Below are 72,089 nucleotides of genomic sequence, written 5' to 3' on the forward strand. Positions count from 1 at the left end.
AACATGTGTAATATGAATTAGATTTAGCATCCCCTTACGTCAGATGCCTATTTATGGATTAGTGAGAATCTAGGCTGGATATTTGGTGAAAAGGAGTTTAGGATGCTTAGTGAGTTTTTATTGCAGTGCATTGGATTTATTTGGCACTTTTACCGTACTGGGAACCCATGGGCCCGGGGTTCTCATTCCGTATATATCTCTTGTTTTTCAGATACAGGTTCAGGTGCTCAGAAGTGAGCTGCGGTTCGTCTGAGAGACGGCGAAGATATTTATTTCCTCTACTTTGTGCTTTGATTAGGATCTCTCCATCTTTGTTCTGAAAAGATTATATTATGTATTGAACTCTTTTGGAACTTGCCTATAGAGGCTCTCATGTTTCCTTTGGGAGAGATTACGATATATTGTTGTCAACTACTTTCATACTGTACCCTGGCCGGCCTAAACTTCGCGGGTCGCGACTAGTGGCTATTACTTACGTTATATATATCTATCTGTTATCTGTCTCTTAATCTCCTTTATGTCTTGTCCGTTTATCGCTTTCGGCTTCACGTTTTATCTTTTCATTGTCGGAACGTGAGTGATACGTCTTTGCGATTTTATTTCTACTCTTTTCAGGCTTCTCGATTAATATTCTTTTCGAAATTACCTATATTTATATATTAAAAATCCACCTGAGAGTCGTACCACCGTAATATCATTGACTTATGACTCGAGCATAAGGATTTGAATATTAGGGTGTTACATTATGGTATCAGAGCAGTTCGTCCTCGTGAGCCTGAGGGATGGAACTGCTTATGCTTCAATGCATACTCTGAGTCTGTGCCTGTGCTAGTTAGGGTATCTAACTGATACATCTAGCATGAAGTCCATGAGTGTACCTTTGGTACTTTGAAGCACTATACTTCCGATATTGAGACTGATCAACTTGATATCGATTGTTTGGTGTGTATAGGAACTAGATGGCGCCTCGTGGACCCAGTCAGGGACGTGAGAGAGATCGTACTAGTACGCAGGAACCGGAAGTCAACCCGAATAATCCGGTAAACATTATGGCGGCGTTGGAGAATATGGCTGCTGCTATGCAAGCCACTGCGGAGACTCTTGGGCAACAGATAAACAATAATGGCAATGGCGGAAGGGAAGCTCAGGGCCCGATGACACTAGCAACTTTCTTAAAGGTTAATCCACCTAAATTCAAGGGAACCACCAATCCGACTGAAGCCGATACTTGGTTTCAGGCCATGGAGCGAGCACTACGAGTGCAGTTGGTGCCTGAAGAGTAGTGTGTTGAATTTGCTACCTATCTGCTCACGGAGGAAGCATCGCACTGGTGGCAAGGGGCTCGACGTCTCCTGCAGCAGGGGAATGATCCTATCACCTGGGGTGCCTTCCAAGTGGAATTTTATAAGAAGTACTTCCCGAATTCTGCTAGAACGGTCAAGGAACTTGAATTACTGCAACTGAAGCAGGGTACAATGTCCGTATCTGAGTATACGGATAAATTTGAGGAGTTATTCAGATTTTCTCGTATGTGTCAAGGAACTCCGGGAGACTCTGAGGAATGGAAGTGTATTAAGTATGAAGGAGGACTTCGAAGTGAAATCCTGAGCTCCGTTGGACCGATGGAGATTAGGGTCTTCTCCGAACTTGTGAACAAGAGCCGTATTGCTGAAGAATGTGTGAGGAAGGCTGTTGAGGCGAAGAATGACCATCGGGAGTTCCACCGCAGGGAGCACAATCAAGATTACCCAACGAGGGGTCAAGAGTTTAAGAGAAGAGGATACCCACAACGTTTTCCCCAAAGGCGAAATGACCTTGCGACGAATAAGAATTCCCAAGGAAAGGGTAGGGAAAAACAAACAGTGGCTGCTTCGGATGTTTTGAGCTGTCAGAGATGTGGAGGTCATCACCCAAATAGACCGTGTCGTTATGGTTCGGGTTTGTGTTACAATTGCGGAAAGCTAGGACATTTGGTCAGAGATTGCCCACACCGGAAGGATCGGGAGACTGCCAGGTCCGATTTTCGTACCTAAGGTAATAAGAAAACTGATAACTTAATTCTTTACCACTTTACATAATGCTGAAGGCTGGTATTCACTCGTAATACATGGTCGAATGAAAAATTATGATCTGTTCTAGATAACCCTAAGTTATCTTAATAGAAGGTTTGGTAAGCATAAGTGATCAGGTAGGCCTTTAACGGAAAGCAACCTCAGAATGGAATGACTGGTGGGTGATGTCAAAGCCATCATTCGGGAACTCCGTGTCGAGGTAGATTGGGACTTTGCCATGGTTGTAGAGGAGTTGGACATGTGTCCTAGAAATGTCCTAAGAAGGTCAACCGGAATACTACCAAGAGCCAACAACAAGGTCGTGTGTTCACAACAACAACGGGGGATACCGTTAGATCCGACAGTTTGGGAATTGGTAACAACGTACTAAAGGTACGATTAAGTTGGTATGTGGTTTTGGCTATCATAGATAGAAATCTAGTGAATGCCAGTCATGCTAAGTTGTGGTGAGTACTTGAGGAAGTAAGTGATAAAGCTCGTACTAGACGAGAAGTCAGAATAAAGCAACTGAAACTTGTGGAAGCAGTAACACAGGATAGCTACGAATAAGAGTTGTAAAAGTTTAATATAGTATCTTATGTTTGAATACTAGAAGGGTTAAGAGGGTTACTGCAAGTAATGATCCCCAAATAGTTGGAAATGATTGTGGCTGCGAGCTTTGATGGTTCTAAAGCGGATGAGGAAATTTTCATTAATGCACAATTAGATTTAGATGATGATTGAGTGCAAGTTGTTGTGTTCGAGAGATGAGTGCTATGATGTTTGGTCATGGTGACCTTGGATTTAGATTGAGGTTTATAACGATCGGTTTTGAAAGAAGAATGTAAAAACCATTAAATTGAAATGTTGATGCGGTACTGAGATTGGTTTGAGGGAACCCGTGACGGGTGGTAAACTCCAATTTTTAGGGAGGTGCTGTTGAAAATTCTCCCAGAAATTTGAAGGGGGTGTTGGTTATATTTTTGAAAATGATTTTTGATCTGAGTAACTTCAACAAAAGAGATGTGTCTCAAAATCTTTTATAGATTATTAAAGGAAAGTGGATTCTTAAGAGTTTGTCAGCTTGTTAGTCCAAACTCATTGAATTCTAAAAACGAAGAAAGCTTTGATTGATTATAGTGATGTGGGATGATGGCTATGATTAACGATGATGACAATATTATTGATGACATGAGTCGAGATTTAATAAGGTCTGAGTCGATGAGACGATAAAGGTAAGGAACGAATGACCGAGATCCTCAGATATAGAGAAATCAGAGCGCGGCAACGGAAGCGCGCAGAGTAAAAGGACCTTGGAACTGTTATGCTTTAGATATAACGGTAGACTACGCTCGCGTACTCGTAATGATGGATGGAATTTTCGAGGGCGAAAATTTCTGTTAGGGGGGTAGAATGTAATACCCGGTCTAACCAAAATTAATTAAATAATGATTTAAGTAGGAGCGAATATGGTTGGAAGATTTGGCGATTGGAATTTGATGATTTCAATGTGATATTTGGATTCAGTGAATTTTTCCGAGTCGGAAGACATAGTTTTCTGCGTAAAAGCGCGCAGTGGGATTTTGACCGGCAGTACCGGCTGAGACCTGTCTGGTACTGCAGCTGAGAAAATTGATTATGAGTAAATAATATTAAGAAATGAGGAATTATGATTAGGGGAGGTAGAAATATTTAAAGTGCGATTTGGAGCGCTAATCTTAAAGGTTTTGGTCCAAAATTGGGCCAACGGACAACAATAAGTGAACTGGGCCTAAGTGGGCCCAAGACCCAACATATATAAACATTAGTTATGAGCATTTCAGCTCATTTTTACCCTAAAAGAGGAGTGTGGGGCGCTGAATTAAGAAGAGAGGAGAGAAGAGAGAAAACCTAACTCTCTTTGATCTTCAAATCACCATAACTTGAGCTACGGAGCTCCGATCGACGAGCCGTTTGCGGCCACGCGTCGCTCTTCTCATCCTCTACAATTCTATCTAAGTTTTGTGGTGAGTATTCCATTCATCTCTGCCCAGTTTTCGAATTTCCCCACTGTTACACGTTTTTGGGAAGTTAGTGTTGAAATCTTGTGATTTTGGGTGTTTAGGGATACTCCAACATGGATTCTAAGTGGGTTCTATCCCTACTTCATATGGGCTGAGGTAAGAAGTACTCAAACCCTTGTGATTTATCATTTTTATGAGCCCTAGGTTGATGTATGTATGTGATATTGGTTATGTTAGTGCATTTGATGGTTTTGGTGCACAATTGGGAGATTGGTGTTGTTTGAGGAGCTTTGGTGAGGCTTAGGGCTAAGGTTGGTGGAGACTTCCAAAGAAGAGGCTCAATTGATTTTGCTACAAGAGGTACGGTTTAAGTTTCATTTAAGTACCGTGTGATGTGATGAGAATTCCTAGGCTAAATGCCCCTAGGATTAAGTTTGGATTGTGTAAATGGTTGATGCTAATATGCATAGTTGGTATGTAATGTGAATTGATGATTGGGTTGAGAATTGTGTGGCCTTGTATGCTTGGTGTATTGAAAATTTGATGATTTGGGTAATGAGTATTGAATTGTGATTTATGCATTTAAATTGTGAAATTGGGCCGGAGGCCGTATATTTTGGGCCGGAGGCCGGAAAGAGATAAGAAAGGTAAGTTGATGTGTGCATTGTATGATGACACAAGTAATTGGATGAATTTCATATAATGAATATATGAATGATTGGGTTGGTTATTGAATAATGAGGTTTGAGGAGTTGAAGTGTGGAAATTGGTAAATTTCGGGTGAAATAGTATAGATGAGGTATGTTTGATTTTGGTTGAGATATATTATGTGGTCATATATGTGAGTATGATTTTTGATGCCTTGATGGGATGATAATGCATGAGAGATATGTATGTTGTTATATATGCTTGAGAAATGATTAAGGTTGATTTGGGGGTGAAACCACGTGATAGTGAGTATGTTACAGGTTATGTATAATGATGGTTGATTGGGAATAGTATTGTTGAGAATTGGCATGAGGAAGAGTATATGATATGTCAATATGTTTGAGTTTGAGCCACTTGGGTGAAGTGGGTTAAAATGATGGGATAGTGATTTTGTATATTGTGGTAAAGTGTCAATGTGTGAGTTGAGGAGGCTTGATGTTGAAATTGATGTATTTTGATTGATTTCAAAGAAAAGGGATGAAAATGGCATGTTTTGACTGATTTTGAAAAGAGTTGAAAATGGCTTATTTTGAAAATGGCACTTTGTGGTTTCATATGAAAATATGTTTTTTTGGGCATACTTTGACGGGACATAACTTGGACTACGGATCTTTGTTTTGTGCCAAATCTGTTTAGAAATGAAATTGGATCCGGGATGTCCATGCCGTTCGAAGAACGGGTGAAAAACGACTTAAAATGAGGAAGTTATGTCCGTTGGAAGATTGGGGTTTTAATCTGTGAATTCTGCAGCTTTTAACTTAGAAAATTTTTAGCAGAATAACCCCTTGCGCGTGGGCGCCCCAGGCGCGTACGCGCCGATCTTCCAAGAAGTGCCATCCACGCGTGTGCGTGATGTGCGCGGGCGCGCCGATAGTGCTGCACCCAAAGCCCAGCCATTTTCCAGAGAGTTATGCCAGAACTGTGCCGGTGTTGTGCCTGGGGCACGAGAACACCCGCGCGTACGCGTGGTTGACGCGTGCGCGTCGATTTGGCAAATTTTTAATCCACGCGTTAGCGTGCATGACGCTTGCGCGTCGATGAGTTTTTAAGGACATCCACGCGTGTGCGTGGAGTACGCGTACGCGTGGCATTGTTTTCATGCCAAAGTTGATATTTGAGTTTTAAAAGCCAAATCTCATACTTCTAAGCCTCCGATCTCACCACTTATATCTTAAATCATTATGATATGCCTAGCTATTAGAAAAGGGCTAGTGAATGAGATAACTTGCGAGTGAAGCAAGGGGAAAATGAATAATCAATGAGGATCATTGAGGATTATGTGAGATGTGGAGGATGGTAGTGGAAGTGCTTGTTATGCCATTGGCCGAAGGGCCGTAATTGTTTATGAATTGGCTGGTTCTGGATTGAACCGTGAGCCGGAATAGCTGTGTATGCTATGAATATTGGCTGGTTATGGATTTAATCGTGAGCCGGATGGCTGAAATGGATGTTGATCCATGGATGAGGATTCATGCATGTTTATGCTGAATTATTGATAATTGTGAATTGCACTTCCACTATCTGAGATACGAGTTTTACCTGGGTAGTAGCAAGGGTTGTGGTACGTCCCGCTTGCTCCGGGTCAATGCTTGTGTTTTCTCTCTGGTTGCAAGGGTGACAGGGCACCGATACCCTCTAATGGCGACAGGGCGCAGATACCCTCTAATGGCGACAGGGCGCATATACCCTCTAATGGCGACAGGGCGCATATACCCTCTAATGGCGACAGGGCGCATATACCCTCTAATGGTGACAGGGCACATATTCCCTCTAATGATATTAATACGCAACAGAGAGACTGTGCCCGGGTTAGCTACCGGACACGTCGGGTTGGCTTGATAACCGACAGATGATATCATCAGCCATAGGGCAGGCATACATCATTTGCATATGTTTGAATTGTTTGGGTTTGCCTATTTGTTTTGGATTTCTATATCATATATGCTATGTTACCTGATTACATGCTACTTGTTCTACTTGTACCTTATTTGTGTATTACTTGACTGTATTGCTTGTGTTTGTACAACTGAGAGATCCCTCATGATGGTGTTGGTGGATGTTGGGGGCTGTTCTTGATGAGATGAATTGATAATGCGATTGCATAATGATGATGATTTTTTGAATGAGATCATTTGAGCCCCCTTGGTGGACGTAGTGATGTGATTTCACTGGCTCCAGGCAAGGGTATGATGTATTGATATAGAGTTGCTGAGGCAGAACAACTGGTAATGGTTTTGCTTATGATTCTGAGTCTGATTCGTGAAAGAATCAGCGGATTGGGAAAACATGTGTAATATGAATTAGATTTAGCATCCCCTTACGTCAGATGCCTATTTATGGATTAGTGAGAATCTAGGCTGGATATTTGGTGAAAAGGAGTTTAGGATGCTTAGTGAGTTTTTATTGCAGTGCATTGGATTTATTTGGCACTTTTACCGTACTGGGAACCCATGGGCCCGGGGTTCTCATTCCGTATATATCTCTTGTTTTTCAGATACAGGTTCAGGTGCTCAGAAGTGAGCTGCGGTTCGTCTGAGAGACGGCGAAGATATTTATTTCCTCTACTTTGTGCTTTGATTAGGATCTCTCCATCTTTGTTCTGAAAAGATTATATTATGTATTGAACTCTTTTGGAACTTGCCTATAGAGGCTCTCATGTTTCCTTTGGGAGAGATTACGATATATTGTTGTCAACTACTTTCATACTGTACCCTGGCCGGCCTAAACTTCGCGGGTCGCGACTAGTGGCTATTACTTACGTTATATATATCTATCTGTTATCTGTCTCTTAATCTCCTTTATGTCTTGTCCGTTTATCGCTTTCGGCTTCACGTTTTATCTTTTCATTGTCGGAACGTGAGTGATACGTCTTTGCGATTTTATTTCTACTCTTTTCAGGCTTCTCGATTAATATTCTTTTCGAAATTACCTATATTTATATATTAAAAATCCACCTGAGAGTCGTACCACCGTAATATCATTGACTTATGACTCGAGCATAAGGATTTGAATATTAGGGTGTTACATTATGGTATCAGAGCAGTTCGTCCTCGTGAGCCTGAGGGATGGAACTGCTTATGCTTCAATGCATACTCTGAGTCTGTGCCTGTGCTAGTTAGGGTATCTAACTGATACATCTAGCATGAAGTCCATGAGTGTACCTTTGGTACTTTGAAGCACTATACTTCCGATATTGAGACTGATCAACTTGATATCGATTGTTTGGTGTGTATAGGAACTAGATGGCGCCTCGTGGACCCAGTCAGGGACGTGAGAGAGATCGTACTAGTACGCAGGAACCGGAAGTCAACCCGAATAATCCGGTAAACATTATGGCGGCGTTGGAGAATATGGCTGCTGCTATGCAAGCCACTGCGGAGACTCTTGGGCAACAGATAAACAATAATGGCAATGGCGGAAGGGAAGCTCAGGGCCCGATGACACTAGCAACTTTCTTAAAGGTTAATCCACCTAAATTCAAGGGAACCACCAATCCGACTGAAGCCGATACTTGGTTTCAGGCCATGGAGCGAGCACTACGAGTGCAGTTGGTGCCTGAAGAGTAGTGTGTTGAATTTGCTACCTATCTGCTCACGGAGGAAGCATCGCACTGGTGGCAAGGGGCTCGACGTCTCCTGCAGCAGGGGAATGATCCTATCACCTGGGGTGCCTTCCAAGTGGAATTTTATAAGAAGTACTTCCCGAATTCTGCTAGAACGGTCAAGGAACTTGAATTACTGCAACTGAAGCAGGGTACAATGTCCGTATCTGAGTATACGGATAAATTTGAGGAGTTATTCAGATTTTCTCGTATGTGTCAAGGAACTCCGGGAGACTCTGAGGAATGGAAGTGTATTAAGTATGAAGGAGGACTTCGAAGTGAAATCCTGAGCTCCGTTGGACCGATGGAGATTAGGGTCTTCTCCGAACTTGTGAACAAGAGCCGTATTGCTGAAGAATGTGTGAGGAAGGCTGTTGAGGCGAAGAATGACCATCGGGAGTTCCACCGCAGGGAGCACAATCAAGATTACCCAACGAGGGGTCAAGAGTTTAAGAGAAGAGGATACCCACAACGTTTTCCCCAAAGGCGAAATGACCTTGCGACGAATAAGAATTCCCAAGGAAAGGGTAGGGAAAAACAAACAGTGGCTGCTTCGGATGTTTTGAGCTGTCAGAGATGTGGAGGTCATCACCCAAATAGACCGTGTCGTTATGGTTCGGGTTTGTGTTACAATTGCGGAAAGCTAGGACATTTGGTCAGAGATTGCCCACACCGGAAGGATCGGGAGACTGCCAGGTCCGATTTTCGTACCTAAGGTAATAAGAAAACTGATAACTTAATTCTTTACCACTTTACATAATGCTGAAGGCTGGTATTCACTCGTAATACATGGTCGAATGAAAAATTATGATCTGTTCTAGATAACCCTAAGTTATCTTAATAGAAGGTTTGGTAAGCATAAGTGATCAGGTAGGCCTTTAACGGAAAGCAACCTCAGAATGGAATGACTGGTGGGTGATGTCAAAGCCATCATTCGGGAACTCCGTGTCGAGGTAGATTGGGACTTTGCCATGGTTGTAGAGGAGTTGGACATGTGTCCTAGAAATGTCCTAAGAAGGTCAACCGGAATACTACCAAGAGCCAACAACAAGGTCGTGTGTTCACAACAACAACGGGGGATACCGTTAGATCCGACAGTTTGGGAATTGGTAACAACGTACTAAAGGTACGATTAAGTTGGTATGTGGTTTTGGCTATCATAGATAGAAATCTAGTGAATGCCAGTCATGCTAAGTTGTGGTGAGTACTTGAGGAAGTAAGTGATAAAGCTCGTACTAGACGAGAAGTCAGAATAAAGCAACTGAAACTTGTGGAAGCAGTAACACAGGATAGCTACGAATAAGAGTTGTAAAAGTTTAATATAGTATCTTATGTTTGAATACTAGAAGGGTTAAGAGGGTTACTGCAAGTAATGATCCCCAAATAGTTGGAAATGATTGTGGCTGCGAGCTTTGATGGTTCTAAAGCGGATGAGGAAATTTTCATTAATGCACAATTAGATTTAGATGATGATTGAGTGCAAGTTGTTGTGTTCGAGAGATGAGTGCTATGATGTTTGGTCATGGTGACCTTGGATTTAGATTGAGGTTTATAACGATCGGTTTTGAAAGAAGAATGTAAAAACCATTAAATTGAAATGTTGATGCGGTACTGAGATTGGTTTGAGGGAACCCGTGACGGGTGGTAAACTCCAATTTTTAGGGAGGTGCTGTTGAAAATTCTCCCAGAAATTTGAAGGGGGTGTTGGTTATATTTTTGAAAATGATTTTTGATCTGAGTAACTTCAACAAAAGAGATGTGTCTCAAAATCTTTTATAGATTATTAAAGGAAAGTGGATTCTTAAGAGTTTGTCAGCTTGTTAGTCCAAACTCATTGAATTCTAAAAACGAAGAAAGCTTTGATTGATTATAGTGATGTGGGATGATGGCTATGATTAACGATGATGACAATATTATTGATGACATGAGTCGAGATTTAATAAGGTCTGAGTCGATGAGACGATAAAGGTAAGGAACGAATGACCGAGATCCTCAGATATAGAGAAATCAGAGCGCGGCAACGGAAGCGCGCAGAGTAAAAGGACCTTGGAACTGTTATGCTTTAGATATAACGGTAGACTACGCTCGCGTACTCGTAATGATGGATGGAATTTTCGAGGGCGAAAATTTCTGTTAGGGGGGTAGAATGTAATACCCGGTCTAACCAAAATTAATTAAATAATGATTTAAGTAGGAGCGAATATGGTTGGAAGATTTGGCGATTGGAATTTGATGATTTCAATGTGATATTTGGATTCAGTGAATTTTTCCGAGTCGGAAGACATAGTTTTCTGCGTAAAAGCGCGCAGTGGGATTTTGACCGGCAGTACCGGCTGAGACCTGTCTGGTACTGCAGCTGAGAAAATTGATTATGAGTAAATAATATTAAGAAATGAGGAATTATGATTAGGGGAGGTAGAAATATTTAAAGTGCGATTTGGAGCGCTAATCTTAAAGGTTTTGGTCCAAAATTGGGCCAACGGACAACAATAAGTGAACTGGGCCTAAGTGGGCCCAAGACCCAACATATATAAACATTAGTTATGAGCATTTCAGCTCATTTTTACCCTAAAAGAGGAGTGTGGGGCGCTGAATTAAGAAGAGAGGAGAGAAGAGAGAAAACCTAACTCTCTTTGATCTTCAAATCACCATAACTTGAGCTACGGAGCTCCGATCGACGAGCCGTTTGCGGCCACGCGTCGCTCTTCTCATCCTCTACAATTCTATCTAAGTTTTGTGGTGAGTATTCCATTCATCTCTGCCCAGTTTTCGAATTTCCCCACTGTTACACGTTTTTGGGAAGTTAGTGTTGAAATCTTGTGATTTTGGGTGTTTAGGGATACTCCAACATGGATTCTAAGTGGGTTCTATCCCTACTTCATATGGGCTGAGGTAAGAAGTACTCAAACCCTTGTGATTTATCATTTTTATGAGCCCTAGGTTGATGTATGTATGTGATATTGGTTATGTTAGTGCATTTGATGGTTTTGGTGCACAATTGGGAGATTGGTGTTGTTTGAGGAGCTTTGGTGAGGCTTAGGGCTAAGGTTGGTGGAGACTTCCAAAGAAGAGGCTCAATTGATTTTGCTACAAGAGGTACGGTTTAAGTTTCATTTAAGTACCGTGTGATGTGATGAGAATTCCTAGGCTAAATGCCCCTAGGATTAAGTTTGGATTGTGTAAATGGTTGATGCTAATATGCATAGTTGGTATGTAATGTGAATTGATGATTGGGTTGAGAATTGTGTGGCCTTGTATGCTTGGTGTATTGAAAATTTGATGATTTGGGTAATGAGTATTGAATTGTGATTTATGCATTTAAATTGTGAAATTGGGCCGGAGGCCGTATATTTTGGGCCGGAGGCCGGAAAGAGATAAGAAAGGTAAGTTGATGTGTGCATTGTATGATGACACAAGTAATTGGATGAATTTCATATAATGAATATATGAATGATTGGGTTGGTTATTGAATAATGAGGTTTGAGGAGTTGAAGTGTGGAAATTGGTAAATTTCGGGTGAAATAGTATAGATGAGGTATGTTTGATTTTGGTTGAGATATATTATGTGGTCATATATGTGAGTATGATTTTTGATGCCTTGATGGGATGATAATGCATGAGAGATATGTATGTTGTTATATATGCTTGAGAAATGATTAAGGTTGATTTGGGGGTGAAACCACGTGATAGTGAGTATGTTACAGGTTATGTATAATGATGGTTGATTGGGAATAGTATTGTTGAGAATTGGCATGAGGAAGAGTATATGATATGTCAATATGTTTGAGTTTGAGCCACTTGGGTGAAGTGGGTTAAAATGATGGGATAGTGATTTTGTATATTGTGGTAAAGTGTCAATGTGTGAGTTGAGGAGGCTTGATGTTGAAATTGATGTATTTTGATTGATTTCAAAGAAAAGGGATGAAAATGGCATGTTTTGACTGATTTTGAAAAGAGTTGAAAATGGCTTATTTTGAAAATGGCACTTTGTGGTTTCATATGAAAATATGTTTTTTTGGGCATACTTTGACGGGACATAACTTGGACTACGGATCTTTGTTTTGTGCCAAATCTGTTTAGAAATGAAATTGGATCCGGGATGTCCATGCCGTTCGAAGAACGGGTGAAAAACGACTTAAAATGAGGAAGTTATGTCCGTTGGAAGATTGGGGTTTTAATCTGTGAATTCTGCAGCTTTTAACTTAGAAAATTTTTAGCAGAATAACCCCTTGCGCGTGGGCGCCCCAGGCGCGTACGCGCCGATCTTCCAAGAAGTGCCATCCACGCGTGTGCGTGATGTGCGCGGGCGCGCCGATAGTGCTGCACCCAAAGCCCAGCCATTTTCCAGAGAGTTATGCCAGAACTGTGCCGGTGTTGTGCCTGGGGCACGAGAACACCCGCGCGTACGCGTGGTTGACGCGTGCGCGTCGATTTGGCAAATTTTTAATCCACGCGTTAGCGTGCATGACGCTTGCGCGTCGATGAGTTTTTAAGGACATCCACGCGTGTGCGTGGAGTACGCGTACGCGTGGCATTGTTTTCATGCCAAAGTTGATATTTGAGTTTTAAAAGCCAAATCTCATACTTCTAAGCCTCCGATCTCACCACTTATATCTTAAATCATTATGATATGCCTAGCTATTAGAAAAGGGCTAGTGAATGAGATAACTTGCGAGTGAAGCAAGGGGAAAATGAATAATCAATGAGGATCATTGAGGATTATGTGAGATGTGGAGGATGGTAGTGGAAGTGCTTGTTATGCCATTGGCCGAAGGGCCGTAATTGTTTATGAATTGGCTGGTTCTGGATTGAACCGTGAGCCGGAATAGCTGTGTATGCTATGAATATTGGCTGGTTATGGATTTAATCGTGAGCCGGATGGCTGAAATGGATGTTGATCCATGGATGAGGATTCATGCATGTTTATGCTGAATTATTGATAATTGTGAATTGCACTTCCACTATCTGAGATACGAGTTTTACCTGGGTAGTAGCAAGGGTTGTGGTACGTCCCGCTTGCTCCGGGTCAATGCTTGTGTTTTCTCTCTGGTTGCAAGGGTGACAGGGCACCGATACCCTCTAATGGCGACAGGGCGCAGATACCCTCTAATGGCGACAGGGCGCATATACCCTCTAATGGCGACAGGGCGCATATACCCTCTAATGGCGACAGGGCGCATATACCCTCTAATGGTGACAGGGCACATATTCCCTCTAATGATATTAATACGCAACAGAGAGACTGTGCCCGGGTTAGCTACCGGACACGTCGGGTTGGCTTGATAACCGACAGATGATATCATCAGCCATAGGGCAGGCATACATCATTTGCATATGTTTGAATTGTTTGGGTTTGCCTATTTGTTTTGGATTTCTATATCATATATGCTATGTTACCTGATTACATGCTACTTGTTCTACTTGTACCTTATTTGTGTATTACTTGACTGTATTGCTTGTGTTTGTACAACTGAGAGATCCCTCATGATGGTGTTGGTGGATGTTGGGGGCTGTTCTTGATGAGATGAATTGATAATGCGATTGCATAATGATGATGATTTTTTGAATGAGATCATTTGAGCCCCCTTGGTGGACGTAGTGATGTGATTTCACTGGCTCCAGGCAAGGGTATGATGTATTGATATAGAGTTGCTGAGGCAGAACAACTGGTAATGGTTTTGCTTATGATTCTGAGTCTGATTCGTGAAAGAATCAGCGGATTGGGAAAACATGTGTAATATGAATTAGATTTAGCATCCCCTTACGTCAGATGCCTATTTATGGATTAGTGAGAATCTAGGCTGGATATTTGGTGAAAAGGAGTTTAGGATGCTTAGTGAGTTTTTATTGCAGTGCATTGGATTTATTTGGCACTTTTACCGTACTGGGAACCCATGGGCCCGGGGTTCTCATTCCGTATATATCTCTTGTTTTTCAGATACAGGTTCAGGTGCTCAGAAGTGAGCTGCGGTTCGTCTGAGAGACGGCGAAGATATTTATTTCCTCTACTTTGTGCTTTGATTAGGATCTCTCCATCTTTGTTCTGAAAAGATTATATTATGTATTGAACTCTTTTGGAACTTGCCTATAGAGGCTCTCATGTTTCCTTTGGGAGAGATTACGATATATTGTTGTCAACTACTTTCATACTGTACCCTGGCCGGCCTAAACTTCGCGGGTCGCGACTAGTGGCTATTACTTACGTTATATATATCTATCTGTTATCTGTCTCTTAATCTCCTTTATGTCTTGTCCGTTTATCGCTTTCGGCTTCACGTTTTATCTTTTCATTGTCGGAACGTGAGTGATACGTCTTTGCGATTTTATTTCTACTCTTTTCAGGCTTCTCGATTAATATTCTTTTCGAAATTACCTATATTTATATATTAAAAATCCACCTGAGAGTCGTACCACCGTAATATCATTGACTTATGACTCGAGCATAAGGATTTGAATATTAGGGTGTTACAAACCTCTTATAACTCTACAATTTTTCAGCAAACAAGGGTTTCAAAAAGGCGCCTCTACGCGACCTTCTCCCACTTCTGTCCTAAAATGCTATCCTAGGGAGAGTAAGTCCAGCTTAAAACTTAAACAATTGATTATATTTAGAGATAGAAAACCTACCTAGAACACGGATGAACAGAATATGGAAAAAGCAAACTCTAATTAATCTCAGAGAAATAGTATCGTCTTAATAAAAAAGACAACTTATTAATTCACAAGGTGAAACTAATTCAACAAACTGAACAAAGTCTTCCAACAACTCGAGCACTCTTAATCTCACCCTACTTAACCTACTTTAACTTAATTTAATTTGTGAAAAGTCCTTGATAAAACTCCGATAATATCCTGTCAAACCTAAGAAGCTTATAATCTCTGTCACTGATGTAGGTCGTCCCCAATCCATTAATGTCTCAACCTTAGAAGGATCCACTGCTATTCCCTACTTAGTCACTACGTGACCCAAAAATTTTACCTCATTCTTCTAGAATTCACATTTAGAAATTTTAGCGTACAACTTCCTCTCTTTCAGAATCTGCAGCACGATCCGTAAGTGTTCTGTGTGCTCCTCCTTAGTCTTAGAGTGGATTAAAATATCATCACTGAAGATGATGACGAATCCATCCAGGAAAGGACGAAATATCCAGTTCATATAGTCAATGAACACATATGGGGCATTTGTTAACCCAAATGACATTACAGTGTATTCATAGTGACCATATCGAATTCTAAAAGTAGTTTTCGGGATATCTTTATCTCTCACTCTTATCTGGCGATGACTAGACCTTAAGTCAATCTTGGAAAAGATACTGGCTCCTTGCAATTGGTCCATCAAGTCGTCAATTCTTGGCAATAGATATTTGTTCTTCATGGTTACTTTGTTTAATTTCCAGTCATCTACGCACAGCTGCATACTTTCATCCTTGTTTTTCACCAACAACATCGGTGCTCCCCACAGAAAAATGCTCAGACAATTGAAGTTCTTACTCATTAACTCCTCTAGCTAAGCCTTAAGCTCAGCCAGCTCCAAAGGTGACATTCAGTAAGGCACAATTTAAATTGGTCCTGTTCCAGGAACCAACTCAATCGCAAACTCGATTTTTCAGGAAGGGGAAATTCAGGTATTTCTTCAAGGAATACTTCTAGAAATTCATTTACAACTAGAATCTGATTCAAACTTTGTTCGTCGTCCGACACACTGGCAGCCAATAGTATGAATCTCAAACACTTACTTCCACTATAATTCACCATGACAGAATTCAAGTAATATTCATTCATCAAACCGGTCATTCTGAACCTTCCGACATAAACTGCAGTGATCTTTCAAAATAATCAAGCAGAACATAATTCTTTGATAATCAATCCAATTCCATAATGAGATCGAGGCCAGTCATTGGCAGACAAATTAAATCGTGAAAAAAGGTATGAAACTTGTTGGCAGCCTAACCTAGTCACAATAGCTTCAGAGGTAGCAGTATCCACTTCTAAGTCGTAGGCCAACATAACTATTTTCAACCCTAACTCACTGGCTTTCTCGAATGCTATAAATGAGTGTGATGCTCCAGTATTAAACAAGGCAATTAAAATTTTACCAGCCATTTCAGAATTACCTCGGATCAGAGTGTCTGACCTCCCAACACCATCCGTCGACATGGTAAATACACGTCCCTGCTGCTGAACTCCCTCAGCTTCCTGTCTCTTCCTCTCTGGACAATTCCAGGATAGATGTCCGAGTCTACCACAGTATTAGCATACACCCAGTCCAGCTCTGCACAGGGTGTTCGGATGAAACGCCCCACATCTCTTACATGTCAAGTTGTTGGGAGGATTCTGAATCTGTTTTCCTTTACCTCTTCCTTGGTTGTTATTATTGAATCTCCAGAAGTTATTCTGACCCAGATGTTATTGTGGGACATAACCGCTTTGCTTGAAATTCTATCCTCTAGGCGCAAAGTTCCTCCCCCTTATCTCTTCTAACAAAAGTTTGGTAATCACCCTTGTCCAATGCTACCTTTCTCGCACAATCCTCAACAGCTCGACTCTTGTTTAGCAGTTTAGAGAAAACTCTAATCTCCATCGAGCCCACTATACTCAGGATGTCACTCCGTAGACCACCTTCAAAATCCTAGAAAATTGACATAGGACATAGGACCCTAGAAAATTCCCTGGAGCACTCTGACAAATCCTAGAAAATCGACATAATTCTTCAAACTGATTGGTGTACTCTGCCACTGACATAGGACCTTACTTCAGTTGTAGCAACTCAAGCTCCTTCGCCATCCTTACTGAGTTTGAAAAATACTTCTTATAAAATTTGGATTGAAATACATCCCAAGGGATTGCAACATTATCTCGTTGCACAAGGTGTCGGATCCCCTGCCACCAATACTGAGCTTCACCCATCAGCTGATAAGTAAAAAACTCAACACACTGATCTTCATGCACTTGTTGTGCTCGTAAAGCTCATTCCATTGCTTGAAACCAATTATCAGCCTCTGTTGGATTTGTGGTTCCTCTAAAGGTTGGTGGGTTTATCTTCCGAAAAGTTGCTAAGGTCATCGGCCCATTTTCACCGTTACCTCCGTTTTCGTTATTAACTTGCTGACCAAGGGCCTCAGCTGTTGCCTGCATAGCAGCCACCATGTTCTCCAAAGCATTCATAAAGTTCACAGGATTATTCATAGTTGTTTCAGGATTTGCATTACTATTCCAACCTCTGCCTCGACCGCGTCCGCGTCCATGATTCATCATTTGGTTCTTGTTCACACCAAACAAGTGATATCAAGGTGATTAGTATTAGTATCTCAAGTATCAGTATCTCAAGTCTAATGCTTCAAAGTCCCAAATGCATGCTCATAATCGAATATGCCATATATATCAATTAGATATCCTAATTAGCATATACACACACCCAGATTATGCTCAGAAGCATAGTAAGTTCGTCCCTCAGGCTCTACAAGAACGAATTGCTTTGATACCATAATGTAACACCCTACCACACAGAGCCTTACATTGAAGTTGTAAAGCAGAGGTAACGAGATATTACGACCTCTAAAAGAAAAGACTTATATACATATAGTTGAAAAGAATTTTATAACTAGGAGTCTTGAAAAAAGAAGCTAAACAAAAAACGGAAAAAAAAAACAGAAAATCATGTCACACTCGTACGACTAAGCGTAAAACGGATATGCAAGATTAAAGAAAGCAAAAAATATAATACACAGATCAGATTTCTAAAACACAGATATCAAGTTTCAGACTCCTGCGAGGCTAAGGCCGACCAGAGTATATAATTATATATATATATAGACAACCCAAAATAAAACTCAAACTATAGAATAAACACATGTTTCTCCAAATCAATCTTTAGAAGAGACAAAATACAAAATATACATGCGGAGATTCTATTAACATATATTCATTCTTCTAAAACAAAATAAAACAACTCAAAAGTCAATTCTTCGCTTATAAAAAAGGTCTATGACACTCTACTTTTTAGGTGGTGAAGTTGGATGATTTTATCACTCATGAGCTTCCCTTTGAGGACATAAACAAAGCCTTTGATCTTTTGACCACCGGAAAGTCATTGAGATGTCTTCTGCACATCTAGGAAAATGTGAGAACCATGAAGATGATCTTCAAAGCTACCCACCCATTTTTATGACCATCTATCTTAACTTTTCAATTGAATGTATCCTGAATGTCAATGTAATTTTATCCAATGACAAAATCGGTAATCTTGTCAAGTAGGCTTGTACATCACTAATGGAAAAATTATGATAATTGCACTGCATTTCTTATTGAGATGATGACATAATTCCAATTCGCAAATATATATATATATATATATATATATATATATATATATATATATATACTGATACATCATTGGACTATTATCCAAATACATTGATCAGTTTGTAGGGACAGTTCTACATACATTGTTGTGGGGGATTTGGAATTTTTTTGGGTAATATATGATAATAATATTTATTTTTTTCCATTAGATTATTAAATTTGATCCCATAATAAATTTTTACTCAACTTTTGGTACTTAATCGTCAATTTAAAAATTTTATATTAGAAATTCGTTAGAATTTAGAATGATTAATTCTCAAATTTAAACGAAATTAGTGTTCTTTTTTTAAAATTAACTCAAAAGAATATTATTTATCTTCTTTTCAAGTTAGCTTTAATTTTTGCATAGCAACTGTATTAATTGAAAGAACTTTTTTAACTATAAATATAAATAAGAGTCGACTTCTAATTGTGTTAGGAAGTGAATTTTTTAATAATTATTTAGTAATATATATAAAAAGAGAGAAATTTTGATGGTAGTTAACAGAAAAAATATTTAATTTTTTAAAATATAAAACCTAAAATAATAAAAATTTAAATTATATATTATTATTTAAATTACTATTTTAGTATTGTAATTTATATATTAGATATTTTGAAGGCTAATCATATTTTACAATAATAAAATATAATCATAACAATAATTATGTTATATGTACATAAAAAATAATTATTTGTATAAAATATATATTAAAATATAAAATACACATTAAAAATAAGTTAAACAATACATATATTTATACACAGATATATAATAATTAATAAATAATTTAATATTTAATTTTTTATATACATATATTATTTTTATTATAAAAATAATTATAATGTTATATAAATTTTACCTCTACTACCAAAATTTTCTGGATCCGTCACTGTTAAATAAACTGATTTAACATATCCTAAGAAGTGTAATGGCAGGTTATAAAAAGAACGTTTTATTTGGCAGATAAAAAATCCTTACACAAATTACAACACTACATTCAGCAAAAGAATATAATAGCATCATTACAACTTAACTATCACAAAATCTTATATACTACAAAATTCACAGGCCCAAGATACACATAAATCATTGAGTACCGCCGAGATGTTTTTCACGACTCTGGTTAAAGCATTTCCCACTTATGGATAATTCCGCTGGAGACTTAGTTCCACCACAAAAAATTTCAGCAGCAAAATAATGACCAAAACAATTGAGTCACACTATCACTGACTATTGTTTCATTTGTTTGTTGCGGTTTTCCTCTGTAATTGTTTGGAATTCTTTCTCACTAGATGCAATTAGCCTTTTGACAATGTCATATGTGGTAAGCCTGATGCTGCAGAAATAAAGAAAGAAGAGACAATAGTGACTAATCATATTCCAGTATTCTACTGTCAAAGTAAAATACAAACCATGACTAACCCTGTTTATCATTGCAATATAAGCTTAGTGATGGGGATCTATCAATCTTTAATGAAGAAACTGGGTTCAGACAGGATATTATACAACTATATCTATGCAAAGGGACTGAGCACCAACAACATGATAAAGATTGAAAGCATAACCAGAAATAGAAGATCACAGAAACCTGCTGTTTGGTAAGTTTTTCAAAGCATTGGGCACAAATCCTCGATACAAGCCAATAAATCCATCCCGTGCCACAATACCTGCATCAATGAAACAATAATTTTGGCAATGCTGCAAAATACTGGTGTGTTGAAGCTTATAGAATCCTCCTTATGAATTACATCAGGGTTGTATGATTATATATACAGTCACAAGCAACAATGGCAATACTTTTTCAGTGGATAAGAAAAACTCGTCATATAATTATAAATTGTGATTACTGATTATTCTAAATTCTACAAAAACAGGAAACAATTAAATCAATGCATCATAAAGAAATCAATAAACCATTTAAGTAAATTAATTATACCAACTGGATAACTAACAATACCATGGGTCAAATAACAAGAGCAAGATTAACTAACAATGCTTAAACAAGGAAGCCAGTTTTTCACATGTATATTGCCGTTATGTGCACATAAATGTGCTGGCATTAAAATTCTGATGCAGTGATTCTATAGACCGACAAAGAGCAACATTCACCTGAAATGGCATCTAATACAGTCTTATATGGTGTACCCTTCAATTGCATCTGTCTTCGTACAGTGTCAAGAGGATAACATGTAAGTGTGGCCAGAGATGCTGAAAGCACCGCAGTTAGTAGAGATGTTTCAGTTCTTTTTTGATATTTCTCTGGCAATGACTTCTTTAATCTGTTACCCATAGAAAGCCAAGATGTTTCAATTCAAATGTCAACATCCAATCTCTTGCGTAGAAGGTAAAAAGATTACTCATGAACTCACAAGTCAAAAACACAGAAGTTAACTGCAATATAAGGAGCTATTCCAATAAGAGAAGGTCCAAGACCATAGTAGAAAGATGCAAACCCTTCTTCTCTTAGCATGCTCAATGCAACCTGGAAAAGCCACAATATGGCGCATCAGCTAAGGCAGATCTTGCGAAATTTATAAAGAAGGTGGATCGTACCTCTGACATTGTTCGATAACCAGGCTCAACAGCTAATCGTAATCTCAGGACATCTAATGGGTAAGTAACCTGCATACATATTTACAAAGTTAGACATATACATCAACATTAATTGAAGAAATTATTAGAACATATATATTGATCCTTGCTATGAAACACGATAGCATCATGAAAGCAACACAGCAAACTGAACAAGAATGAATTACTTACAAAAGTTGATGTCATGCCAGCAAAAGCACCAGCTGCAAGTCTCCCCAGAACAGAGAGCTTACCATCCTTGCCACTGAAAATTTTCTGTAAATGAGAAGTTAAAAACGGAGATCTATGCAATAAATCTTTTGCATTAGAAAGTCTTGAGAGAAAATAAGTAACCAACCTTATAAGTTTCATAAGCAAAAAGCTGGACAGCACTATAAGGTATAACCCGAATAACCTGGAGCATTAAAAGTAGAAACACTAAAATAAATGAAAACACTAGTCAACACTACAAGGAGCCATAAAAACAGAAATAAATATAAACTTGTCCCTAACTAGAGAGAAACCTGGGGGAGATTGCCCTTCCAATAACCTTTGATTCCTTCTTCCTTCCCTATAACTGTTATAGCCTGTAAATCATATTCATGTAAGCTCCAAGAACTTATGATTTATCAAAGTGCTCAATGCCTCTATAACGGGGGGAAATATAAGCATGGAGATTGGGAAGACTAATTTTCTTTTCTTAAAAAAAAGTTTAGTATATAATATTCAAATATAAGTCTTAAATCATAGATAATTAGTGACATAACATAAGTAAGCATTCTTTATCAACAAATGTAAAGTTAGCTGTTGTTCTTTCTTTATTTCTCCCTCTACTTTACCCCAAGAGGAAAAGAATGGCGTAAAATTAGTCACACAATCATATGGTCATTATTAATCATTTTATAACTTACAAATAACAAACGGATAACACTATATGAGGGGTTTTCCCATAGAGAGGGGGAAAAAGAAAAGCTTTCCTTTTATTTTTTTTAATTTTTACTTTCCTTTCTCTTCCCATTCGACAACAGCATATTCGGATTCTCCAAAATCCAGATTTAAAACAAACGAATAAAGAAAAAGAATTACTAAAAAAATATAAAAAAGTTGAAAAAACAATCAAGGGATTGAATATACCTCAATCAAACTAATCGCTTTCTTTGCACTTGCTTTACCGGCTATCACTCCATGCGTCTGCCAAAAAAATAAATATAATACTTAAAAAAACCACACACAAAATGTCATTTCACGAAAAATCAAATATCCTCGATGCAAAGGAAAACGGAAACTGTCAATAGAGAAAATGCGAGAGAGAATAAGGAATTGAGAAACATCGATCAGAACCGCGAAGTTCGAACGTGCCGCACCTGCATGAGGATCTTGATACGGTCGAGAGGCGCCGTGACGGTCTTCGCGGCAGCGCCGGCGATAGCTCCGGCGAGAAACAGCGCGCCATCCTTTGGAACGAGCGCCACCACAGCGAGCGGGCGTCTAAGGAGCTGAGACGCCGTAGGCGCGAATTCTCTGTCGAATCTCGTCTTTGCCACCGACACGGACGCGAATTTACAGCTGATTCGACTGCCATTGGCGTCGCCGGCGGCAAAGGCGAGTGTGGCGTCGTTTCGGAGATGTTTGGAGCGGCTAGGTAAAACGACATCGTCGTTGTTGAAGGAGGTTAGTTTGAGGCTGGGGATTTTGCGCCACGTCACAACGGCAGTGTCGTTTGCCATAACGGAGTCTTAAAGGTTGGAACGTTGTGGGTGTAAAATACTAAAATAGCATAATGCTTCTCACACACGGAGCTGGACACGTTCACATCCGTTTCACACTTCCACAAGCACGCATCGATCTCTCAGCTTGACACGCACACACAGCGTAACATGCTGAAAACTGTGTCAGCAGTCAGCATCACAGAATTAGAATTTTCCATATAGGTATACACACGTGCAGATATACATCTATATATATGTGTTTATGTCTAATAATTAAGTTCTTGCAAAGTGCAAAACCTACCTTCTAGTCTTTTAGATTATAATTAGGGTAACCCTAGACAATAAACAACCGAAAAAAAAATTTTCAATGAATCAATTGGGAAGTAGAAGTCAAGCTTCTCCATCTTCAACAAACAAGAAGAAGATTGAGAGAAGGGTCATTGAGAAAAACAGAAGGAACCACATGAAGATGCTCTACTCCAAACTCAACTCTCTTCTCCCTAGGCCCAAGGTATACTCTCTCTCTCTCTCTCTCTCTCGATGTTCCATATAATTGTTCTGTAAGACTGTAACTACTAATTTTATTTATAATAATCATTACAAAATAAATGCAAAAGGAACCGTTGCCATTACCTGATCAAGTGGACAAGGTCATAAACTACATAAAGAGCTTAGAGGAGAAGGTGAAGATGGCTAAAGAAAAGAGAGAGAGGTCGTTGGGAATTGGAATCCGAAGAAAGAGGACGCGTGGTGATTGCAGCGGTGTTGATCGCCAGAAACCGCCACAACTTGAGGTTCATGAAATAGGTTCGTGTGTTGAAATTGAAATGACATGTGGATTAGATACTCAGTTCATATTCTATGAAATCATTCGTATTCTGAATGAAGAGAATATTGATGTCAAGAGTGTCAATTCCTCACTCATCGAGAATTCCATGTACCATGTTGTTCGTGCAGAGGTATACTTACATGCATATATACAAATTACAAACTATAAGTGTTTCTAATAAATTCGAAATTAAATCTTAACAATTAAGGGGTAGATATTGCTGGTTAAGAATTTTAAAACAAGAAATGTTTTAAAATTTTATTTTATTTATCCCGGACCAAACATTCTTTTTTTTTTATAACCTTTAATTAATTAATGCGCATAATATACTAAAATTCTTAAAATATAATACCACCAATTTGTTGTCAAAGATAGGACCAAACCCGAAATCATTTATTGATGAAATGAGTATCTTTTTACTTTTGAAAAAAAAAAAACCGAAATATTTGATAAAAAAAATTAGCTAAAAAATGTATTGAATTTATTGTTTTCTAATATTTATAAATTCTAGCAATAATAAATAAAATAAGTTCTAATTTTTGTTTTTTTTTTTCTAGCATTACTGGAAAAAAAATACCTCTCATTTATTTTTGCCAAATAATTTAAACTCTCTATTAGCTTGATGTTCTTGAGGTATATATGTTACGTAGCAATACATGGTCCTTAAATAACTAAAGAAATTCTTTTAATGCCTTTTATTTTCCCTTATACTACTTAATTAATTTTTTGTGAAATTTTGTGCAGATTTTACCGTCTTTGCTTCAATTCGGTGTGACTAAAGTAAGTGAGAGATTGAAAAGGTTTGTGAATGAACCAACCAGTGAAATTGAATTACAATCTGAATCAGTTGTTGGATTTTGAGATTAATACTGATGAATTAGCGGAGCTTTTAGGTTTTTTAGAAGAGAAATAATAGGATTTAGAAAGAATACTTTTTATCAATATTAGATTATTAGTCAAGATTTTGCCTTATCTTAATACTTTATTTTTAGGAGGCCACTCAAATAGAGACGTCTAAAACTATCTTTTTTTTTTAAAATGTCTCCATGTTGTGTTTTAATTAGTTTCTGTATAATTTATTCGGTGTTCCTCATCACATATTATTAAATTTCTCAAAAAATTTTCTTTCCCAAAATAATAAAAAAACATTTAATTTGGACTAAAACAAAAAAAAATAATAAATTAACTATTAGATTTTTTTAAAAGATTATTTACATTTATATATATATATATATATATATATATATATATATATATATAACAAACTCAAGTCTCTTAAAATTTTTATAAATAAAAAAATAATTAATTTATATTTGTACAATATATAAAATAATTACTATATTATTATTATATTATAGATTAAGATTCACTAATTTAAATTTTTTTATTTTTAATATAAGCATTAGAAATAAATAAAATTTTTATAACTAAATGTAGAGTAACAAAATATATATAATATTAATTAGTTCTTAAAAAATTCTAAAAAATAGTTTCTTTTATTTTAGTAAAATAACTATTTATTAAAGTAGATAAATTAATTATTTTCTTCTCATATACAGTTTTTTTAAGATATAAAAATAATTAATTAGAACATTAGTTAAGATAATTAAAGTCACTATTTCATTAAATTTTTAATTTAAAGAAAAATCCTAGTTAATTTTGGTATAAAAATTTCGAATTTGAAAACATTGATAAAAATTATGTTGAATTTTGATTTATTTGATTCTCATTTAAATTAATCACTACATAAGTTAAAGTTATGTTTTGAAGTTATATTCGAGCTTTAATCTGATTTTTAAAGTTTCAATTTATTTAGTTTGATTTTTTAACTTAGGTATCCGTGACTCATATTAGAGTTTTAAGTGTTTAGTTAAAAAAATAAGGTAAAAAAAATTTCAATTGTCACATCAAATAGTCGCTAGAATGTATAATGTAGCAGTCGTTAGTCCATCTCAGCATGTCGTTAACAATTTTGTGAGACAGTGACAAAAATAAGATTAGGAACCAATGTGAGTCATAACTATTAATTTAGGAGACTAAATTGAGTAAATTGAAATTTTTTGAAATTAGATTGAAACATAGTTGTTAGAACCGAACCAGTGATCGAACCGGTCAAGCTACTGGTTCATTGGTTTATTGGTTCAACCGATAAATCACTGGTTGAACCGATAAAATCGGTCTCACGTAAATATAAAATATAAATAGTTAAAAACTTAAAATTAAAATTTGAAATACATATCTTTACTAACTATTTATGAAGAATCAAGTATCAACTTCTAAAAATAACTAATATAAAAAAAGCATAAAATTTTAATACTACAATAGTATCTTATTTTAACATAATAAAAAAATAATTAATTCACAAAACCTATCATCTAACTATAATATTAGTAGATTTTAATACTAACATCAAAACAAATAACCTTAATCACAATACTAGCAATAAAATAGATCAAGTAAATTAATAAATTTTTAGTAAAATTTATATTTATATTAATAATGGTATATAATTAAAATATAATTAATTTTAAAAATAGAAAAAACAAAAATTAAATTAAATTAGATATTTATGTATACTATATAATTAATATTTGTCAAATATAGTAAGTAGAAGTTACTATATTTTAGAAGTGCAATGGCTAAGTGGCAAGTAGAGGTTGCTTTTGCTCCAAGATTCTTGGTTCGAGACCTTGTGGAGACATTTTAAAAAATTTTTCAAGCAGACCAGTTCGGTTAGACCGGTTGCATCGGTTCTTATCGGTTCACATCGGTTTTATTCCTTAAACGGTCCAAGGAGTAAACCGAACCGGACACTAGTCCGGTTCTAGTCTAGTTCACTAGTTTTCCGGTCGAACCAGCCGATCCAGTTTGATTTTTACAACTATGTATTGAAATACAAACATAATTTCATAGACCAATAAGTATTATCTCTTTGTTGACAATTAAATTGTTTTAATAGTAATTAAGATCTAATAATGGTTTATAATAAAAGAAGCATTCTTTTGCAATAATGAACCTATAGTAGTAGTTAGGGGTGTCCACACTCTAATCAGATAGAAGTAAATATGTTTAAAAAAGTAAACAAAAAAAATTATTGACTTTTTTTATAAAAATAAAAGTTTTTAATATTTTTTATTTTATGGATATATTTGATATCTGATCCAAACATAAAAAGTACAACTTCGAATTTGATCTAATGAGTTTAGTGTGGCTTGGATCGAAATTTCAGCCATATCCCATCTGTAAACACCCTTAGTAATAATAACTAAAAAATTATAATGATTATATTTTTAACTAAGAGGAAGTGCCAAAAAAAAGTACTAAATACAAAAATATTTAATCAAATATTAAAAGAAAATTTTACTTTAAAACAGTTGAACTTTTTTAGCTCATATATATAATAATAATAATAATAATAATAATAATAGTAATAATAATAATAATAATAATATGATAATTATTTTTTATATCACACAAATATAAATTTTTTTTTTCTATGATCTTAAGAAAGGTTTTGTAAGTTCCTAATCTTATTATCGATTTTTGTAGTGTTAGCCCTCATATTATCAATTTGATTCATATATAATTTGGATGATAAATTATTTGGTGACGTGCTTCTTTTTTTACTGTGATATACTTGTTTATTATTATTATTATTATTATTATTATTATTATTATTATTATTATTATTATTATTATTATTATTATTATTATTATTATGTACATTAAAAAATAACAGGCCAAATTATTGCCATAACATAATAGAAGTATGGAAGTTTATCATTCTTCTCTAATGGAGGAAACAAAATTCTTTTTAATAGTTTATTTAATGTTTAGTAGAATAAAAATAAATTTTATTAGAATAAATTTTAGTACGAGTTTAATATTTTTATTCATCATAAAATATTTATAGAATTACTCGTAGATAAATTTTGGAAAAAGGAAAAAAACCATAATTTTTAATTTTATTTTTAAATAAACTTTATTTTTAATTTTAAAATAAATTTTATTTTTATTTTTTAATAATATTAATTTTTTACCATATATAATATTCAATTATTTTTTAATCATATATAAATAAACTACTCTTAGTAAGACTTTTTTGTGTTATTCAATTATCTTTTTTAAAAAATAATTAATTATTAAAATAATTAAATTTTTCACAATAAAAATAATAAAAATATTATGAACGAAAAAAATTAACCATCCTAATAATTTTTTGTATTTTTATTCATATTTTAATTATAAACATAAATATAATTTAATTATATTATTTATGAAATGTGACTATAGATGTAGATAAAATTTAGTTATATTACTTATATATAGTTTCATTGTATTGTATTGCTTATAAAGTTAGATTATAATCATGACAATAGAATTGTTCTTGTATTTTTATATGTGTGACTAATTGGTGGTGTTAAAACATTACTCTTAATTATAAATAAGGTTTATAATTTAAAAAATCAAAGACTCAATTAAAAAGATACCAAAAAAATGATATTAAAATATTCTAACTCTTTAAAATAAAAATATTCGAAATTCAATTAAAAATTATTTAAAATTTAATCTCAATAAAAATTTATATTCAATGTGTTTTGTATTAAATATTTTTAATAACCTATTATATCATATTGGTTGAAATTAGTTTTTATAATGTTAATTTTTTAATAACACTTTATTAGAAAAAAACCATCTTTTCAGAATTTTTTAAAAACTAATTAATATTATATATATTTTGTTACATTACATCTTGTTATAAAAAAATTTATTTATTTCTAATGCTTATATTAAAAATAAAAACAAAATTTAAATTACTAAATTTTAATCTATAATATAATAATAATATAGTAATTGTTTTATATATTATACGAATAAAAATTAATTATTTTTTTATTTATAAAAATTTTAAAAGCTTATTTTATATATATATATATATATATATATATATATTTTGATGAATGTGATATATTTTTTTATGTAAATAATCTTTTAAAAAAATCTAATAGTTAATCTATTACATTTTTTTGTTTTAGTCCAAATTAAATATTTTTTATTATTTTTAGAAAAAAAATCTTTTGAGAAATTTAATAATATATGATGAGGAACACCGAATAAATTATACAGAAACCAATTAAAATACAACATGGAAACATCTTTAAAAAAAGACGTTTTAAGCATCTTTATCTGAGTGACCTCCTTATTTTTATACTAGAGGAGTGCTAGGGGCAACAACTTTTGTGATTTATAACCATCAAATAGACATCAATGATGATTTAATGGTGTGAGATTAGTGTGAGATTTCAGCTAATGGTTCACTTTTCTTTGTTGATTATGCCAGAATTTAATAAAATTGCTCCCCTAGACTTTCCCTTTATACTATTAGGATATAGGATTTAGAATTTAGATTTTATAAAATTGTTGATCAAGTGTTGAAAAAATAAATAAATTTTATTAGATACATAATATTGTTTTTCTTACAATATAAGCAAGGATTTGTTTGATACTAAAAATGATTGTTTATCTTGTTTTATAGCTTGATTATGGCTTTTCATAATGGGATTTTTTGTTGAAGAATGAAAAATTTTACTAGATTTGTTGATTTTTCTTTATTAAAATTTTTTTATCATGGGCTTTTTCTTTATTAAAAAATAAACATTCACTCTTCATCCAAAATTTACCCAGCATCATGGCATTATAGCCTTCCATAACATCTAACGAGATGACTTCACTTGAAATTATGACGGATAGTTAGCTATTGCCTATTGAAAATTGGAATAACCAAACGTCGTTGTTTTCTATGGCAAGTAGGTTGGTGAATTCAAATTTTTTAGTTTTTTATCCGAAGTTTATTGAGTTAATAGTAAAATTTATCTCTAAAAAATTGTCCATTCTTTAAATTAATTCTCAAAAAATTTTTTTTAATCATATTAATTTTTAAAGGATAACATAAGTTAAATTCGTCATTTCGTTAGTTAAATGATAACGGTTGATGACGTGTCACGTTAAGTGTCACATGATGTAATGACGTGGTAGATTAATGCCACGTGTTATAATATGACTGGTTGACGTGTCAGGTCAGTAACACCTAGCATTCCACGTCACTTGACGTGTAAAAAAATTATTTATAATCAAAATAGACCTTGAAAGTTTAGACGTAAGTCATTTTCATCTTTAAAATTTTAAAAATTAATCAAATTATAGTTCTTATATATTTTTTTTATTTTTTTTATAATATTAAATTTGAAGTATTTTTAATAGTACTAATTTTAATATTATTTCTTAGTAAATAAAATTTTCTTTACATAAAATAATAAAAATAATTTCAATTATTATAAAATTATTTTATCATTTGTATTTTAATTTTTATATTTTCAAATTGTAATTTTTTATAGCAAAATTTTTTATTTAAACGAATTTATTAAATTATTGTTGATTATATATTTAAAAATTTAATATTTTAAATCTTACTATATAATATAATATTTATTTTAAAATTTAAATCTTTTAAATTTTTAAAATTATAATTTTATTATTATTTAATATATACTGTAGAATTCAATAATTAAAAAATTGATTTGTGTGATCCCTTGTTAAATTTTAATATTTTAATATATATATTTTTTAAAATAACTACTATATTCATAGAGTGAGATATAAAAGATTAAAATATTTAAAATAACTATTATATTTATTTAGTGAAATTTAAAATATAGTTTTAATATTTTTGATTTTACTAAATAAATATAATATTTTGGATTTTACTAAATAAATATAGTAGTTATTTTAAATATTTTTATCTTTTATATTTTACTATATAGTAGTTATTTTAAAATATTAAAAAATTAGAATTTTAATATTTTAAATTTTATTAAATAAATATAATAGTTATTTTAAATATTTTAGTCTTTTATATCTCACTAAATAAATATAGTAGTTATTTTAAAAAAATTATAAGTTTAAAATATTAAATTTTTAAATATATAATTAACAATAATTTGATAAACTCGTTTAAATAAAAAAATGTCATTATAAAAAATTATAATTTGAAAATATAAAATTTAAAATACAAATAATAAAATAATTTTATAATAATTTAATTATTTTTATTATTTTATGTAAAAAAATTTTATTTATTAAGGTCTAAAAAATAATATTAAAATTAGTACTATTAAAAAATACTTCAAATTTAATATTATGAAAAAAATAAAAGAAATTTATACGAGAACTAATTAGATTAATTTTTAAAATTTTAAAGATAAAAATTACTTATGTCTAAACTTTTAGGGATTATTTTAATTATAAATAATTTTTTAACACGTCAAGTAACACGTGGCATATTAGGTGTCACCGACTTGATACGTCAACCAATCATCTTATAACACGTGACATTAACCTATCACGTCATCATGCCACGTGTTACTTAATTGATATGTCATCACGCTATTATCATCTAACTAACGGAAGGACCAATTTGACTGATGTTTTATTTTTTAAGGACTAATATGATTAAAAAAATCTTTTAAAGACTAATTTAAAGAATAGATGATGTTTAAGAGACGAATTTAATTATTAACTCGAAGTTTATTTATATGATTTGAATACGTTTAAATGGAGGGCAATGCTACGGTGATAAAAGAAAAAATTTTCCTTTCATACTGAAGCAACGTGGAGTAGATGGTTATTGGACGCGTGTAAAGATGTTTCTTAAGAAACAACAAATCTGACCGAAGCAGAGACAGCAGGTTTTAACATGTAAAAGTGATTAATAAGATAAGTACTACATTATGTTAATTAATGTGGTTAAATATTTGGGCCATTTTTATTTCAAGCCGAATAAAATTTTTTGAAGCTGGGTTAATCATTCAAGAAGAATAGATTGGGATGCTGTATCCCTCTCTGGGCTTAGTCCCAATAATAATAATAATAATAATAATAATAATAATAATAATAATAATAATAATAATAATAATAATAATAATAATAATATATTATTATTATTATTATTATTATTATTATTATTATTATTATTATTATTATGTGAAAGAAGTGTTGGAGCCTTTGAGGAACTAGGGTAATCCAGGTGTGTCTTGTGTTGTGCGTTACATTTTGCTTAATCAAATGCATATCCTAAGGGATTTTTTTTTAAAATAAAAAAAGTATTTTTTTTCAACATGATTTCTGAATTTTAATTTTTTAAATACGATTTTTTTTTGCATTTAAGTAAGTTCGCCGAACCCCGACAAACTTTATAAAAATTAGCATGTTTACCTAATCTCCGACAAACTCTATAAATTTTATATAGTTCGCCTAACTCCGCGGCGAACTCTATTTTAAGTTTTTTCAATTCCGCTTTTTAATCCATTATCACTATCTCTAGATAATATATAAATCTATAAACAGCATATAAGAATATACAAAAATACATGTACAACAAGCATAACTTCTTCAAGGATTTTTTAATTATAAATTAAAAAATTAACTTATACTTAACAATAGCAACTATTGTTATCGTCTCTAAAAATATGTAGATACTTTTTTATCATTCCTAGTTGGTTTAATAAACATCTACTTACATTTTAATTGAAACAATTCTTTTTTTAAATCAAAGTTATCATTTTCTAATTTTTTAAATTCTTAAATCTTATCAATTTTCAAATTATCAAAATTAGACTGACTCTAAACAACATTCTAAATTCTAATTATAATTTTTCAGACTAAATTTTTTTTGTTACATATTTTTTTCTTTTTTTTTTTAGAATTGGCTTATATATTTTCCTTTCTAAATTAACCAATCACTAGCAACTACCATTGTATTTTTGTTTTCTACTTTTATAATTATCAATCTTTTTGACCAAAACTTTTTTTTCTCTATCCAACTCACAAAAACTTTAACTCATAATTTTAACTACCGAAAAACCGAACCAAAAAACCCCTCCCACATCATAACAAAATCCATATGCTCGGTCTACACCAAAAATCTCAACATTATAATCATCATCATTTGGGATGAATAACTCTAACCACATAAATCTCCTTCTCTACACGGACTGCATATCTTCTGACTCTACACAATCTATATCTCTATTTCAAAAATAACATTATATATTTCGCAAATATAGCTCCTCCACGTCGTTTCAGCAGCTGAAGAAGAATAACCTCTTCATCATGGTAGCATTGGCCTTAAATGAATATCATATTTTATCGTATTGCTATGGTATCATGAGCTTTTTTTTTCTGGCAGGTGCTGAAGAGACACGGTGTAGAGTAAATTTTAGGCGTGTTAATGTTGATTGGACATGTATATGCAGATTGAAATGGCTTAACTACGTTAGATTAATTTTCTGTTAATGATGATATTTATCGTGTTGGGCACTTTTGTTATCCGTGACTGTTTTTTGGGACTAAAACCCCAAAGTGGTCCTTGAGATTGGGCGAGTTACTCATACTTGTCCTTGACTTTCAAAATTTCCTAACAGTATCCCTGACATTCAGCTCCGGGACCCATAGTTGCCCTTCAACCCTTTCCGGCGCCAAGTCAGCAAATGGAGGGATGATCTGGCACCTCCAATGCCACGCTGGAGCCAGCAACGGCTAGTTGATGTGGCAAATCTGAATTTTGTACCCAATCTGGTCCCTAGTCCCATTAAAACCCTAAAAGCTAAGATCATCCTCTTCATCGCCTGAGCTTCAAACTGCTGCTGCTGATTCCTTCTCAGATCATCCTCTTCATCGCCTCCAGCTCCAGGTAATAACACATACAGATCATATGCCTTCCATTTCGATCTGCCATTTCTCTGTTTCCTGATTGCTAGCTGCTGCTACCATAATACGAATGTAACTTGGCTAAATTTCAGTTTCCTCTAAAACTGTAATCACTCAATACTCAAGACTATAAGCTGCCGCTGCTTTTGTCAGTTTGCAATTGTTTGATGTAGCATTGCATTGTGTTACTTACTGTAGACATGTGCTGCAAATGCAAATGAAAAAGGTGACAAGGCTTCCTTGATTCCTCACTCCAGACGGCCTGCACTCCCCTCTCTGCAAATACCCCCATGGTCATTAGATGCCGCATTATCTTCTTTCGCAAAGACGGATGGTCCTTCCACATCCACCTACTTCAAGGACACTCTCTCTTAATGGTAAAGGTTCATTCTCTCCATTGGCAAAGGTTGCCCACTCATTACCGGTTACTCCAATCGCATCTTTGGGTCAACAAAATGTACATGGCAGACATCTGGGGTGTGCTTCTGATTTAAATGTATGTCTCTTTTCTTCAATCAAGGCAACTGTTTTCATACAACGCTTGCTAAAATTTTTTACATTTTGTATGTTAAACTGGTATATGATTTTAAACTACACTATTTAGTCCAAGATGTCTTGAAACTTGCATATATTGAAGAATAGATTGTTTATCAAACTTGCCTTTAGTTCATTGGCTATCGAATTACTGTTAGAATTTGGAACTCCAAACTTGATAGCAAGTTTTGTAATAAGACTCTTCGCCCACAACTTTAGGATAGCAGAAGCTAAGCCAAGTCTTCTGTTCCTTCCTTGATAGTTCATATTAAACACACAAAATGATTTAATTGACTTTATGCACAAAGGGATAACCATGAAAGTTGTTCTGAATATACCAAGGACAAAATGGACTGGCAAAAGGTTTAGCAAGCTTCCTGAAGTATGTTAATCCTTAATCAGTGTCCCTGTCATGCAATAATTCACTGCAATTCACTTCTTGAATACAAGTTAATGCAGAATTGTTATGGTTACTATTCCTGCTTGGCATGTCACTAGAAGTTCTCCAAAGAAATTGTAAAATACTAAAATATGCTGATGGCTGATGCTAGTTTCCTTTTTCATTATCTTATTACTTTTATATTATCAATGAGCAAACAATAAAGAAGAGCAGGAATAAGATACCACAATAAGAAATTCATGTGAATTTCCCAATCAGACAATAATAATAAGCTGCTTATAAAAGAAATCTTACTCTAAGGGATCTGAGTGTATGTGTTTAGTTAACTTTGCAAAATGAATGAGATAATTAATCAAGATTAAAGGGATAATACAAGACACCAAATTTCAAAGAAAAGGGGAGTAATTTGAGACTCATAAACGTATTGTAAAGTTTAGTTGACTTATATAAAGAGTAGACGTGTAGATTAAATTGGAAGGCATATGATCTGTATGTGTTATTACCTGGAGTTGGAGGCGATGAAGAGGATGATCTGAGAAGGAATCAGCAGCAGCAATTTGAAACTCAGGCGATGAAGAGGATGATCTTAACTTTTAGGGTTTTAATGGGACCAGGGACCAGATTGGGTACAAAATTCAGATTTGCCACATCAGCTAGCCGTTGCTGGCTCCAGCGTGGCATTGGAGGTGCCAGATCATCCCTCCGTTTGCTAACTTGGCGCCGGAAAGAGTTGAAGGGCAACTATGGGTCCCGGAGCTAAATGTCAGGGATACTGTTAGGAAATTTTAAAAGTCAAAGACAAGTATGAGTAACTCGCCCAATCTCAAGGACCACTTTGGGGTTTTAGTCGTTTTTTGGTGCAATAATGGGACTGGAGCAATTTCAGTAAAAATTTAAATTTAAATAATAATAATAATAATAATAATAATAATAATAATAATAATAATAATATGAATTGGGTTCAACGCTCATTGGAAATTGGCATATTGGCATGTGTTCACTGCCTACATTGTTTGAACATAAACAATTATTTTTCCAAAAGAGTGATAAAGTTTTATTTCGATAGTCCAGTTGAAAAAACAGCTTATTTAGGTTTTTTGAAAAAAAGAGCTTAAATAATAATTAAAAAAATAATAAAGTTTTAATTTTTTTGATTTGTAGATATTTAAATTTTTTATTTTTTTTAATTTAAATATATTAATTTCTTATATTTATTTGGGTTTGTTAGATTTAATGGAAAAATTAAATATAACTCCTATTGTACTAATTTGGTTGATACAGATGCACATGAAAGAAGATTTTTAAAATGAGACAAATTAAATTCAAAGATCGATGTGTCCAAATTTTAAAGAGATTAGGAAATTAAATATATTTTAAATTTTTAGAAACTTAAATATTCTGTGGACCAAAAATTTAGAGATTGATTTGTCATTTTTTCATACTAAATACTTATATTAAAAGTAGCTTATAAATAAGTTATTTTGTATTTGATTTTTTAGTGTTAAAATGGCTTATTTCAAAAGAAGAGTAATAAAAAAATTTATTATAAGAGAAGTCATTTTTTTTTAACTTTTTCATACGCACTTAAATAACTTTTTAAAAAATTATAATTTGATTTTAAAAATTACACCAAATATCAAAGTATAACTTTTCATAAGTTAAAAATAAAAAAAAGGACAATTTACCCAAATAAATAAAATAGGTGAAAGTTTTACTGAAATACACAAAACAGATATTCCTTATTTGATTGTGCATTTTCACACTTCTATGTAAACCGTGGCAAGCTACCACGGTTTCTAGTTTCAACATAAACCGTGGCAGCTAGCAACGGATTATGTGTTGTGTGGTTTGTGTGTAAACCGTGGCAAGTTCCAATGGTTTACGAAGGGAGAATGCGAGGCATAAACCGTGGCAGGCTCCCATGGTTTATGAAGGAGAAATTTTGCTCACAGTGTGCAGTCTAAGTGATGTGTTATCTGCTATGTATTTGATAGTTTAAGCGGTTTGAGATTCTATGATATACATTATTTCCGTCACAGTTATCATGCGCAGTCTAAATGATACCACATTGATGCAATCAAACATCTAAAATAAATGAATTTTATTCATATGAAATTAATGCAGAAAATCAACATGGTGACATTCATAGACTTAACCAACCATACATAACTCAACTGAACAGTTCATAAAACAAGTAAAACAACAAGGTAATGACATCTACACATCCCCCCGGTAGTATGTCTTCGCTGGTCACAGTTCCTCCGCGTATGCCCAGCCTGACGGCATAGCCCACAGCGCTTCGGCTGGTTCTGCAGAGACTGATCCATACTACCACGGATCCTGGTTGCCCTTGGATAACCTTCCTTTGCACGCCTCATGTTAGGATCAGGAATGATGGTTGGCCCAGCATATGGAGGCCATAGGCCTTCCGGGATAGGCGGAACAAAACCCTGCTTGTAAACGTTGAAAACTTCACTCATACGATACACCTCGTGAACATAAGACGCCCAATTAAGGCGGGAGTAGGCGCAACATGCAATGGCGTGGCAACAAGGATAATGCAGCGCGTGAAAGTGGCCACAGTCGCATCTGTGATCTTTAAGGGAAACTCTATAGCTACCCATCGAGAAGCGCCCGGTTGGTGTTGTCTCGGCCACGGTGTACTCCGATTGATGCCTGTCGTATAACGTGACAGTGAAGCACCTTGAGTCTCTTAGATTCCGATCAATTGCCTTGGCCAATGCCTGGTAAAATTCATTACCAGATCCGAGTTGTGCCTCTGCTGTTTGTCCCCGTACCACAAAAAGTTGAGCAAGCCTCCCGTAAGTTGACTGAACTAACGATGTGACCGGGAGGTTTCGAGTTCCCTTTAGCACCGAGTTCTCACATTCACTGATGTTGGTTGTCATGTGCCCGAACCGTCTATCACTATCCTCATGTTGGGTCCATTTGTCGTACTCCATCCGATTGGCCCATTCACATATTGCTGGATTCTCAGTCCGCATGATGTCAAACCAGTAATAAAACTCTGCTTCAGTCTTTGCATAGGCAGCATTCACTAACATCCTCCTTGAATCTTTACCTTTGAAAGTTAGGGCAAAATTTGCAGCCACATGCTGAATACAGTATGCTCGGAAAGCACGTGGAGGCAGCCACCCAGTCTCAGGTGCCTCAAGCGCTGCCTTGATCCCGTTATGCCTGTCAGAGATTACAAGGATACCCTCCTGAGGAGTCACATTCTCTCGTAGGTTGGACAAGAAGAATGACCACGACTCTGCATTTTCTCCTTCCACAAGGGCGAACGCAATGGAGAGGATGTTGGAGTCCCCATCCTGCGTTATCGCCAATAGCAGTGTCCCTCCATACTTGCTATACAAGTGGGTACCGTCAATACTGACGAGGGGCTTGCATTGACAGAATGCCTCGATACAGGGTGGGAATGTCCAGAATAATCGGTGAAAGTACACCGTCGACTCATCAACCTCACCACGAAGCCGAACAGGAGAGGTCTTCAACACGGTTATTGTTCCGGCCATTGTTGACTATACTCCTAGCATCCAACGTGGCAACTCCGCGTACGACTCTTCCCAATCTCCATATATTTGTGCCACTGGCTTCTGCTTCGCCATCCAAACCTTCCTGTAACTAGGCCTGAAACCATAATCGGCTTCTGTAGCTTGTTGCAGTACCTTTACCGTAACTGCAGCATCTGCCCTAACCAACGAAAGAATCCTCGCACAGATGACGTGGTAATCCAGCTGACGGTGATCACTGGAAATAGAGGTTGCCAAGAATGTGTGTGGCCCGTTGTACCTTCTAACCTCCCAAGTGCCCTTTCGTGCACGCAGCGCAACGCGAATCAACCAAGTACAACCCTTGCCGAATTGCTTGCATTTTTCATGATACTTCAGATGATCTGATTCGATGACTCTGTACTCAACACCTCACCGGATGCTATAGTCCTTCACACTCAGCACAGCCTCATCTTTATTCTGGAAAGATTGCCCAATCTGAAATTCTGTAGAAGAGCCCCCGACCGTGTTACCACCATCCTCCTGTTGACCCAGAACCTCCAAGTTTAGTGTGGAGAAGTGTGGAGGGTACTGTTGAGAAGCAGAACTTGAAGGCCCATGCTGCGCATGTGGATTGGCACCTGTGTCGTCGTTGCTGTCCCCGATGATATCGACAGGCTCCTGGTCAGAGTCATCGTCACACATTGCATTCTCTACTCTATCAGGTTCACCAAAGCCTTCCATATAAGGTAACTGGCAACCACCGGGGCCCACGACATCAGGCAGCTCAAAGATTCCTGCATTCTCCAACTGTACAGAACCAACAACAATTGTTCGCTCTAAATCAGCCGCGAACGTAGGGGAACCCACCGGCGGAAGATACGGTCTGACCGCAGGCATCGAACTAGACGCACCTCCCGCGGCAGTCGAGCTATGAAATGGAGCTGATGCCCCAGAACTATCGACACCAACCTCCAACTTCGCAAACAACTCGTGAATTCGGATCTCTGGAAAACTCCTAACACAATGGAACAAAACCTTAATATCTTCATCAGCCGCTAGCACAAAGGTATCATACTGAACACCGGTCGAGACAACTGCGATGGGAATCTTGTAGAATAACTTCTTCACCCACTTCGTACCAAAGACGCCAAGCTTCTGCAAGATGCTGTTCTTTAGATCTGACAAAGTGCTTGACGAATTGATGAACACACTCAGTGGTTCTTTGTCAGTGAACTTCACACCATAGCTTTTGCTTTTTTTAATTTTTCCAGAGCAATGCACTAAGGCAAGAACACTCTCCTCCTCACTTGCCATTGTGAGAATGATCTCTTATGCAAGTAGAATTTATCTAATCACATATATATAGAATTTCGGTGTTCCTAAACCGTTGTAACCTACAACGGTTTATGATCAAAATTTCTCCTTCATAAACCGTGGGAGCCTGCCACGGTTTATGCCTCGCATTCTCCCTTCGTAAACCGTTGGAGCTTGCCACGGTTTACACACAAACCACACAACACATAATCCGTTGCTAGCTGCCACGGTTTATGTTAAAATTGAAAACCGTGGTAGCTTGCCACGGTTTATATAGAAGTGTGAAAATGCACAATCAGGTAAGGAATATCTGTTTTGTGTATTTGAGTAAAGCTTTCACCTATTTTATTTATTTGGGTAAATTGCCCTAAAAAAAATTTATTTATGAACCTCTCTAAAGTAACTTATCCATTATTTGTTTTTCTTTGTTATCCTTATTTTGTCGCAAATAACTGTTCTGGTCAAATTTAGTAAAATAATTTTAAAAGATATTATTGACAAAATAATATTTGAATGATTTAAAAATATGATAAAAATAACTAAGTAATATTATATTTTTTACAAATGATGAAAAATTATAAAAATATTATTTTTACACTAAAATTAGTTACTAAAATCAGTCACCAATGTATTTGTGTATAAATAGGGCAATTTACTGATTTAAATAAAATGGTCGAAACCTTTACCTAAATGTGCAAAACGGATTGTTGTTACGTACATGTGCAAAAGCCCAATTCTATGTAATCCGTGGCAACCCACCACGGTTTCTGAAATGTGCATAAACCGTGGCAGGTCCCAGCGGTTTACGAAGGAGGCGTGGCATGCATAAACCGTGGTAAGTCACCACGGTTTATGATGAAACTGAACTGGTCATAAACCCTTGCGGGTTATAACGGTTTATGTGGGTTCAATTATGGCCAGAAAACCTTGTAGGTTCCCACGGTTTACAATGACGGGAACTCTATATATATGTGGGTGATTCAAGCTCCATAAGAGATCATTCTCACAATGGCTAGTGAGGAAGAGAGTTTTCTTGCCTTAGTGCATTGCTCTGGGAAAAAAAAAAAAAAAAAGCAAAAGCCAAGGTGTGAAGTTTACCGACAGAGAACCACTGAGTATTTTTATCCGTTCGTCGATGAGTTTGTCAGATTTGAAGAACATCATCTTGGAGAAGCTTGGCATGTTGGGTAGCAAGTGGGTGAAGAAACTATTCTACAAGATTCCCATGGCGGTTATCTCGACCGGTGTTCAGTATGAAACCTTTGCGGTTAAGGCTGATGAAGATATTAAGGTTTTGTTCTACTGTGTAAGGAGTTTTCCGGAGATCAGAATCCATGAGTTATTCGCGAAGTTGGAGGTTGGTGTCGATAGTTCTAGGGCATCCGCTCCAGTTCCTAGCCCAATTGCCGCGGGTGGTGCATCTAGTTCGATGCCTGCGGTCAGACTGTATCTTCCGCCGGTTCAATCACCTTTATTTGCGGCTGATTTAGACCGAACGGAGGTTGTTGGTTCTGTACCTTTGGAGAATGCAGCAGTCATTGAGCCTCCCCACGTTGTGGGCACCGGTGGTGGCCTGGTAACTTATATCGAAGACTTTGGTGGACCTGATCAATGCAATGCGTGACGATGACTCTGACCAGGAGCCTGTTGATATCGTTGGTGACAGCGACGATGACACACGTGGCGATCCACATGCGCAGCATCGGCCTTCAAGTTCTGGTTCTTATCAGTACCCTCCACACTTCTCCACACTAAACTTGGATGCTTTTGGTCAACAAGAAGATGGTGGTAACACATTGAGGGGATCTTCTACAGAATTTCAGATTGGGCAATCATTCCAGAGTAAAGATGAAGCTGTGCTGAGTGTCAAGGACTATAGAATTCGGCGAGGTGTTGAGTACAGAGTCATCGAATCAGATCATTTGAAGTATCATGGAAAATGCAAAGAATTCGGCAAGGGTTGTACTTGGTTGATTCGTGTAGCCCTTCGTGCACGAAAGGGCACTTGGGAGGTTAGGAGGTACAACGGGCCACACACATGCCTCGGAACTTCTATTTCAAGTGATCACCGTCAGTTGGATTACCACGTTATCTGTGCGAGGATTCTTCCTATGGTTAGGGCAGATGCTGCGGTTACGGTAAAGGTACTTCAACAAGCGACAGAAGCTGATTACGGTTTCAGGCCTAGTTACAGGAAGGTTTGGATGGCTAAGCAGAAGGCAGTGGTACAAATATTTGGAGATTGGGAAGAGTCTTACGCGGAGTTGCCACGTTGGATGCTAGGGGTCCAGGCGACAATGCCGGGAACAATCACAGTGCTGAAGACGTCTCCTGTTCGGATTGGTGGTGGGGTTGATGAGTCCACGGTATACTTTCACCGGCTTTTCTGGACATTTCCACCCTGTATCGAGGCATTCCGGCATTGCAAGCCCCTTGTCAGTATTGATGGTACCCACTTGTATGGGAAGTATGCAGGGATGCTGCTGTTGGCGATAGCTCAGGACGGGAACTCGAACATCCTCCCGATAGCATTTGCCCTTGTGAAGGGCGAAAATGCAGAGTCGTGGTCATTCTTCTTGTCCAATCTCCGAGAGCATGTGACTCCTCAGGAGGGTATCCTTGTTATCTCTGACAGGCATAATGGGATCAAGGCAGCGCTTGAGGCACCTGAGACTGGGTGGCTGCCTCCTCGGGCTTTTCGGGCCTACTGTATTAGGCATGTGGCTGCGAATTTTGCCCTAACGTTCAAAGGTAAGGACTCAAGGAGGATGTTGGTGAATGCTGCCTACGCAAAGACTGAGGCTGAGTTTTACTACTGGTTTGACATCATGCAGACTGAAAATCCAGCAATGTGTGATTGGGCCAACCGGATGGAGTATGACAAATGGACCCAACATGAGGATGCTGGTCGACGGTTCGGGCACATGACCACAAACATCAGTGAATGTGTGAACTCCGTGCTAAAGGGAACTCGCAACCTGCCGGTCACATCGTTGGTTAAGTCAACCTACGGGAGGCTTGCTCAGCTATTTGTGGTACGGGGACATACAGCAGAGGCACAACTCAGATCTGGACATGAATTCTGTCAGGCATTGGTCAAGGCTATTGATCGGAACCTAAGAGACTCTAGGTGCTTCACTGTGACATTATACGACAGGCATCTGTCCGAGTACACCGTCGCGGAGACAACACCAACCGGGAGCTTCTCGCTGGGTAGCTATGGAGTTTTCCTTAAGGATCACCGATGCGACTGTGGCCACTTTCAGGCGCTGCATTATCCTTGTTGCCACGCCATTGCTTGTTGCGCCTACTCCCGGCTTAACTGGGCGTCATATGTTCACGAGGTGTATCGTATGAGTGAGGTGTTCAACGTTTACAAGCAGGGGTTTCTCCCACCTATCCCTGAAGGACTATGGCCTCCATATGCTGGGCCTACCATCATCCCTGACCCTAATATGTAGCGTGCAAAGGAAGGTCGTCCAAAAGCAACCAGGATCCGTGGCAGTATGGATCAGTCTCAGGAGAACCAGCCGAAGCATTGTGGGCTATGCCGTCAGCCTGGGCATACGCGGAGGAACTGTCACCAGCGAAGACAGAGTGGTGGAGGGGATGCGTAGATCTCATGTCGTGTAAAATGCCGTCTATGCTATTTCAGTTGTTTCAGGGTCTAGATAATCTTAGTAATGTATGGTTGGTTAAGTCTGTGTCTGTCAACATGTTTCTTTAATGCAAAAATTTCAGATGAATAAATTCTTGTTATTTTACCTGTTTCATTAAACCACTTTGGTATCGTTCATATTGTGCATTATAATATAAACCTTAGAGCTACATATCAAAGAAGCTGAAACCGGTTAAACTGCTAGGTCAAAAGAAAAATAACATTTAACATAAGTCTGAAAGCCATAAATACTCACTAGCATGCTAAATACATAAACTAACAAAGTCCCTACCGGACGGGAACATATAACATAACTAATCAGAATCCTCAATGGTGTCACTGTCATTATCGTCGAATTGGCCAAGCAGGTGACCTCCGGTGCCACACAAAGGAGGACGCCTCACCCGCCTCGGTCTGGGATCTGCCACTGGTGCTGAGGGCTGTGCAGGAACCGTGCTGAAAGCAGAGGCAGGTGTCCCTCCTAACGCAAACCATGGGTCAAACGGAGATACTGCAGGCTCGTTGAGGTCAACTGCCAACTGAGCCTGAACATCGTCACTCCGTGGCTGCTGATCAGCAAACTAGGCATGCTCCTCAGGCATCTGTGGCCTATAATGGGTATCATCATCATCCCTGAGCATGTCTGCTATGTCCCTGTAGAACTCGGACTTAGTAACAGGATCATCAATGTCCATCCCGACAGCAGCGGTAGTAAACTCAGCAAAGGCATGTGGGGTCACGTTCCCAAACAGCTAAGAGCTAGTACCCACGTCGAACGTCGGCTGATCCATAGCTGATGCTGATCCAACTACCTCCTCACCGGGCACGTGATGAGTGCCGTCACCCTGCTCGGATGGTCCTCTGTCACCCGCACCTCGACGGTTAGGCCGCGCAGGTGGCCGTCTGCCTCTACGTCGAGGAACACGGTAGTCCATTGCATCCCCAGGCTCATCACGTGGAACGTCCTCCTCCAAACGGTCGGCAAACTCCCTCCACTCGCGATCGGTGGTCCGGGTCCCTATACGGCGACGCCGATCGACTCGTTTGTTATCTGGTCTGTCATAAACGTGCACTCTAGGAGGTGCCTGGGATGACCCTCTGTGACGCGCCTCCTCAGTCAACACAATCGGCCTCGGATCCTGAAATGCTACATCTAGGGATAGGAACCTGTGCGCCACATGGCACCACCACTCAAGGTACTCTGCTGATGAACCGGGGTCGAGGACTCGATCGACCCATATGACTGACTGAAGCCTGTTCTCCCAAAGCTGGTGCCACTCCCATATGACTCGATCCAGTGCAAGGCGTGCGGAAACTAATCTCTGTGCCCCTGCATCGTTCCTCGGCACAAACTCAGCCCACCTACAATTTTAATTGAAATGATGTCAAAACAAACCATAACACATGCTGTTTTTACAATTTATGAACGGAAAATACTAAACCCTACCTGGAAGCAAGAGGAAACCCGAACCGGTCAAAACCAGTGGGCCTCAGAGTGGGAAACCTCCAGAAAATCCAAGACTGTAGTAGCTGTAGCGGCCCAGCCAAGTTAACGACGTTCCTGTTTGTACCACGACAAAGACACCTATACAATAAGGCCAGTGCAGCCGAGCCCCAGCTATATCTGCCCAAGTCGTCCAATGATGCCAAATAAGGCAACCAGCGAAGGTGGACCCGGTTTGCGTGCTTGTCCGCAAACAGCTGAGACGACAACAGCATCAGGATATAAGCACGTGCGTATACACGCACGGTCTCATCAGTAGCATCTGCAGGGAGAACCCGGAACCTCTCGTGGAACCATGTGTAGCACACTGTCATCTGCTTGACTTTACTCTGTGGAGGTAACTCCCCGAACAACTCCCGGAACCACACCCATGCTGGTCTACCGTGTTCCATCAGATTCTCAAACTCAGTCAGGCACCCACTAACGGGCGCACCATCAATCGGCAAACCCAGCTGATACGCGACATCCTGCAAAGTAATGGTGCACTCACCAAACGGCATGTGGAACGTGTGGGTCTCCGGATGCCACCGCTCAATAAATGCGCTAAGGAGAGACTCATCAACCCAGAACCACTGACTGTTTAGCCTAGCCAGATGATACAAGCCCGCAGTCTCCAGATACGGTATAATCCGGTCATGTAAGGGCATATTCTGCTGCATTCTAACGGCGCTAATAACCCCACTAGGCTGCAAAACGTGGGTAACAAAATCCTTTAACATACAACCATTACAAACAACACCAAACATAATTTTCGTAAAAATTATTAGAATCCCTACATTAAATTCATTAATTCTCTTATTGTGTAATAAACAATGAAGCTACGAATACTATGCACTCATGATAACAATATAAATAGAGAAAAAAAATATTTTTCAATAAAATATTAACATTTATAATAAAATATTTCACAAAAATACTATTAACCAGACTAACAAAATAAATAAGCATAATAAAATATTTTTACTAAGAATACCGATAATAATATTAACATTTACGTAGACAATATTAATAAACGCCTCACATTTTGATTTACAGTAACCATAATAATATCAATATTTATGTAAATAACATTAATGAGAATAACAATACAAATAAACATCATAAAATATTTTTACTAACAATATTCCTAATAATATCAATTGTTATATTAGTATGAATTTTAATAACAATAATAATAACAATAATAGTAACTAACCTCTTCGTCGATATATCCTGCCACGTGAGCGACGCCATTTAATCGGTACAAGCGATCTTCACCCTCCATTGGCTCCACCACCCACTCCTCCTTCACACCTCCAAAGTTTTTCCAAATCCTCTCAACACAGGAAGACCTTCCTTTTTTTGTGATGATGCAAATGATCCGTCCCAGCCTTCAGCGGATTACTTATATAGCTCCACACACATAAACCGCGGTGGGTTACCGGGTTTTATGTGTAAACCATGTTCCTCATAAACCGCTGGGACCTGCCACGGTTTATGCACGTTTCGGAAACTGTGGTGGGTTGTCACGGATTACATAGAGTAGGGTTTTTGCACATGCACGTAACAACAATCCTTTTTGCACATTTAGGTAAAGGATTCTGCCATTTTATTTAAATAAGTGAATTGCCCATATAAATATATGTGATTTAATTTATTTTTAATGTATATTTATATTCTAATATATATTTTATATTAATAACTGATTTTAGTGTACACATAGCATAATATCATAGCAAACAATTTATCCTTATTTTTTGTAAATGAAATTTCTTTTCATTCAAAGAAAGAAACTATTTCTAAGTATAAATTGTGCACTTACGTAGGTTTTTCAAATTATGCTCCGTTAGGATTTTTTTGCTTTCTTTGTGCCTTCATAGGGTTAACTCTCATCTCCATCCATACATATCTCATCTACTAAATTCCTTTTTCTTCACAATTCTCTGTAACCATCATCATATCTTATTCTTTGTCGTACTTCCTTTTTGTTTCTCTTACGATCAACATTTTCATTTAAATTCAAAAACCACTAGTCCTAAATCCAGTCCACTAATCCTTTTTGTCGTACTTCTATCCCAATTACTATTGGTTACATTCTATCTTTGTTTGGAGTTTTGATTGTAGTACATATATTATGAGTGGAGGTAGGGAGGATCAGCGCCCTTCTAATTTAGAAAATGAGAGGGATGAGGAGGAGATTATTGTGCTAGCAGAAGAGGATATATTAGAAGGGATTTTTTCTGGTCGAGCTTTTTCAATTGGAACAATGGAGAATGCTTTGTTTGCTATATGGAACAAACCGCATGGATTCAAGGCGATAGAAAAAGGCAGCAACCACTTCTAGTTTTTCTTTGAGAGGGGATCTCCATGACTATTTAAAAACTGTGTTGCATGTTCGAAAGTGGAAGCCAACTTCAAACTCAGTGGATAATCTGATTGCAACTTTTCCAGCATGATCACAAATTTTGGGATTACCGAAACAGTTCAAGACACCTGAAGTGGGCCGAAAGTTGGGAGGAAGGTTGGGCTCAATTCAGGAAGTGGATCTTTTTGAGGTCAGAGGGAAAGAATCCCGAATTGTGAAAGCCAAAGTGGAGATAAGTGGCGCAAAAGGATTCGGAATAGCTTAAAAATTGTAGGGCTAGATCATAATATGTTAGAGGTTGGAATCAGGTATGAGAGGGTTGGAATTTTCTGTACTTATTGTGCGCGACTGGGTCATGATGGGAAGCATTGTCAAAGCTTTAGTGAAGATGCTGCTAGGAATTTTTTAAAAGAAGACAGGGTCTCACTAGGGAGCTAATAGAATATTTGTACGATGTGTATAATGGGTTATTTATTTGGTCCAATATGAGTTAAAAAATAAACATTCAGGATAAAATATTACTAATTTCTTAAACACAATACATACTATCCAGAATAACCATCCGAATATTAGGGATAATAAATATTTGATATCCTACTAAATCGAACATTCCTATACTCCTATTGTACACATTGTATAGATATTCCATTAGCTCCCTATGCTTCCTCAAGAAGACATGGTTGGAGAGTGGGTAAAAGCTTCCCAGATTGGTAAGACGCTGGACAAAAAGGATGGCAGTGAGTCTTTTTCAGTTTCCAAGACAAGAGATGGGCTAGCTCAACCAAAGAGAAGGCCTACTCCAGCTTGGTTGATTGAAGATTTCTCAAACTTGAGCATGCTAGATAATAACAATAAACTGATGGAAGGAGGAACTGAGCCAAAATTGACAGATAGGGGGGAGCCTGAGGATAGTTAGGAGAATGGAAGGATTGAAGTATCAAGCAATGAGCTTCCAATAGTGCTAGCAGAAATTTTTAATACTATGAATATGAAATAGAGGATTGTTGATACGACTTCTAAATCAACTACCGGAATCAAGAAACTAAATTTGAAGCACTTAGCTAGACAGAACAATGCAACTAAATGATTGATTGCAAGGAGTAAAAAGAGGACGGAATAGAGGGAAAGAAAATGCTTACTTGTTTGAAGAAAATTTTTTTGGAAAACAATAAATTTGTTGATATATTTTGTTACCTATAATATTGTATGACAGCTCATTAGTCTTTCTATTTACTGTTTTGATCTAGGAATATTTAGATTTTTCTGTTACAAAAAGAATGGTGACAAAATTAATTCTGATGATATAAAATGTTTTAAATTTTATATTTTATTTTATATTTTACTTATTTTACTCTTTAAAATTTAAAAAATATGCCGCTTAAATTTTAAGGACAAGTGATGATGATGAGGTAAAGTTGTGAACCCATCCGTTACATCAATTAAAGACGAGTTTAAATTCCTTTAGTTTTTGCTATTTTTATTAATTTTGCTTTTGAAACATATTTACATCACTCTGAATCATAAAAATTTTAGAACAGGTGAATGAATTATTCATTTTTTATTTAATGAATGTACTTATCTTTGGATGATTATTGCTCCTTAGTGTTTATAGCTAAGAATACTTTTTATTGATGTTAAATTATTTTATTACAGGTTGCTAGACTTCATAAAATAAATAATATATGATTGATTGTGCTGCCATTTTAGTGATTTTTAAAATTTTGATTCATGTTGTGGCTTAGTTAGATCTATATCAAGAAACCTTGAATATATATGGTTGATTGTGCCTTAGGTATGGAAAAAGTTGGTGTTGATGAGGTACGTTTGAACCAGTGGCAGAGTTTGAAACAAAATTTTGGGGGTCGAAAATTTAACATAAAAATTTAATAATAATATTTATATCAAAATAAAATTTATAAATATAATTATTCTTTAAGTTTGTTACTAATAAGATAATAAATAAATAATTCTACAGATAAAAAATATAAAATAGTTTATAATAGTACTCTTCGAGTTTTTAATGATTTAAAATCTTCAATAATTAAATCAGAACTAAACTTTTCAGCAATTTCTTTCTCAATGTAAATAACCAAACTATCCGCAAGAAAGTCATCCTCCATCTTGTTTCTTAAGTCTTTATTATTTTCATTGCTGAAAATGATCGCTCTGTGGTAGCTGTAGAAACTGAAAGAGTTAATATCAGACGAATCAATCTATCAATCAAGTAATACATTTTTGACTTTTTTGTTTCTGCTAAGCATCTACACAGTTCATGAATAGTTGACAAATTCTTCATTTTTGAATGCTGACGAATAAAATGCTGAAGCTGAAAAGGTAAATTAATCTTCTCTTGTTCAGTAAAGTCTTCGGGATAGTAACTGTCAACAAGAGTAAAAATCTTAGCAATGTCAAAATTTTTGTAAGCATCCTTAAGTATGAGAGTAGAGATCAGACTTAGTAGATCCATTGCTTGATCATTAAATCTACTATTTAACTCTTGTAATTGCTTATCAATTGTGACTAAACATATCTCCACTCTAAAATAATGCTCAATTATAAGAAGCAGTTAAATCAGGAATTAGAATATCATGTTGCTCACAACATGATTTCACATTTTTTAATAATTCTTCCCACCTGTCATCTCTCATGCTTTGGATAAGTGTTCTTGTAGAATGAACTAGTTGCACAGCATTAACTATGTCTTGAGACTGCTTTTGTAAAGCTTGACAAAGAATATCAGTTATTCCCATAATATCTTTCATCAAATGCGAGATCAATACAAACTCAAATGAGGTCAGGGTATTGTAAGCACTATCTACATCACCACGCTGAGAATAAGTTGATCCATCAACAATAATCTTTTATAAAACAGTCAACGTTGCACCATATATATTTATCAAACTGCAAACAGAAAAGAAATGAGAACTCCATCGAGTATCACCTGCTCGTTTCAAAGTACCAATTTGATTTGCTCTTTTACTATTTTCAAGTTCATCAATCTCTAATAAATGGACAATTTCATCTGTCTTGACAGCATGTAACTCATTATGTCGCTTACTAGAAGAACAAATGATGTTGAAGTATATATATTGGAGGATGTTTTATTATACACTATCACATAGTAGGTCAGATTTCATGATATTTATAAGTTGAAGACTTGTCATAATACAATTGGATAGGAGTATATTTTTTTTTCATGGGATGTGCTTTATATGCCACAACTTCTGACATTTGCGATATTGTATTGAACTTTTTTTTCAACTTAGTTAAATTCACTGGTGGATGCTATTCCTTTCTAACTTAGATTTGATTCTATTCTTTCATATTCAATTAGTTAATGTGTCATATCAATGTTAAATTATAAGAAATATTATGTCGATCAACTAATTCAAATTTAACTGCATGATAACAGCATATAGTTCACAAAACACAAATTTTAATATATAGTATCATACTCTGCTCGTCACCAAACTGCATATACTTCACAAAACACATATTCTAATATATAGTATCATACTCTGCTCATCGTCAAACTTCTATTCTAGACAGAAATTCCAGTTCTATGAAGAGGGTTTAAGATATATGTCATAACAAAAAGGCAAATTAGCTATTACTAACAAAGTTGTCTAATTTTATTAAACATCAGAATCACTAAGCCGAGATTTCAGCTTTTCCGTCCCCTTGCTCCTGAGCCTATTAGTAGAGTTTTGTCCTTCCTCCTTAATCAAGTTAATATTGATGTTGCCAATTTTTACACCGCTGATAGTTCTCTTAGCTGGTGTTTTGAACTTGAGACTGGAAACACTTTTCTCAGCAGAATCCTTCACATAGAAAAAATTATATAAAGACCCACCACACTAAAAAAATATGCGTATAGAATATAATACACATTTTCTTCATCATATGCAGATATAATCACGTTATCAAGTATTTAGATAACTAAACATAGTAAGATGAATATCAGTATTACTCGTAAGATTTACCACAATGCTCAAAATGTCAACCAAGTTGCTGTAGTCATGGTCTTAAGAATAGACAAACCCCATTAAAAATTAGATAACACATTAAAGATTGACCAAAATAAGAACAACAATATTAGGGAACATGTAATTTGAGATAATTACATCTTCATTAGCAGCCAATTTATTGGGAAGGCTCTCTGGTATATTTTTCATGATAATATTCTCATTGTCTCAAATTTTAATTTATCACTGTGTACACTGGATCATACTGCTTTATATTGCCAGACTTCACATTTAGTTTAAATAACACTTGTTTATCCATCATATTATCCAGCAATTGTAGGTTATCTTCTCCAACTCCCTAACCAAGTACATAGATCAAAACAACTATTTCAATGTTCTAGCTCCTAAATACACAATATAATTAAGTGTAATTTTAAAGAAATGTGAGTTTATGAACTCAGATTTTACTTACATTGTCATAAATAATTTTGTCTACTGACTTTCCACACAACTGTGTGGTCTCCCTATTCCATAGGAGTAGTGACATGCTCCCTGTTCCATCGTGCACTGTTACCTCTAATTTGTACCTAAGAGTCGCTGTTCCGTGTGTGTGTCCGCACTTGTCACATTCATATCTATTTTTAACGGGGTTTCAACTTTTTTAAAACACCTTTTGCAAGATTTGTAAAACCAATCATCCTTTTTCGCATTGATGGATACAATCGTTCCTAATATCCATATGGGACCTTCCTACAATGATGTGAAAACAATATACGATATGAGTCATCAATAATTTTGAATAGGATTGATTTTTTATCAATTTACAACAGTGTTATACATCAGTATCAAAATTTATTGTGTAAAATTTAGCCACATTAGACTTCCATGGAATTGAGAGCTTCCTCTATTGTCTTGATAGCCACACTCATGTTTTATCTCATCTAAGGCAGACCAAGTATTAGAAGATGACACATGGCTAATGCTGGTCGAATTTGATGCGGCAAGACTACTTAACCTACAATCATTAATGGTCACAAAATGTTAGATAAAACTAAAGTGTTTACATTTTTCCTAAATCAAAACATATAGAAGATCTACAACACTAACGTGCTCTTGAATTGGATGACTTCTGTTAATTCGGGATTAATATGGACCTTTGAGATTTTAAAATTATTTTGCACCGATGTTTTCCCATTTCACCTTGTTGCCTTAAAATATTGCAGCATAACAATAAGTGGTTCAGCTTTCTCCTATTCAAAGTGCGGTAGGAGATGGTCAACTAACTCACCAAATAAAATGCAATTGATCCTATTATTTCTGAGTATAACATAAGCAAAGATAAGGTTCTGTCACCATAACTTGTCAAGAAAACAATTTTAACTTAAACCTTTAAATGTGTATATAATACATACTCAAGGTCTTGAAGGATGATAATCAATCGCTTCGTCTCTTTTCCTTTGCTAGTGATCAAATCCTTAGGATCTTCCTTACCAACAACCTCTCCGATCAGATCTACACTTGTTATTAATGGTATTAGCTTCTGTGGAACATAAACCTAAAATTTTTTAAATGCATAGTCTACCCTATAAGTATATATGACACTCACCAAACATTTCAGAATCTAATAATTTGTCAGCAGTTAGAAAATCCACATAATACTTAAGGCAGAAAGCTTCAAGAAAAAAGCTTGGCTTCTTAACATGATTGACCAAAATCCTCTAGGAGAATGTCTATACCATCCTACTCACACCATTCTTCTCTTTATACTAGTGGTCGAACACAATAAAATTAGTCATTGTGTACACCTGAAACTCAAGAATGGCACCACGCCATTTTTTACTAATCCTGGAGAATAGTGCAACGGATTCTACTACCCTGTTTTAGCATTACAAACAAATTTGAAAATAAGTAATGTATTTTGTCTATTTCATATATTACACTACTATAAAAATATCAACAGTAAATAGAAAAAATATATATTTCAGTGTGAGAATGATAGTTTTACATTTTGGAGATTCATTTCAATCGACTCAATTTCTTTCTTATTGTATTTATTTAAAACCTTCCATATCCTAACAACATACACTTTGAAATGCTATTGAAATCTTTTTGGATTCACATCAATTACTAAATCAAATTTCTCTTCTATTTTTTCAGGTTCTGCATGAAGTTGATAGGGAGAAAGTGATAAGAAGAGATAACTTTTATAAAATGTTTATTTCTTTGATGTGCCATTTTTTTCTTTTATAAAATAGTTACTTTGAATAATTTAAATAGGTTATACTCATTTTGCTTGTAAAACATTTACTGTCCACACACATGACTTTATTATTTGTTTTCTCTTAGTGTTATTTGACAACTAAATAGCTATACACATGACTTTATTACTTGTTTTCTCTTACTGTTATTTGGCAACTAAATAGCTATACACTTATCATGTATAAAAGTTATACACTTGTCAAATAAAGAAACATGCACTAGTTGCTTATTATATATTAATAAATATAATGTTTGTCATCACGTTAACTTAAAATCAATTGTAACTCAAGTATATTATATAAGTGATGATGAGTTTTAATTTCTAATTTTAGCTTTTCTCTTATTCTACTAGTTTAAACTTTAAATTGACTTTAGATCTTTTCAATTTTTATTTTCACCTTATAATTTTAAAAATATAAAATAAAAAATTAAACATAACATATCAAAACATGTGTTACTAGAGATTATATAACAAAAAAGTCATAAGACATTAAAACTAAGATGATACTTCGTAAGGATCAGACACAAGTTTAAATTTAAGAAAAACACAAGAGAATAATTTGAAATGTTCCAAACAGTACATATCTATTGTGATTTTTAGTAAACTACACATGTAATTTAGTAGTTATCTTATTAGGTCTTTTAACTAAATAGTAAATGTTCAATTCCTCACCCTTTACATTTCATGGCTATCAATTGACTCGGTTTCTGACGGAATTTACAAATTGTTACTATAACACTTACTAGTCATAGAACAGATTTTGCCAACTCAAAAATAAATAAATAAATAAATAAATAAAAGGAAAATCATCTACACCAACTATTGCCTCATGTGAGATGTGACCTTTAAAAATAAAAGAACCAATTTCATTTATTTGAGAATTGTTGAAAAAATTTCATACAAACATAAAATCTTGGACACAAAATCAGTTGAAGAGGTTTCTATTATTCTATACACAAACTCTGCAAGCAAATGGACCACAACCTTCTGCAGTAAACTTCTTCACCTTTCTCTGCCTCAAGATAACTTTGACTTGGATGAATAAATAAATCATTGAATCTGCTACCATTCATCTTTAGACCAAAATAGATCAAGTGCATTCAGCTGATTCACTAGAGTTCTTGTGTCATGAACCAAAGACAGAAATGCCTTTTTGAACTGCGGTGATCACGAATCAATTTAAACGTCTAAATCGCTACGTTCAAATAACTTGGGCAAGGAGAAAATGTGTAAATGTGTTACATAGAATTGCCTTACCTAGCTATTAAGCTCTAAAAACTGCATCGGTTGCTGGTTTAAGCATCACATTATTAACTTCATCATTAAGTTGATCTAGGGGAAAATAGGTGAAGAAAATTTTAGTGAATTATCTTCTTGAATGCATAACATTATTCTTTTTTTTAATTAAAATTACCAGAGGGTGTTGTCTGAACGAAAAAGCAGGCCCCAATAACAATGTAGCATAGAAGGAGAACAAGGCCTTTCATGTAGTGAGAAGTTCCATCCTATAGAATATAAACCATAGGAAGGGTTAATATCATTGAAAAAATTGAACATTATTATACACCAAATTGTTAATTAGTTATAGGTTTAATTACTCTATTAGTTCCTATAGTTTCATCAAATTTGCAATTAGATTCTTATACATTTTTCTTTTCAATTGGATTCCTACACTATTTTCAAATTTATAATTAGGTCTTTTCGTGTCAAAAATATTAAAATTAATGAAATATTCCTCCGAAAAAATATGTGATTAAAGATCTAATTAGGTTCTTAATTGTGAGTACGTTTAATTTGTGAAAAAATATTCCGTTAACTCTAACGTTTTTTACACTAGTAAAGACCTAATTACAAAAAGCAGTATAGGCCCAACTGAAAGAAAAAAGGTATAAGAACCTAAACTATAGGGATCAACAAAATAATTAAACTTTGGTTATATTATTATACCTGTAATGTAAAGGCTGTGACAATTATTGCCAAAGCAAGAGAACCTGTCTCCAAGAGGTTGAAGTTGAGGTCCATTTTTATGCCAAGAATCCAACCAACAATCACACACACTGGAACCTAAATATATTATAATTAAATTTTTCATGATATAATATATAAGTCTAAAACACAATTTATTTTCATAATAAGCTTAACTCTTACCACAAACATGCTAATCTGAGTTGCAGACCCCAAAGCAACACCTAATGTGATGTCCTGCAGAAATTTCATATTAGTTTCAAGCTAATTAAAAAGTAAGTATGAAATCTAATATATTTTTCTATGTTCTAAGTTTTTCTAACCAGTTTGTTCTTGAAAGCAAATATGACAGCTCCAGCATGTTCGGCGGCATTGCCAACGATTGCCAGCAAGATTATGCTGATGAAACTCACAGACAAACCCCATGAATTTGATGCATCCTGTTCGGATTGAGATTGAAATTTTAGTTATAAAAAGTGATATAGATTTTTGCATGTCCTATAGGAAAATAAAAGATAGCTCCATCAAAGTTCACAACATCTATAACTGACAATCATTTGCACACTAATTAGGGATTCTAAAATCAATAATCAACTGCAACATTGTTCACCAAAATATTCATATTTAAACACTAATTTATAGTTTGCGCGCAATATTGTACAGACAGTAAAAGTAAAAAGTATTGGAAAACTTTCAAGTATAGCAGTACACAGGTGTTTCAGTGATTTTTAACCATTGATCTTAATTATAAAATATATATATATAATATATATAATTAATATCAACTATTAAAATTTACTGAAATACCTGTGAATCGAATGAAATTGAAGTCGATTACCTCTATAGTCTGCACCACATATTCAGACAACAGAGCAATAATTGCAGTCATTCCAACAAGCCAACCAATCCCACTCCAGAAACCTATCACTGCTTCTTCTGAATCATTTTGACCTTCATCATCATTCTAAACCAAACCATGATCATAACTAATCAGTTAATTGAACTTTCACAAATCTCAGAATCACAGTTTAATTAAGAAGAGCGACTTGCATACATCTACTTGTGCTTCGAATAGTTGCCGGTGAGTCCAAAGTTGGAAGGCAATGTAAGCACAGTAAGCACACAACATCACAAGGCTAGCAGCTCTAGACACATTCAAGGATGCCTGGGCCACCACAGCCGGTGAGCCGCTGCCATATCTGAACAGCAGTGGGAGCATGTGGCACAACAATGCCAGAAGCAGCATAAGAGAGTTCACATCAGCTTGCCTCTGCAAATTAATTAAACAGCAGCCAAGAAGAAAATTGCAAACATTATTAATTTTGTAATCAAATCTACAAAATCAAAACTAAACACACACTTACATCCAAGTTAAACCCCAAAGTTATCCTTCAGATTGGTTGCATACACTAAAATAGTCCCAAGATCCCAATTGGATCAATTACATCTTTGAGATTGACAAAAGTGCATCATGTTAGTCCCTTCGCCCTTTCTATCAAGTGACTCGCCAAACCGTTAGTGTTGGCCCACCGTGGGGAGTTCTTGGCCACCGAAAAAGACTTCCACGAAAAATTAAGTGAGAGAACATAAGATGAAAAGACACCAGATCCAACATAAAACCTTAAGGCATCAAAATTAATGGGTCTCTTATCTTGTAAACTCTTCACTTCTTGTTTTCTTCAGTGTGAGACAAATTCCTTATACTCCTTGCACTTGCTACTTAACAGTTAGGGACTGATGTGTTTGCCAATGTCAAAAAGATAATTGGTATAATTGGAATCTCGATGATTGTTTTAGTACACGCAGTCTATCTTAGAGACGCTTTGGGCTTAACTCCTTACTTCCTTAACAATACAGCACTATAAATAAGATAAAAAACAATGAAAAATGTGCAGTTATTTCATAATAGAAGGGAATTGCATGGACTTACTCTGTCATATTTTTGCTCCTGCCTAAGATTTGCAATGCCACCACAAAGTAGGGAAGTGCCAAGAACCAAAAGAAGGTTTGAAAGTACAGAACCAAGAAGAGAATACTTGACCACAGCAATTTTGTTGTTACTAAGTGCAAAAATTGCTATGATAAGCTCTGTTGCATTCCCACATGTAGCATTCAGAAGTCCTCCAACTATAATCAAATAAATATCAACAACATTATAGTAATTACTCATTACTCATAATCAATTAATTCTAATCTTAAAATCAAGTATTAATTTTGCTGCAAACTCGCACATACCTGTGGGACCAGTGTAACAAGCCACTTGCCTGCCATATTTTGAAGCAACAGATTCAAATGGAGAAAACAAAACAATAATCAGTATTAGATAAAAACATTTCACAAGAAAGAGGAAAAGAGAAATTGAGAAGAATGCAAGAAGCAATTGAGTGTTGTTATCTTACTCAGTCATGAAGCTGACTCTTTCAGCAAGTACGGTTAAACCAAGTAAGCTCAAGGCAAAAACCCATGGCTACATGCAACAAAAAGAGAACAGTCATGTGAACAAGTCATAACACTTTTAACCAAAAGAACATTCTCTCTGAATATATAATTATGTATTTGTGTATTATGAAATTAAAGTAACATTTTGATAATAAAAATTATTATTTATACATTAAAATTAATTATAATACACATATTATTTAACTTATTTTTAATGTATATTTTTTATTTTAATATATACTTTATATTAATAATTAATTTAATGAGTAAATTTTAGTGTATAAGGAACATGTTTGTATAAGGAACAGTTATTGACATAGCATTAGCATGGGACAACTATTATTATCAAAGTTTGTAACATTAGATTCGACCACCAAAGAAACTTCAGAAACGGAACATTCTAGAAGGAATTTAATTTGCACTTAATAAAATTCATTTGAGAGAGAGAGAGAGAGAGAAAGATTTTTGCCATCTGACAGATTCTTTGTGAATGTTTTCTGCCTTATATTTCTGATATATCACAATGTCAAATTGTCAATTTCCAATTTTTTGTCTGTTCAACATTTCTTATTTCCAATTGATACAGGTCACTTGTTTTAATATGTTCTCATCAACCTATGCACCGCAACCGCAAAAATAATACTGAATAAATAACAATCATATTAGATATATATCAAAAATTAACCATTCGTATAAAATATTTTTTAATAAATAAATATATAGGAAAAAAAAAAGAAAAATTAGAGAACATTATAATAAAAATGCAATATAATAGATAATAAGTACTCACTCTTGCAAAACCAAAACAATGGGCAATGATAGCAAGAGGAATTGATGGGAAGAGAATGAAAAGCTTGGTTCCAAGAAAAACCTCTTGCAAGTTAGCAAGAAAGTTTCTGAGGAATCCATAGGGAACCTTTGAAATAACAGTGAGTTCAGATTTTTTCCTCAAAGAAGATGATGACATGTTGTGTGCTGTTCTTCCATGTCTCATATCCTTGGTCAACACCTTTGGATTCCCATTTTCCAATAGCCATGGCGATTCTTCATGGCTCCTAGACCCCATTCTTATTATTTGAATAATAATTTATTATTAATTATTCTTCAAAAATCTAAGGGGGTGATGAGGAAGAAAATTCTCTAGAGATAATAAGAGGACAAATCGAAGGGAAACTACTATTACTACTATTACACCTACTATATAAAATAAGATACACATGAATCTGTGTGTGAGAATATATATAATAAAATAATTATGTCATGAAATGAGAATGGAGATGGTGGAATGGCAGTCATCAGGCAACTTCGAGGAAGTTTCGTAGTTTTGATTAGTTGTTAATTGCTGTGTATTAGGAAAATTCATCAATAGAAAGAAACGGTACGGTGAATTTCGACCCAAAAAAGAAAAAGAAAAAACGGTACAGTGAATTAATTAGTGGTGATTGCTATAATACTAAAAGTATTTCTCTAATTTATTATAAAAAAATTAAAAATTAATATTTAATGTTAAAAATATAAAAAAATTAATTATTATATTTAAATTTTATCATAAAAAATAAACTAAACAAAAAATTAAACATTGGGTTATAGAAACTATAAAATTTACCTTAATTACTTATATGAAAATAGTTAAATAGCGCTTATTATTTTTCCTATGTTATAGGGGTGTATCACAAAATAATGTGAAAAGAGATGAAATTTATATTGCTGTGAAGTTCAGAAATCGGTGCCTTCGATTTTTTATATTTTTTAATTTTTTTAACAAACGATCACAAATTAAATAGTCTAATTTATATTTTTGAAAATTAAAAAAATTTTAACATTAGAATTAGACCCTTTAATTTATGTTTTTTTAAAATAAAAAAATTTAAAAATATAAATCAAACTTTAATTTATTTTTTTTCAAATAAATCAGACTATCTAACTTAATTAATATTAATTTAAAAAAAATTAACGTCATATAAAAAGAATACCAAAATTTTTAATAATAACAATGTATTACATATATTTAATTAATATAAAAAAATTAGCCGTGGAGTCCCGACTATTTTACGTCTATTATTTTAACTTTTTTTTTTGTTTTTCAATTTTAAAAGAGAAATGTTATTAAGTCAATATTTTATTTTTATATCATTAAAATTTAAAATTTAGTATTTAAAATTTAAAATTAGTTAAGTATTAATAAAAAAATATATTTTATTAATCATGTAAAATTATTTTTTTTAATATATTAATATTTAATTTGTTTAAGTTTTGTTGTTTCAAATGTGTTTCAATTATTCGTTTAAAAATATTACTAATATTTACTAATTCTCTAAGTTGACATGATACATCAATATAAAATTGTCACTTTATATTTTGTACAAAAATAATTAAAACATATTAAAACATGAGCGATAACATACAGTTTAACACTAAAGTAATGAAACCTAAAAATCAAATTGAAATAAGATATAAAAATTGACGACAAAAATAATATTTATTATTTAATAATTTTATATAAATAAAAATTATATTTATAACAACCTTAAAATATATTATTTGTATTGAAACTCACTTAAAAATTAAAATATAATAATATTTTTATTAAAAATAAAAATTATGATAAGTATAATATAAAAATATTTTTAAGATGCATCATTTTTATTATATAAAACTAACTTGGATGTCTTTGAAAATATTTGTAAATAATTTACTAATATATTTGTTTTTATAAAATTGTTACTATAATGAATGAGTTTCAATAGACATGGTGTATATATTTTAAAATATTTATAATATAATTGTTATTATAACAATATCTACTTAATCATAAATATGATTTTTGTTCTCGAGACTTATATTTAGTTTTAATTTTATCTTTAATATTTGATTTTATTTTTAATTACTCATAATATATCAATATGTTTTAATCATATCCCTAAATGTGGACCATACATGACAACGATATGCAGATTTACACTTACACATCACATGTCATCGTAGAATTATAACTAATTAATTATCAACACACCTCTTTTACCCTCTTTTTTTTTTCTATTTGTCTTTGTTATTTTCTTTATTTATTTTTTTTTTCTTTTTTTCTTTGTGACTTATTTTGTTTCTTAAATAAATATAGTTCTTTTATTTTTTATTACCACAAAATTCTATTTTCTATTTTCGTACTGTAAATGTTGTTGTTGTTTAAATATTATGTCATTTAAAAATTAAATTAAAACTATTTTTTATAATAATTTAAAAACAGATATTATGATAGATAACTATATTGATATTAAGAATTTATAAAAAAAATTATGTCAGTAATTTGATTTTTTTTACTTGTTTCTAATTATAGTTAAATTTTAATTAATTTTAATTTTTTATTATATTAATTTTAATTAATTTTTTTTTTTTTAAAGTTAGACGAATTAATTAACCGACTCACCAATTCACTAGAATTCTATAAAGCGAAGCAGCCTATAATTATTTTGTCCTTTTTAGGTCTTTAGCGGGACAGGATGTGCTAAGGGACCTGCTTTGCACACCTTTATAATTTGTTTGGATATAAGGAAGAAAATAAAAAAAATAAAAAAATAAAAAAATAAAATTATTTATATATTATTTGAATAAAAAAATAAATAAAAAAATAAAAAAATTTATTTAAATAAAAAAATTATAATAATATAAAATTATATTAATATCTTTATAATAAAATAAAGTATAAATATTTTTATTTATTTATATTTTATTATATTTTATGAATATTATAAAATATTATAATTTTATAAATTATTTATTTAATATATATATATAATGTTTAAATATAAATTTTTATTATAATAATGTATTAAAATTATTAAAACTAAATTTATATTAATAATTATTATTAATAATAGAATTAGGAATAATATTGTAAATACATCAAAAGTAACATTTTTTTCTTGTTTTCTTACTTCTCATGGATGAAAAAAAATTTTTGTTTTCTTTTTTTCTCATTTTATTTGATATCCAAACAAATAAAAATAAAATTTTCATTCATTTTTTTTTTGTCACTTTTTTTTTATTTTTTTTTAAACCAAACATAGTGTTAATTCTAGTGATTGTTACAGGCAGTTATTATTCAGATCAATTGTTAAAAACTTAAAATAGCATTATTCTTCTTAAATTTAGCTACTAACTTTTACAATGACATAAGTTTATAAATTTAGAAATTTAAAAGTTATATGTCATGAAATATAAAATTTTAACTGGTAATAATATTAATCATATTATTTGACATCATTTAAATAAATATGATACTAATAAATAAAACTATCACAATTAAATTTTAACAAAGACAAATCTTCATAAGTATACTATCATTAATGAGAATTGTTCTACTTTTAAGACAAATACTATTTTTTCTACTTTCACGGATTGAAACTCCATTTATTAACGATCTGCCACTAGCCAATGAGTTATTACATACACAAGATAAAATTTAAAATTTTAATACTTACTTAAATAGACGAGTGAGATAACCACTCTACCAATCCAAATCAGTTAAGACAAATATTAATTATTTTTAATATTTTTAATATTAAAAATAATTAAACTTTAACTTTAACTATAATTTTATAAAATATTTATATTAATAATTATTATATATAATTTCTGTTTAATCTCTTTTAATAAAAAAGTTTATATATTTTTATTAATTGTCCTATACAGTGTAAACATATACTAGTTCTTAAAAATTTGTGGACTGGATACACACGTGGATTATTAACACGTTGATTTGACTGTTTATAGTAACGTACAAGCACAATTGCAAAGCCACTATAGTCTGTACGGCCATGCAAATGCAATATGTAGTCAAGTTGCTTAAAATAATTGTCCTGTTTTTTATCTAAGTAAAAAGTTAGTCGAGTTATTATCCATTTCAGAACAACTACATATTCTTTAAAAATTATCTTTTATTCAATTTTTAAAAAAATAAAAAATAAATAATTTTTGGAATTTTTTGAACAATCAGTATAAAAATGAGTATAAAAAATTAAAATAATATATTGTTAAATTTAAATATTAATCAAAGATTAAAATCTAAAAGACAAATAATATTTTTATTAATATAAAATATATATTAGAATATAAATACATATTAAAAATAATACTTACATTTATATAAAAATATAGCAGTGATTAATTTGGCTAATTTTTTTTGTTATATTTTTAGAAAACGTATTATACATAGATATAAATAATGGGTGTGTTTTTAAATAATATGAAAATATTTTTTAATTTAAAAATACAAATCGAAAGCAAGTTTTTGAAAGGTATGGAAGGAAAACCGAGGCTCCAATTTGTGGAATGACAAATTAAATTTGGAGGGCTTTTTTTGTTTGAAAGTTGAGAAATTGGTGGGTTAATTTTGGGGTTTTAAAAAATAAAGAAAATTAAAAAATTTAATACCGATCCTTTGATTTGTGGTCTCCCTAAATTGGATGATCTGATTTGAAATTACTTTTGAATTCAATTCAAAGTAGTAAAATTGATTTTTGTCTTTTATATCAATTTTTACAAGTGTATTTTTTATATTGACTGTTTGTTAATTATTTTTTTTTCTCTTTTGCAATATGCCTAAATCACATAGTCATATTTATTTTCGATTATCTTTGTTGGATCAAAAAGTCTAACAAATTTTCACCAACCTTAGGATATATAGGTCTTATTTTGAGTATGTTGGTGTCAAACTGAATTTTTTGAATCACCATCGCATTGACAACAAACTCCTCAAATTCAGTAAAGTTTGAGGTCATCTCACAAGAATTTTTGCCAATTTTTGTATCTAGTATTTTGTTACGTAATCTTAACTCATTTTTAATAATTTCCTTCTTTGGGAATACTTTTCTTCGACAAAATTAAGAGATTGACACATAAAATGAGACTTGTCTTTTATTTCAACTGTAAACACATCATTTTCGACCTTTATTCAAAATACATCACACAACCAACAAAAACTACTATTTTTTCTTCAAAAAAATTCTCATCTTCTTGCTCTTTTCATTTTGAAACCTTTTGATCTATCAGACATTATCTACCAATTGAGTAAAGTCAATAAATTGTTAGTTAACTAGCTTATTTCTAATTTTAAAGTAAAGCTCATTAATTAATTTCTTGACAATTTTATACGTTGGGATCAAATTATAGCACTTATTTCTCATATTTTTTTAATCGAATAAGATAATCTTCTATCATCTCTGCCTTGAATTTTTTATTAAGAACAAATTAGAGAGTGTAATTTTTAGTTCTCCTCTAAAAATTTAAATGAAAACTCTTCTCTAATTATTTCCGCTGTAAATTTGAAAACCAAGTGAAAGCATTCACAATCAACAAAAAAGAAAAGTATCTCATTTTTAGTTGCTCATTACTAGATAGAACTCCGACTTCGACTGTGTAGCGAGCTACATACTCGACAGTCAACTCACCACTTTCTACTGAAAATTTAGCAAGTGATTTTGGGACTTTGACCCTTGTAGGAAGTTCTGCTTGCAATACATGATCAGAAAATAGAGATATAGAATATGGTTGGTGAGTCAACTTTACGTTGAAACCTACCTTATTTAGCATATGCCTGACAGTTTATGAAATATGCTGCATTAACTTGTGCAATGTCACATTGGGTAAACTGATTTTGTCGAGCACCATTCACTATATCATCAGGGTTTTGCCCCCTGTTAATTATTACAGGTGCTTGACGACTTTCCAAATGAGGTTGATGACCTCCTAGTGAATTTGGTGTCTTATAGTTATCCTGGACTGCTCTAGTAACTTCATTCATCTACCTTGGTACTTGTTCAAACTTAGCATTATTATTTTCTATCAATGGGTTTAAAACAGTTGTTATTTGTTGAGTCAACATATTGATTAAACTATGATTATTTTCTGTTATTTGCTGTCTAAAACTTGCTAAAAAATCTACAGTGTTAAGCATAACTGCCCCTGACATTAGTAATTCTCTCAACTTTTCTGAAACAATGAGCTTTTACGTATTTCAATATATGTTGACGGCATAACGGAGGTCAACCAAGACACCTTCATTTGTGTCTATAATTGAATTGACAATTCAATCTGAGCTGATGTTTTTCCTATATATGACTGCGTTCACATTGACAAAATACTTTGTTGAGGTAGTTGTGATATCATGGATTCCGATATCATCAGTCTCAAATAAGAAGGATTGTCCATCATATATTGATAGAAGTATGGGTTGTATCCTTGTACAAAATCTTGTGGATTTATTCCAATAATTGAGTCGAATGAACATTTATATATACCACGGGAATAAGTAGATTAGCCAAAAATGACAAATATTGAGGTAATCTATATATAGGCCAAGTACTCGGATTTATTTCGACTACTTTAGGAGAAACCACTGAAGACACATTTGTGTTGTTCATATGCCTAGTCGGACTTCTAGCAAAAGTCATAGGCATTTGTATCGATTCAGTGACTTGTAGTTGTAGATATAGTACTATTTTTTCAGAGTCGTGGTCTGACCCTTCTATTGAAGAGGACAATTTAGATGACATAGAAATAGATGCGTTTAGACCACTGGTATAAATTTATCACTTCACAAACGTATACACAACAACCACTTTAGGCAACTAATCTTACCTAAGGTTCAATTGGGCGTGCCAATTTGTTTCGCCTGGATTTTGTTTTTTTCGACCTCGACAGGAGGTATCAACCAAGCTTGTATCAAAACCTCAATTCGGAAAGCAGATACAACTCCTCTTGTGGGGTTGCTCTTAGGATTTAGAGATCGCGCTCAATAGAAGTATAAAAACAAACAAAATAAATAATTATATAAAGCAAGAAATAAGAAAGAACAAGTGCAAATAATAAAATATTAAAAATTACAAGACTTGTATTAAAATATGCAGAAATTGATAACAGTTTAAATAAAAATAACAGAAAAAATAACATAACTGAAATGACTGAAAGAGAAAATGGAGTCTCCCAATATTTACATGGACTCGTGACTCATGTGTGACTAGAAATTATTAGAGTGAGTGATTGTGTGAATGAATGGAAGCTCCCCTAGCTTATTGAAACTAATCTTATTTATAGAGAAAAAAAATCTTAAGATAATTGATATAACATTAGACTTTAAATAAACTTGCTCTTCAAGTAGCCTTGAACTTTAAATAAACTTAGACTTCAAATAATCTTGAACCTCAAGTAATCTTAAACCTCAAACAAACTTGGATCTCATCAAGTAAATTTGGATTCTAAGTAGTTTTGAACCTTAAGTAAATTTAGATACCAAACATAAATAAATAACTTGACCATCAAACTTAATCTATTTTTATTTTCTTTAACTATAGTATGCTTCATGCATATATGATTTTCGACTTTAACTGTCGAAATTTTTTTGACATAATTTGGCACAATAACTTTAAATTAAAAATTGTGCTCAATTTTTAGAATGTAAAAAGATATTTTTAGGATTATATTTATGATAAAGAATATTTTTCTTTTTTCTTTTAAGATACACTAAACGTTATGTATATTTTATTACAATAATATTAGAAAGATAAAAAAAATCTAAAATTATTCTATTTAATATTTATTAATTATAATAATAATTAATTAATAAATATTAAATAAGGGAAGTTTGAATTATTTTAATTTTTTTCTTAAACATTATTGATCCGTTATATATTAATTTGCTATTGGCTTGCCCTAGATATATGCAACCTGCCTCATTTGTAATCTTGCGCGTTTGTTATTATATAAATAATAAAAATATTATTCATATACTAAAATTAATTATTAATATATTTGTATATTTATGTATAAATATATGTATAATTTAATTTATTTTAATATATATTTATATTTTATAATATACTTTTATATTAATAGTTAATTTTATTTGGTGACTGATTTTAGTATATACGTAGTATAATTATATAAATAATCATAGTATTCTTTTGTACCAAAGTACAAATGTAAATTGCAACAAACAAAGACATTGAAAGTGATAAGAAATTTCTCATAGTACAAGATAAATAGAATCACACCATAACGAGAATTGGGGGTACTTAGAATAATTACTGTAGTCTTTAGAGTTAAATCTCTATTCTCTTCACGTTATATATATTTTCGGACAAATTTTAAGTATATTAAATATATTAGTGGTCCAATAATTTTAACTGTTAATTTTAATTATAAAAAATATATATATATTATATATTAATTAAAATTAATTATTAAAATTATTAAAATATCAATATTTTGAGTACATTGAAATTTTTTTTTATATTTTTATTCATTTTTAATTATTAAAATATAATTATTTTTTATTTACTATAATATATAAAAATGAAAAATATAATCCAACAGACACATTACAATTGTTTATTGGGACAATAATAAAATATAAAATAAAATAGTGTTGTGTAGTATAAAAATTAATCGTAATCAGTTATTAATATAAAACATATATTAAAATATAAAATATATGTTAAAATAAGTTAAATAATATATATTTATATATAAATATATAATAATTAATTTTTGATATAAAAAATAGCATTTTTAAATTTTGATGAACATATATCACGTGTCCTAATGTAATTTCACAAAAACCTGTGAACGAGTTTTAATTTGGCAAAGAAACAAAGCTTAGTAGTAGTAGTTTTATTTAATGTATATATATTATCCTTAAGTAGGTACCGTCCTCCACTTCTTTCATTACTTGTTCTAGCCACAATTTAACTCATCATTTGAGTTTTTATTCTGACTTGATAAGATTTAATATAATATATATATAGGTAGGTACTTGCCAGGTGAACTCCATACTCAAATGTAATTATGAATCATCGAAAGGGTTCTATTATTTCTTGGTTAGGTTGAATCAGGTATATATTATTTCTTTGCGTATGATGGCCACATGGCAAAACCATATCATGGATTGTATTATTTTATGGCTGTCAGTTAATCAGTAGAAAAAAGTAGTTGAATGTGTCTATATTCTATTCCTTTAAATTATTTTGCACGGTATCTATTATTGCAAGAAATGATTAAACATAGATGATTATTATTATTATTATTATTGAGTTGCGATTTTTGCTTAAATACTGAAATGCCATTAATCAAGAAATTTTTAGTCCAACGTTTTAGTCTTTAATAATTTAACTATTAAATCAGTCAATTTATTTTTGTGTCAGATTTGTTTTTATTAAAGTCAAGAAATGTAGCTAAATTAGTGATGTTATTATTCAACATGACAAAAAATTTTAATTTCTTTTTAAAAATCTCAAATTATTAGTCAGCAGTTTTCTGAAATAAAAGGAATATAATAGACATGTTATCTATACAAAGATCATATTTTAGTCAAACTAATGTCGCAATGCAATAGGCAAATATCGAAGGAACTGTACATTTGTTTAACTGTTTTCCTTTCTATAGGTGTTTTGATTTTTGCGGTACATATTTTGATATGAGAGGAAAACATTCGAGAGAAGTTTGATATTCATAAAATTTTTGTAAATTTAAAAAGTGATCAAATCTATTTAATTTGGAAAAAAGACAAAAGTTTTTTATTGTGTTGCTACTAATTAAGATTTTTTATAACTAAATACTATTCTCAATTTACAATTAATATCTAGGATATTTATCTTCTAGTTTAAATATAAATCTAACGTTTTTATTGTTGTAAGTGTCTTTTGGTGTTTTTATGAAGAAAAGTTATTCTTCAATAAAAAAAGTGTAATATTGTTATTTAGCATGTCAAATGAATATAGCAAATATATAGAAATAGATTATTTTAATTGAAAAGTTTAATAGAATTTTAGGGTTAAATAACATCTATTTAATCTTAATTATAATATTTAAAATTTATTTAATTTAATATTTTTTAACAAGCAAACTCAATACAAAGAAGTAGAACGAAAGTAGAATAAAGTCACAAAAATTAACAACAAAAATAAAAATTAAAAGTTGTCTCCAATGTTATTTCTAGTATTGTCATCAGCAACAGAAGCAATCCAAACAACTCCACTTTATATAATCTAATAGAGTCCCGCTAGGGAGACAATGATATTTGTATACAATATGTACAATGGACTTTTTATCTAGCCCAATTATATTTGAAAATAATAATAAACACACAGTTAACCTAATTATAATTTCTAAATAAAATTACACCCAATTCACCTCCTTTTGACTGTATTACCCTACCACCAAAAAACCTCCTCCTCGCTGCTCACCAACCCCCACACCGCCGCCTAGCCGTCCAAATCGCAACCTGCAGCAGCTCCGGAAACACGTCTACATTGGAGACCCCCTGTTCGCGATCAAACCCGGTCGCTGGCGGCATCGGGATCGCACGGTCGTTCTTTCCTGCCGACCCGAGTTGCTGCGCCCAAGTGCCGCGCTTGTTCGCCCTCTCCGGAAGCATCACCGGTGCACAGTTTGCGGCTGCGTATCTGATCGTTGTTTTGCCAACTGACGTGTTCCAGAACCTCTTCGACCATCCACGGCGAGTTCTTTAGTTTCTTTTTTTCATGATTACTCATTGCAGTTGCTACTTATTTTATAGAGTGTTTAAGATGCTTAGTTTTCTGAAACTACATGGTGAAAAAGCAATAAATGGAATTTTATTATTTTGGAGCATGAGAAATTAGCTGTTGCTTGAGATTGTTGCAATTTATTTAACAGCTTCGCCGCCTGACGTGAACCATTTACCGGGACCAACGCGAACATCAGAACTATATCGTCGTCGAGCATCTACGTTAAGTGGGTTAGTTTCTTCCTTTCATGAAACATCATTCATCTTGCATTTTGTAATGTAGAGACTGTATGTTGCTTATTTGATTGATTTTACATGGTGAAAATGCAGTATATGGAATTTTAGTATGTTCGAGCATGTGAAATTAGTTGTTGTTTAAGATCATTGCAATTGATATAACTTTTGAACAGAAAAGGTGAAATAAGTTTGTTAATCTAGTTTAAATAACATTTTATTTTTCCGCCCCGTGTGGACCTTTGGATGCGATGTTACATAAACCAGCTAATCACCCAGCTAATCACTGGCTTCTTAATGTTGACCATAATGGGATGGTTACTTTAGTAGGGTATTGGATGTTCGGTGTTAATGATAGATTTTTTTTGTCCATTTAATTGGATGATTAGTTTAGTAGGGTATTGAATGTTTGGTGTTCATGATAGATATTTTTTGCCCCTTTAATTGGATGGATACTTTAGTAAGTAATTAGATGGTTGGTTTTCACAGTCGCATGTATTCATACTTTATTATAGTTTTCCTTTTATTTAAATATGCTTACTATATTGTCAACTGAAGGATTGAATCGGTTGTTTTTTTTTTTTTTGTTGATTCTTACCTCCTTCTACTTTTGATGAACGGAGAAGATTCACATACTATCTTACCTTACTTAATTGGTAGTTGAAGATTATATATACAACTATTTGCATGCTCTCATTTATTTTATTTATTATGATAAACCTAAGATACTAATTAATAAGCATAGAAGTCAATTACAGTAACAAATTTAGCTGAACCAAAATTCTTGGGTTTTAACACCAAATACATAGCTCCACTTCAATTGTTGGTTACTTTCTAGCCTGTTCAACTAGGGTTGATGTAGATTAAAAAAAATATATCCTCTTAAAAAAAAGGAAAAAGAAAAATAAATACCTGTAAAATAATAGTATATATAGCACAGAAAATATAAACATAAGTTCCATGCCTATTTGTCTGTTATAGGAAAGGCTACAACTAAAATTTGTGAGGTGCTCCAAGTGTTGAACGTTGAGCATTGAGCAGAGCAAAATACAAGGCATGCATAATAGCAAAGAAAAGGAACACAACTTGCACAACCACACACTGTTTAATTTGTCCCACACTAATAATATACAATCCAAATATGCTCATATTTTGTTCCCTTTCTTCAAATCCTATCACTTTCCAATGCTTTTAATTGGTTTTGGTACCTGTATCTATCTGAATTCTATGTATGTTAAAAGTATATATTATTTTAGTATATCTTAAACTGAAGCCAGCTTATTCTACTGTCTTAGTTAATGTTGTTCGTTTCTTTTTTCCCCTTCTAGATTCTACATTCATGAGTTTGGTCTTATAGGTTCATCCTCGCCATGTTGTTATATAGTGGTAATCAATTATAGTGTTAAATTGAGCTTATTTTGTTCTCAGTTGAAGGGTGAAGAGAAAGATATTCATTTATTTAGCTTATTACTTGTCTGAATAAGACCTAGAGTTTTAACTGAAAAACTAAATCATTTCTTAATTATGATTATGTGTACTGACTTTGGATATTAGTCTGAACATAGTTTAGAGTTCTAGCTAGAATCAATCATTGCTCTACCTTATTCTTAATTTCATACCTTGTTTGCATTTTGTAGTATATAGCATGCAATTTAATCTGTTTAATGTTTATGTATTTCTCATGCAATGAGTTTTAGTTGAATTTATTTTAGCATGAAAAAGTATAAGGGCCTTTTATGGTTTACAAACTTTTATAGTTGGTTGCAGTTACAGACTTCCATATTGTAAGACAGACGGTGAAGATAGGATTTATTTGTGCTGTCAAATTACCCTCTTTTTGTGGTTTATGATTTTGTTGAGTTTTCACTGTGAGTGGTGTAAAGAGACCTCATTATGAGACTGTACACTATAAAGGGGAGAAGAATGTTTGACCAACAACTGCAGAAGGAAAGGTAAAGCCTGTCGTGTACAAATACTTCCCTCTTTTTGAGGCAGTGGAGCACACTGCATCATAGAAAGTAGCCAACATTTTGAGAAGATATTGCTCGCTCCATGAATTTCTTTGTTCTGTAATACTGAACAATGTAAATGACAACATATTATAGATCTTCTAACTTTGTTAATCTTTATGCTATATATATGATCTCAAGAACCTATAAAACTGTGATTTACAATAAGGAAATATGTGCTTTTATTTGTGTGCAAGGGATTGGCAAAAAGTATAAAGAACTAAATGTTTGAAAAGCATTAAAAAAGAAGACAGGAAAAAGAGTATTAGATTGGACTATGTTTATTGTGGCCAAAAGTTGAAATATAACAGCACTAAACTACTAGTCATAGTGAGACTGAAGTCAATATCCAACTTAATTTTGCCATCAATTAATATACGTCAAACTGGTTAGAGACACAGAGCTACACTTTCTAATGTAATGTGGTTGCATGCATAAGAATACTGCTATTTTCTTGAATGTGTGGATAGGTGGCTATAGACTGAAAATAAAAATCTAGAGAAATTAGAGAGCAGAGTCAATTTCCTTATATGATCTCAAATAGGAAGTTACCGGCTATGTTCAGCGACCACTAATCCTAATTTGCCTTTAGTCACGCGTTTATGAATACAGTTACAATTTCTTTATTAATTTATTTTTTCCTCTAAAAGAAACATAATAATAAATAGAACATCCAAAATACAATAAAAATAACCATTGGCCTACCTAGTAAAATGAACATCTGGCCTATTTTAGTTTCTCTCTTAATTTTTTGTTTACATCAACGCAATAGGGTCATAAATTATACTACAAATTGTATACCTAAAGTAATAATCCAATTTAGAATG

The 72,089-nt window shown here is 33.7% G+C and overlaps 5 protein-coding genes across 6 annotated transcripts; 2 read left to right on the forward strand and 3 right to left on the reverse strand.

Annotated features, from left to right (window-relative positions):
* Positions 1–19,644: 19,644 nt before the first annotated feature.
* Positions 19,645–23,074, reverse strand: LOC112750248 (probable envelope ADP,ATP carrier protein, chloroplastic). The gene is made up of 10 exons (XM_025798882.3): positions 22,644–23,074; positions 22,414–22,470; positions 21,804–21,866; positions 21,638–21,694; positions 21,472–21,555; positions 21,262–21,330; positions 21,078–21,190; positions 20,818–20,987; positions 20,297–20,375; positions 19,645–20,044 (listed from the first exon to the last, which is right to left on the reverse strand). Exons 1-10 carry the CDS (start codon positions 23,004–23,006, stop codon positions 19,939–19,941), a joined length of 1,161 nt encoding a protein of 386 aa, XP_025654667.1. The 5' UTR covers positions 23,007–23,074; the 3' UTR covers positions 19,645–19,938.
* A 169-nt stretch (positions 23,075–23,243) lies between these two features.
* LOC112750253 (transcription factor bHLH162) lies at positions 23,244–24,856 on the forward strand. The gene is made up of 3 exons (XM_029292682.2): positions 23,244–23,499; positions 23,606–23,947; positions 24,562–24,856. Exons 1-3 carry the CDS (start codon positions 23,356–23,358, stop codon positions 24,676–24,678), a joined length of 603 nt encoding a protein of 200 aa, XP_029148515.1. The 5' UTR covers positions 23,244–23,355; the 3' UTR covers positions 24,679–24,856.
* Positions 24,857–36,699: 11,843 nt separating this feature from the next.
* LOC112727705 (uncharacterized) lies at positions 36,700–38,052 on the reverse strand. The gene has a single exon (XM_025777573.1). The coding sequence runs from the start codon at positions 38,050–38,052 to the stop codon at positions 36,700–36,702; it is 1,353 nt and encodes a 450-aa protein (XP_025633358.1).
* Positions 38,053–40,480: 2,428 nt separating this feature from the next.
* On the forward strand, positions 40,481–42,806 carry LOC112727713 (uncharacterized). Its single transcript, XM_025777583.1, has 2 exons — positions 40,481–40,921; positions 40,986–42,806. Exons 1-2 carry the CDS (start codon positions 40,481–40,483, stop codon positions 42,804–42,806), a joined length of 2,262 nt encoding a protein of 753 aa, XP_025633368.1.
* An 11,114-nt stretch (positions 42,807–53,920) lies between these two features.
* Positions 53,921–58,821, reverse strand: LOC112750257 (vacuolar cation/proton exchanger 3). 2 transcript variants are annotated; one of them, XR_011873884.1, is made up of 12 exons: positions 58,271–58,821; positions 57,441–57,508; positions 57,277–57,305; positions 56,972–57,168; positions 56,096–56,311; positions 55,880–56,005; positions 55,365–55,481; positions 55,225–55,278; positions 55,024–55,133; positions 54,491–54,581; positions 54,334–54,408; positions 53,921–54,234 (listed from the first exon to the last, which is right to left on the reverse strand). XR_011873884.1 is itself a non-coding variant. In XM_025798895.3 (12 exons), the coding sequence occupies exons 1-11, from the start codon at positions 58,544–58,546 to the stop codon at positions 54,341–54,343; spliced, it is 1,359 nt and encodes a 452-aa protein (XP_025654680.1). In that variant the 5' UTR covers positions 58,547–58,705; the 3' UTR covers positions 53,921–54,234; positions 54,334–54,340. The 2 variants fall into 2 exon arrangements, 1 of the variants encoding a protein (XP_025654680.1); XM_025798895.3 differs by having other exon boundaries at positions 55,024–55,140; positions 58,271–58,705.
* Positions 58,822–72,089: the final 13,268 nt, after the last annotated feature.

This window comes from Arachis hypogaea, chromosome 2 (assembly GCF_003086295.3).
Source record: "Arachis hypogaea cultivar Tifrunner chromosome 2, arahy.Tifrunner.gnm2.J5K5, whole genome shotgun sequence".
NCBI classification, from domain to species: Eukaryota; Viridiplantae; Streptophyta; class Magnoliopsida; order Fabales; family Fabaceae; genus Arachis; species Arachis hypogaea.

Excerpts from the sequence above, each read along its gene's own strand:
- LOC112750253 (XM_029292682.2), top strand. The coding sequence starts at position 23,356 with ATGAATCAATTGGGAAGTAGAAGTCAAGCTTCTCCATCTTCAACAAAC. Across the intron at positions 23,500-23,605 it reads CTCTTCTCCCTAGGCCCAAG|GAACCGTTGCCATTACCTGA; the intron begins GTATACTCTCTC and ends TAAATGCAAAAG. Across the intron at positions 23,948-24,561 it reads ACCATGTTGTTCGTGCAGAG|ATTTTACCGTCTTTGCTTCA; the intron begins GTATACTTACAT and ends AATTTTGTGCAG.
- LOC112750248 (XM_025798882.3), bottom strand. The coding sequence starts at position 23,006 with ATGGCAAACGACACTGCCGTTGTGACGTGGCGCAAAATCCCCAGCCTC. Across the intron at positions 21,867-22,413 it reads AAGCGATTAGTTTGATTGAG|GCTATAACAGTTATAGGGAA; the intron begins GTATATTCAATC and ends TATGATTTACAG. Across the intron at positions 21,331-21,471 it reads CTGGCATGACATCAACTTTT|GTTACTTACCCATTAGATGT; the intron begins GTAAGTAATTCA and ends ATATGTATGCAG.
- LOC112727713 (XM_025777583.1), top strand. The coding sequence starts at position 40,481 with ATGAGTTTGTCAGATTTGAAGAACATCATCTTGGAGAAGCTTGGCATG. Across the intron at positions 40,922-40,985 it reads TGGGCACCGGTGGTGGCCTG|GAGCCTGTTGATATCGTTGG; the intron begins GTAACTTATATC and ends GACTCTGACCAG.
- LOC112727705 (XM_025777573.1), bottom strand. The coding sequence starts at position 38,052 with ATGGCCGGAACAATAACCGTGTTGAAGACCTCTCCTGTTCGGCTTCGT.
- LOC112750257 (XM_025798895.3), bottom strand. The coding sequence starts at position 58,546 with ATGGGGTCTAGGAGCCATGAAGAATCGCCATGGCTATTGGAAAATGGG. Across the intron at positions 57,169-57,276 it reads TTGTTACACTGGTCCCACAG|TTGGAGGACTTCTGAATGCT; the intron begins GTATGTGCGAGT and ends ATTTGATTATAG. Across the intron at positions 56,312-56,971 it reads AGGAGCAAAAATATGACAGA|AGGCAAGCTGATGTGAACTC; the intron begins GTAAGTCCATGC and ends ATTAATTTGCAG.